We start from the raw sequence: 70,642 nt of genomic DNA on the forward strand, positions 1-70,642 counted from the left end.
AGAAAGTCACAGCTCTGACAGCGGCGTCTCCTGGGATTCAAGTCCCCAAAACGGGAGTCTTAAAGCCACCCTCATCTGTAGCCACGCATGCGTGCTGCGCTTAAGGTTGCTGCGAGCGTGTGGCGGCTGCCTGGCGCCCCCTTGCGTTTGCTGGTGGGATTTGCTGGGCGTTCTCCTATTGAGATGCGCATAAATTTACTAAGACTTTTTTTTTTTCCTTTACATATTAGCTGGGGCATTATACTGTTTTTTTTTTTTTTAATTATATGCGTATTTAAGTTTAATGATCTGTGCGGAATAGCTTATAGTCAAGTCCCTGAGACCCTTTTGGGACGGTACAAAGAAAGTGCCTTTGTCACCACGAGGACACTTGACGATGCAGAAGCCACAGCCTGTAAAACTGTTAGAACCTCAGCAGGAAGCAAAGCAGTGGCCCCAAACTGGGGAGGTCGCCACTGTACCCTGCACTGTACCTTGCATAGACACATACTCACAGCGACAAAAAAATGCCAGCGTCATTTAAGGGTGTCCTTGGTGAAACAGTAAAAATGATCAATTTCATGGAATCTCAGCCCTCAAGGGCCCAACTTCTAATATTCCGTGTGATGAGATCAGCCGTGTGTCTAGAGTACTGGGGCCAATCTACAGGGACAGCTGTAGGGAAATGCACTTGTGAGCTCATCTGAGTTGGAGGCAAACCAGCCTCTTGGACCACAGAGCACCATTTGTGCTTGAAAGAGCAACGGATGGGCAAACTGTGAGTGCTCAGACTTTGCTATCTGCCAGGCAGCTTTTCAAAATAAGGAGCAAAGCAAGCCTGTCACTTCAAGGAAAAGTTGACCACATTTGTTGTCAATGATGAATTTGAGCCGTAAGCAGAAGTTAGAATTTTGGAAAACTTGTATCTACCACTGTGAACTTGACAGCTTGCTAATATTTAAAAAAAAAAAAGTTTTCTGGGATGCCTTTCTGGGTGGCTCAGTCGATTAAGTGTCTACCTTCGGCTCAGGTCATGATCTCAAGGTCCTGGGATCGAGCCCCGTGTCGGGCTCCCTGCTCAGGGGGGAAGCCTGCCTCCCCCTCTCCCATTCCCCCTGCTTGTGTTCCCTCTCTCGCTGTGTCTCTGTCAAATAAATAAATAAAATCTTGAAAAAAAAAACCCACTCCTATCTTTTCCAACTACACATCTGTGAGGGCAGAATTTCCTCAGTCAGAACAACGTATCACAATGGACAGTGCAGAAGCAGATACAAGGCTCCCGCAGTCTTCTATGAAGATAGTCATTAAAGAGATTGGCAAAAGTGAAGAACACCGCTGCTCCTTCCGCTAAATTTGTTGGATGTTGTGGAAATGTAGACAGTTTTGGTAAAAGTATGTTCATTTTTCATACATATATTTTGTTTTATGGATGTATTTCATAAAATATTTTGTTTTCTTTGTAAGAAACCCATTACATGCGTGGGCTTATTGTTATTTTTAGATGGTTCATAGGTATTTCGGTCCTTAGTAATTCTTAAAACTGTTGAGGTGTCCCAACACCAAAAGTCTGAGAACCACTAATCAATGCATCTAATTTGAAAATTGCAAGGGAGCATTTTAAAATGTTTGTTTTGGAAAGGGACGCAAAGGGCCCCCACTTCACACCCACCGGGATGGCGCTAATAAAAATCAGTGTTGGCAGGGATGTGGAGAACTTGGAACCCTCACCATCCACTGCTGGCGGGAATGTAAAATGGGACAGCTGCTGTGGGAAAAAGTCTGGCAGTGTCTGAAATTGTTAAACAGAGAGAGAAACAATCCCACTCCTAAATATATACACCCAAGGGAAATGAAGACATGTATTTGACCAAAAAACCCAAGCACAAGTGTTCACAAGAGCGTTCCTGATAACGGCCGAGAGTAGCAACATCTGAACGTTCATCAGCTCGTGAATGCATAAGTAAAATTTGGTATCTTCGTGCAAGAAGAGATGATTTTGCAGTAAAGAGGAATGAATTTCTGATCCACGCTACACCATGGAGGAACTCTGAAAACATTCTGCTAAGTGACAGAAGCCAGTCACAAAGACCATATACGGGATGATAGCATTTATAGGAAATGTCCAGAATGGATGACTCTATGGAGATAGAAGATTGGTGGTTGCCTGGGGCTGGGGGTGGGGTGGGAATGGAGGAAGGGACAGTTAAGGGATGGGGAGGGTTCTTTTTGAAGCCATGAAAGTGTTCCAAAATTTGATTTCAGTTGCAGACCTGTATGAGTATACTAAAAAATATTGGATGGTATGTTTTGAATGGGTGAAGTGTTTATAGTACAAGAATTATAGCTCAATAAAATCTTTTTTTTTTTGATGCTTAATTTTTTTTTAAAGATTTTATTTATTTGACAGAGATCACAAGTAGGCAGAGAGGCAGACAGAGAGAGAGGAGGAAGCAGGCTCCCCGCTGAGCAGAGAGCCCGATGGGGGCTTGATCCCAGGAGTGCGGGATCATGACCTGAGCCGAAGGCAGAGGCTTTAACCCCATGAGCCACCCAGGCGCCCCTAAATAAAAAAAATAAAAAAATAAAAAAATCTTAAAAAAAAAAAAGTTGGGCTTGTGTGCCCTCTGGTGGCCAGTTGCAGCATAGCATCCGGAAATCAAGGAAACGGGCCCTTGCTATCCCGAGACTTACCACAAGAGGACAGAAGAAGACAACAGTTGCCGGGCTAACCCGCGAGAAACCCGGCTCCCAACCAGGAAGAGCCAAGCTGAAGCAAACGAGACCTTATAGAGCTACCCACAATAATGATGCCTGGAGTGCCCCATTAGCCGGCTAATTTATCTCCACCGGGTCCCACGTAAGCTTCCACATAAGCCCCTAGGGAGGGGACACCCCAGACCATTAAACCCAGAGGGGCTGAAGAGGATGCAGAATTGAGCAGTAAAAACCTATAAAGTTATTGGACGCCAACTCTGGCCACTACTGCCTTGGCTCTGGGAAAGCCTGATGTATATAAAATTTTTAGTGGCTAGTAGGTGCTTAACAATAGCATTCGCTCATTCATTTAATGAAGAAAAAAAATGTCTAAGCACCTGCAAAGTGCCAGATACTGTAGTAGTCACTGATGTCACAGTGATGAGCAAGAAAGGCCTATGCCCTGCCCACATGGGGTTTCCAGTCTAGTGGGGGGAGATATGCCAGCAGCAAAATCCACCAAATGAAAAAGAGGAACCAGAACACAGTTTAGGGGCTGTGAAGGATGACAGCTGCTCTTGGGACACCTGAGAAAGGGGCTGAGGGCTCCTCCTGGGAGTCAAGAAAGAAAGGTAAAGGGGCTCCTGGCCGGATCAGTCAGTGGAACACTCGACTCTTGATCTTGGGGTTATGAGTTCAAGCCCCATGTTGGGTGTGGAGATTACTTAAAAATAAAATCTTTCAAAAAAGAAAGAAAGAAATGTAAAGAAGGTGTAGGAGTTCGTCAGGTGATCACGGGAAAAGGAGAGTTTCAGGCAGAGCAAACAGTCTGTGCAAAAGCTTGGCGGTGAGTAAAAACATGGCGCCCTCCATGCCTGAAGGAGGCCGGTTTCACTGGAATACTAGTCAGCTGTGAAGAGGCTGCTACATACATGCTACATTCATGCTATAACATGGATGAACCTCAATAAAATCATGCTAAGTGCAAGAGGTCAATCACAAAAGGTCTCACGGTATAGGATTCCATTTTTACGAAACATCCAGGCTAGGTAAATCCATGAAGACAGAAAGCAGATTGCAGGGATGAGGCAGGGCGGGGGGGAAGGACTGCTTCGTGCGTGTGGGGTTTCCCTCCATGGTGATGGAATGTTTTGGAACTACATAGAGGTGACGGGTGCACAACCTTGTGAATGTACTAAGTGCCACTGACGTGCTCACTTGAAAATGACTGAGCCCGTGTTACGTGAATTTCACCCCGAGAAAAGAGTCCAAGGTATGGAGCTGAGTGAGCTAAAGGAAGACGGGCCAGGAAGGGGCAGGCGGGGCAGCAGCCAGGTTCTGCTTGCCTGGGAAGGCAGGGAGGAGTAGGCGTTTGCTCAGGGACGGGGAAGCCATTGAAGGTTGAGTGGGGACAGGCTCTGTGTGATGGCTCTGACGCTGGGCTAACAAAGATGACATAAGAAGCCGACCATCAGGTCAGAGCTGCTGGTGCAGGGTTGTGGCAGAGGAAGGGGCCGTATTTACTGTCCCCTGGAGCGTTGCCAGGACCTCACCTGAGTCAGGAGCCCTGAGCCCCTGTAGGTGGGTCAGCTGACGTGAGACACCAAGAACTGTCCCCGTCTTCCCCTTCCACGCTCAGCCCGGACATCTGTCCTGTGCCTCATCAGGGGCAGTGACAGGAACTCGGTGCCTTCCACGCAGCCTGCTCTGTCAGGGGCTGTTCTGATGGGACAAGAACGTCCTCGTTTTGAGCTGAAATCTGCACCTTCTGCATGTGGGTGCCTCTCTGGTCTCTGGGCAGCCTGCACTCCTTCCCACAACAATCCCTGTGGAAGTCAGAGACCGAGGTCCCTGTGGATCCCCGACCTGTGGATCCCTGTCCTGGTCCCACTTATTGCCCTTTATCTGATCTTTCACGTCACTTTGTTCCCCCTGGACACATTCCTATCAATATCTCTCTTAAGGGGTGATGTCCAGAACTGTACCCAGCCCACCTGGTGTTCTGGGAGATGAGGGCCAGAGAGCATCTGCCACCTCCTTTGCTCTGCACACTGTGCTCCTATTAATACAGCCAGGGAGCCCATCTAGAAGCCACCTCAACCTGCTGACCGATCAGAGCTGATGCCAGTTCAAGCCCTTAAACCTCGTCTTATGTTCTCAGTCAAGCCACAATACCCTGTCCCGTAGTTCTGAGTTGATTTTGTGGGGATTTTGGACTTACATTCACCTTGCTAGGCCTGGGTCCACTTTCTGGTAAGGAAGCAGATGGCGATGGCTTGGCTCTGGACTAGATCTGACCCCCAGCTATGTGACCTTGGGCAATCACTGACCTTTTCTGGGCTGGTCCAAGAGCCACCAACCCAGAGGGACCTGGGTTAGTGTCTGACTCAGCCTCTCCCTTGCTGTGTGGCTTTGGATAAATTGCCTCATCTTCCTGAGCCCTGCTGTCCCGTACATTGGCCTGTAAAGCCAATGATAACAGTTCTTACCCCTCGAGTGTCAGGACTGAAGGCGATACAGGGTACAGAGTCCAGCACGTAGGCCGGCTCGGGACTGGGTTCTGTTCCTTCACAGGCTGAAGGATCTGGAATGACCTTGGGCAAGTTGCGTCACCCCACAGGAACAGATGATGGGTAAGGGTCCTATGTTCCTTCCACAGACATTTCTCAGGAGCCCTCTGTTCCGTCATGGGCAGATATGTGGGGAGAAGGACTCGGGCTCCTTTCCGGGTGGCCAGTCTGCCAGTAAATCTGGACATGGGCTTGAATAGTTGCTCACACGGCCACCACATGAGAGACCTGGGGAGGCTGAGAAGCAAAATCCTGAGGCCCCAGTCCCATACTCTTTGGCCGCCAGTCCTCTCTCAGGGCCATGATCTGCTGTAGCTGCTGAGTATGGGGCGTGGATTGCTGGCCTGGGGAGGGAGGGGGGTTGCCCAGATGCTCTTTATCCCTGGCGAGGGAAATGAGGGAAACATGTGGCTGTCTCAGTCTGGCCTGCTCACTCTCCTCCCTCCCTCCCTCCCACCTCCCCACCTCCCATTTGCAGAGCCCCTTACACATTTTCCCAAAGCATTATTATGAGTTAGTTTGGGTCAGGCAGTTGAAAAACAATACCATGGTTGCAACATTCATTGTTGGAAACAAGGAAAGAAGGAAAGAAATATCACCCCTAGTCCTGCTCCTGAGAACCACTGAGGATGTTCTGGAAGATATCCTAGTTTTTTTTTTTTCTTTGTGTGCATTTTTTAAAAATTAATAAATATTTTTATGCAGTGGATTTTTGTTTTTGCATATATTTTTTATTTTGTATTTTATGCAGTGAATTTGTTTTTGTATATACTCATTCCCATTTAAGATAGGGAAACTGAGGCAGAAAGGGTCCAGTGACTGTCAGGAGGAGTCAGAGGAGAGGGTGGGGCACAAAGCCTCTGTTTCCTTCCAAGACTCGTGACTCCAGGACCACCTGGGCCACTCTCCATGGGGGCCTTGGAGTAGTGCGGGTCCCACATGGAACAGGTTCCCACCGCCTGCTCTCCGGAGCATGGAAGACCCAGAGTCCTCTGTCAGTCGTGTAGTGACGGAGATCTGCGCTCCCGCAGGAGTGACTCCTGGGCCCATCCCCTACCCCTCCTGGACACACACCCTCTCAGAGCCACTCATGGGGGCCTGACCAAAGTGTCCCTGATTTTTCCCTTAAGGCTCAAAACTAGGGAAAAAATGGTTCAAAAGTCACCCCAAATCCCAGCCCTCTACAAATTATACAGTAAGAAGTGAAATTTTTCATTTTGCCCACCCACCTGTCCCCTGTCCCTACCCATTTCTCACCAGTTACCAGGTTGGGGCAGAGTCTCCTCCAATCCTGCCTGGGGTATCTAGACCCAACTTGCTTTCTCTTTTCTTTTCTTTTTTCTTTTCTTCTTTCTTTCCTTCTTTCCTTCTCTTTCTCTCTTTCTTTCCAGAGAGAGAGAGAGAGAGAGAGAACACATGTGAGGGGGAAAGGCAGATGGAGAGGGAGAAGCAGACTCCACGTTAAGCAAGGAGCAGGATGTGGGACTCGATCCCAGGACCCCGGGATCATGACCTGAGCCGAAGGCAGACGCTTAACTGAGTGAGCCACCCAGGCGCCCCTACGCACAGCTTTACATGTGAGTTTACAGAAAGTACTCAGCAGAAGACACTTTTCCCTTTCTTTTCAAAGATGGGATTAGGCTATTAATATTGATTTGCTTTTTTTTCACTCAGTAATATATCATGGACATTTTTTCAGTTCCGTGTTTATAGATCTACTTTATCCTCTTAAATCACGGTGTAGAATCCCATTACATGTATGCGCATGATTTTCGGTATGACAGTGTTGCCAAAAAACACTTGCATCTAAATCTGTAAGTACATACTTGCATCGACCTCTCAAGGGTGGTTCCAGGCTTGCTGTGTTTCTGTGTGATTCATTCCTGGAGGTAGGATGGTTAATTCCACAGAGGGGATACGTGGATAGAACATTTTAGTACCTGCTGTCAAATACTTCCCTAAGGGGTTGCACCAATTTACAGCCCCACCCCCACCCCACACACCAGACAGAGGATGAGTGTGTGTGTCCCCAAGGGCCCCCGGCACTGGGCTCCATCGGTCTTTAAACTGTCTGCTCCCCTTTCTCCTTCATAAAACCCGAGGCTTACCCTGGTGGGACAGAAGAGGCTGAGTGAGACGGTGTGGCTGGGGGCATTGTGTCCCCCCCAGGATGTCCACAATGCAGTCCCCCGTGGATGGTACCGACCAGGCAGAAGGGCTTTGCAGAGGTGATAGGGGTTAGTGGCAGGGGGACAGTCCTGGGTGGTCTGGTTGGGCCGCATCTCACCATGTGAATCCCAAACAGCAGAGAACCTTCTCTGGCTGCGGTCAGAGCAAGAGGTGGCCTTGGAAGTAGGGTCACAGAGATGTGATGCTGCAGGCTTTGAAGAGGGACACGGAGGCAGGGAGCCAAGGACTGCGGGAGCGGGACGTGGTTTCTCCCCGGGGGCCTCCAGACCAGGAGGCAGCCTGGCGGCCACCTGGATTTTAAGTGGGGAGCCCCAGGGGGGACTTCTGCCCATAGCACGGCGCAGAGATGACTTCATCAGCTGGTGATCAGCTGTGATGGCAGCACTAGCAAAGGAAATCGGTGGGAAGCCCAGAGCTGCTGGTTGCCCCCCTCCCCCCACCAGACTTTCCAACTCCAAGATCCTCTTCCTGGGAGGAGCCCTGTGCCCTCTCTGGTCTCCTCACCACACCCGGACCACACCAGGCTCCTTCCTGTTTCTGGGCTGATTCTCCCACGGAGGGGGACACAGCAGAGCTGCATGCTAACGGGAGTGTGGCCCTTCCACCAGCGTCCTGCCAAGTCCATTTCTGGAGCTGTCCCTGCTCTCCAAGGGGAGATGCCGTCCCTCACCCCCCAGCCTTGGCCTTGGATTATTTATAGCCATTCCAGTCACCACTTAGCCTGGCAGCCTATCATTTGGGAGCCTGATTGAGTCCCCAGCAGACGCTCAGACTTCGAGATGGCCCCTTTGACGTGCACTCGGGCGATGCCTTGTAGCCAGAAGTCTCTTTTGCAAATTAAAGTCAGGGCTCAGTGCTATGGAACCAAAACCGGGGTAAGAGAGGGTCTGAGGCCTCTGGATTTCCTGCACCTGCTTCCTCTCTACCACTGAACTAGAGTCGGTTATCCTGGAAGTACGCTTGTGCTGTCTCTTCTCAAAGGATATGGGCTAGTGCTGCGTGTGAGGCTGACTTTCCAACAGCGAGGCTCGGGAAGCTGCAGGGGAGGCCACTGGGGCTCGGGGCAACCTCCGGTGAAGGTTCGTGTACAGTTGTGGGGATGCCGCCTTTCCTGACCAGCCTGGGTTGGCAGCGTGACGTGCTGCTCGCTTTCCTGCCTCGAGGAAGACTCGAGACCCTTTGTGTGCCCGCCATGCTTCTCTGCTAAAACTCAGCTTCCAGCGTGCTGCTCCCCTAACAACCACAAGATGAGCCCAGCTCCCCCGGAAGGAGGAGATCTAGTGTATCTCTGAGGCCTTACCGAGAACAGACACAGCTCCAACTGGTTTGCTTTCGGCAGACTTCCGCTTATTTAATGAGTGGTTAGCACCTCGATATACACGGAAACCCTAAAAAAAGAAAAAAAGAAGGCTTCATCATAAAATAAAACCAGAAACTGGTTGAACTTATTTGCTACATTGTCCTTTGCTTACTGGCGGCTGAGAAATAGGTCCTTTTTTCTGGCAAGATCTACTCTGCATAGTGAAGGTTTTGTGGTTATTTGATGCTCACAACATCCTTGGGAGGTGGGCATGCTTCACGGGGGTCCCAGATGAGGAAACGGACGCTTGGATTTGGGTCAGGAGCTTCACCCAGACCAAAGCCCCTTTGGGGCGCATTATCTAAAGTAGTCTCCCTCTGTCCCCCCACCCCGCGCCCCCAGCCATAAATCCTCTGTCCTTTGCCCTGAGTTCTATTTCTCCACAGCCCTACCCTCTGCTGGCCAGCACAGCCCACCACATTCCTCTTCATTCCATGATATGATTTGCTTGTGGCCTGTGGCTCTCATGAACGAAGGCCTCCGAGGTCAGGGAGTTAGCCATGCGCTCTGGTCACAGCCGCACCCCAGCACCCAGGACCCCGACAGCCCTCAGTGGGCACTCAACACATTTTGTTGAATGAATTCAAGACCAAAGCCTAGGTTCAGACACAGGTCTGCCTGCTTGCAAAATGGGTGCTTCTTTGGTCCCGCTGTCCTGCCAAAGAAAGCAAGGCTCAGAGTTTCCACGATGGACGGAGCCAGGCGGAGGCACTCAGGGTCAGAACCCCGGTTCCCCAATCCCAGGCTTTCCCGGTGGGTTTCCCAGGGAGAGAAGCTGCGAGGGAAGGTGACAACCACTCATGCTCCTTCCCCCCACCTTCTGCCTGGAAAGCTTCAAGCAAAGGGAATCGAGCGTAGGGCGGGTACCTGGGGTCTCTCCGAGCATCGAAGTAGAGCCCGTTCAAAGTGCTCTAGCGGAGTGGGAGTTACTGGCCTGACTACCCTGGTATAAAGTCCCCCCTCCACAGCCACAGTGGCAGGCTCCTGCTCAGCTTGGACCCAGCTGCTGGCCTATAGTAAAGTCAGATGTGCCTTTGTGCTCTTCTGCGGCCCTGGAAGGCATTCTGGTTACCATCGAAACTGGGCCCCTTGGCCTCCCTCTGAAGAAATCTCTGGACAACATCCCATCAGCCCACAAACCCCCACTTCCCAAGCTGACCCCAGAGAGAGACACCAAGTGGGCTTCAGGACTGGCCTGCTGACCCAGTTTCCAATCAAGATCCCATGGCACACGTGGCTGGCTCAGTGGGTAGAGCACGAGCCTTGATCTCAGGGTTGTAAATTCAAGCCCCACGTTCGGTATAGAGATTACTTAAAAAAAGAAAAAAAAAAAAAGGAAAAAGAAAAAAAGATCCAGGGGTACCTGGGTGGCTCAGTTGGTTAAGTGTCTGACTCTTGGTTTTGGCTCTAGTCATGATCTCAGGATCATGAGATCAAGCCCCACATAGGGCTCCCTACTCAGCAGGGAGCCTGCTTGAGATCCTCTCCCTCTCCCTCTGCTCCTCCCCACCCCCATGAGTGCCCAAGTGCATGCCCTCCCTTTCTCCCCCCCTCTCTAAAATTAATAAATAAATCTTTTCTAAAAAGATTTTATTTATTTATTTGATAGAGAGATCACAAGTAGACAGAGAGGCAGGCAGAGAGAGAGAGGAGGAAGCAGGATCCCCACTGAGCAGAGAGCCCGATGCGGGGCTCAATCCCAGGATCCTGAGATCATGACCTGAGTCAATGGTAGAGGCTTTAACCCACTGAGCCACCCAGGCGCCCCAATAAATAAATCTTAAAAAAAGCAAAAAAAGATCCAAAGAAAGGAGAGAATGACAGGCATTTGTTCATCTGCTAGGGAAGTGTGGGTGGCCAGAAGCCTATGTTCAAGGCTGGGAAACCGAGGACCTGCAGAGCTGCTGGTCCAGAGTTCGGGGCCTGAGGATAAAGGGGAGCCCGCCACAGCACAATAACGGTGGCGAGTCCGTAAGCACTCTCACCCTCTGTGCTGGGCACAGTGCTAAGTACCCACGTTGCAGAGCCCGATACGGCCCCATTTTACAGATGCGCTTGAGTCTTGGCTCTGCTATTGACTAGTTGGGTGCTCTGTGGGTGTGTTTTCTCCCCTGTAAAACGAGGATAACGAGGGTGGTGACATCAACGATGAAGGGGGATCGGACACCTCTTAGGGGTGACTTCCGATGCCCTTGGCCTCTGCTGTTACTCATTCTGGCGAGTGCGGTGGCCACTAGCTCTGCATGGACTATGACCAGCCTCACTTGGGGGCAACCTGGCAGCTCCTGGTCTTGTCCATGCTACGTGCTCTGGCCTCCTGTCCTGGGGCTTCTCCGAGACCAACAAAGTGTGGGATGCTGGGGGCTCTGCTTGGTGTCTGCTCCTGCGTCACCAAGAAGTGTCCGCTTGGCGGGGGAAGCCCAGTGGAGTAGACATCGCCAACGGGAGCTAGTGGATAAATTCGGCCTCCTTTTTACCCTGGTCCAACGGTTCCAAGGTACATTTTATGTGCCCTTCTTGAAGGATATTCCCAGGGGGTGGGACATTCATTCATCAGCTCTACAGGTAGCGACTTGGGTCACGCAGCTTTATTATCAACTCTGCCTCCTTCCCTGCTCCACTGTCTGTCCCTCCCTCCTGCTCCCCGTGGCCACTTCTCCTAACAAGCAGTAGGCACTAGCCCTCGGCCTCTTGGGCTTTGCTTGATAAGAATCCAGGTGAGACAACCATCTTCCTCTAAGAGTTTGTGAGAAGGTGAAATTAGCTCATTAATGTGAAAGGCTTAGAACAGGGTCTGCTACCAGTGGGCCTTCCGTCTCCCCACCGCTGGGCTCTCCCCACCCCCCTTCCCCATGTCTGGTCAGTCACGAAGCCCCACTCACTCCACCTCCTAAAGTAATCTTGACAACACCCACCTGTCTCCATCCCCACAGCCACTCTCTTGTCCAAGCCCCCATCAGCTCTTTGCCTGGACCCAAACTGGATGCCAGTCCAGCCTTCCCTGCTTAGCCCTCCTCTGCTCCATATCCGCAGTGACCTCCCTAAAGTAAAAATCTCGTCGTGCCACTCTTCTGCTTGAAATCCTGCCATTTCTCCCCACTGCTCCTCAAAACTGGTTAAGCTGTTTAGTGTAAGGAGACCCGAGACCGACTCTCCAGGCTGCCCCCCGGGGCCACCCCCACACCGCACCTCTGCTCCAAGCAGCTGTCTTCCCTTCAGCTCTTCACCTGCGCTGTCTTCCTGCTCTGCCTGTCCTGCTTCCCTCATTCTGGCTGACGTCAAGTATCAGCAGAAATAGGGAACCTTTCATGGAACTTTTGACTGAAGTTCAAATATGTCCCAAATAGAATAGTATAATGAGCCTGATGTACGCAGCCTCCCCAGCCTCTAGCTTGGACAATGGTCACTACGAGGCCAATCCTGATTCTTCTACACTGCACCCCCCACTCCTCTTCAGATTATCTGGAAGGAAACCCCACACAGCAGGCATCTCAGGTCATCTGTAACTATTCCACTGGGTACCTCTATAAGACAAGGATTCTCTTAAAAAACGCCATTATCCCATCTCTAAAACGTAACCATATTTCCTTAAGTCATCAAATACGTTATCAGAGTTCATAGAGTTCATACATGTGTTCTATTCACATCTCTTTGATGTCATGTTTTTAATTTAATTTCTTTTAATTCGTAAGTTTTCCCTCCATCTCTTTCTTTCCTTCCTTGCAATCTTTTATTCAGTTGCTGCTGTTGTTGAAAAACGTGGGTCTCCCGTCGTAGAAATTTCCACCATCTGGATTCTTGTCCGTCTTGATGGTTATCCCTTTAGCAATGTTCCTTTGTCTCTTGTATTTCCTTAAGTTAGTTGTTCAGATTATAGGCTTGACGAGATTCAAGTTTATTTCTTCTCCTCTTCCTCTTCCTTCTTCCTCTTCTTCTGCTTCTTTTTTGCAAAACTATTTAATCTGTCCATCAGGAGATGCATGGTTGTCTGGTGATCTTTCTTTTTGTGATATTGCTAAAGGATTTCTTTTTTCTCCCTTGGTGCCCAGGGTTCTTGGTCAGGCCACTTTGAAGATTGAAGAGGTAGACCAGACAGAGCAAGGGCAGCAAATTTTATGGAGCGAGAGCACAAAGCTCCCGAGGAGGGAGGGGACCCAAGGGGGTTACCACTGGAGTTTTTAAGTCTAGGGGTTTTAATGGGCTTGTTGGCCAACTATCTTAATCTGCTTGACCCTCCCTGGGCCTGTCATCCAAGCAGATTTTTGTCACCTATCTGTCACATGGTAAAGGGTGGAGGGCTCCTTCCAGAGCGGTGTAACATCCTCTTCAGGGTGGTTTCCTCTTAGGGCGGGGGTGGGGCAGGGGCCTTGTCCCTGCTTGCCTGCCTTCCAACTACCCTTCCTCAATGTTAACAGTCATAGTTGACCAATGCCCAGGTCCTTTAACTTACTAGGGATGCAAAATGGTGATATGATTCCTTCTTTGATTACTACCTGGTGTTCTGGAAAAGGAGGTATGTGCAAAATGAACTCCCAACAGCTCAAGGAGCCCTAAGACCAAAGAAAAAAGCCAACAAGTCCGGCCAGACAAGAAATGGTTCGTTAAGGGGGTGGCTGCAGAGGGAGTAGATCTCCCGCAACCCCACCTCCCTTAAGACTACCCAAAAGAAGAATGTTTAAGTATAGGCATGTCTTAGTCCTATCTCCAGGGCAGATCAAGGACAGCGTCAGCCACCACCGCCCCCCCAACCCTTATGGGCTTAAAGGTGCGGTGAAACAAAAGGAAAGAATGTGGGAGGGGGGGCTGTGCGCAGGAGGGTTTTAGGTCATAGCAAGGTCATCATGGAGGATTTGTCCAAGGATTAGTCTGGTTCCGTTTCACAAGACTTAATGCCAATGATGCACCAATCTTTTCGATTTTCTGGTGTCTGTTCTCTAGTGGATTATCCAGAAGGAGTTCACGGGAACAGTATTCCTCAGGCTCTTCCATCTTCAGAATAGTTTGACCCGTAAACCTGATGGTCAGTGTCACTCAGAGTTAAATCTGTGGTTCACGTGTTCCGAAATACTGTATTGTCTCATTTTTTTTTTAAGATTTTATTTATTTATTTGCCAGAGATCACAAGTAGGCAGAGCGGCAGGCAGAGAGAGAGAGAGGGAAGCAGGCTCCCTGCTGAGCAGAGAGCCCGATGTGGGGCTCAATCCCAGGACCCTGAGATCATGACCTGAGCCTAAGGCAGAGGCCCAAACTGCTGAGCCACCCAGGCACCCTGTATTGTCTCATACTAAACATTACATTGTCTTCTGGCATAAAGCGTTGCTGTAGAAAGTCAGGTGACAATTTGTTTTTTCTTTCATCAGTGGAATGGTCTGTTTGCTTGGATTCCCTCTGTTTTTCTTTTTCTTTCTTTTTCTTTTTTTAAGATTTTAGGGGCACTTGGGTGGCTCAGTTGGTTAAGCATCTGCCTTTGGCTCAGGTCATGATCTCAGGGTCCTGGGATCGAGCCCCACTTCGGGCTCCCTGCTCAGCGGGGAGTTCGCTTCTCCTTCTTTCTCTCTCTGCCCTCGCCCCCGCCACTTGGGTTCTCTTTGTCTCTCTTAAATAAATAAAACCTTTAAAAAAAAAAAAAACAAACAAAAAACAATTTTTTTTTGAGTAATTTTTTTGAGTAATTTTTGAGTAATCTCTGCACCCTACATGGGGCTCGAACCCTCAAGCCCGAGATCAAGAGCCGCATCCTCTTCAGACAGACCCAGCCAGGTTCCCCTTTTTCTTTCTTTAAAGCCCAGCAGTCTTACCAGATTTGAGTCTCTGGGCTGTTTCGCCCAGATGTACCGCTCGCCTCCTCAGAGTGAAATTTCAGGCCAGGCTTTCTGCGAGGAACAGTTTTTTGAATTCTAGCTTTGGGTATTTGTTCTGTTCCATTGTTTTGGTTCTCTTTAAGGTTCTTTGTGGATTTCTACTACATGGATGGTGAATCTTCCTTTTCTCTGTGCGGGGTCTATCACATACCCTTCTTTTATCCCTTGGTTTTATTTTTATATGTTAAAATGCTTTCCTCTCGGGTCATCTGGCTGGCTCAGTCAGCAGGGAATGTGACTCTTGATCTCGGGGTTGTGAGTTCAAGCCCCATGTGGGACAGAGATTACTTACAAATAAAATCTTGAAAAAGTAAAGTAAAATGCCTTCCTTTCCATCTCATTTTTCTCTTAGAATATTATCTATTGTGGTTCTTCTCTCTTCTGTTTTTTCTCTTTTCATCCTCATTTCTGAAACGGTTTCTATTTTATATTTAGTTGTTTCCTGACTTTTATCATCACTTTTCCCCACTTTTTTTCTTTTTTTCCTCATCACTTCTGAGTTTCCCTAACTTCGTTTTATGTCATTTCACAACTTCTATCAGATTTTAAAAATTTCTCTAATTTGTTTTTGAAATATTAAGTTACTGTTTCTATCTCTTTTGGGGACATGTTTTTCTGGCATGCTTTTATTATTCATAGGAATATTATTTTGCTACTTATTCTCCTTGTTCTTATAATTTTACACAGGATTCAACCTTGGTGCTTTCCCAATGCTCCTTTTAAAATTAGATTGAGTTTCCCAGCACTTTTATTTTATTTTTTGCGTTGTTCTTTTTTTTTTTCTTTTTTAACATATAACGTATTATTTGTTTCAGGAGTACAGGTCTGTGATTCATCAGTCTTACACAATTCACAGCACTCCCCATAGCACATACCCTCCCCAACGTCCATCACCCAGCCACCCCATCCCTCCCATCCCACCCTCCACTCCCTCCACTCCAGCAAACCTCAGTTTGTTTCCTGAGATTAAGATTCTCCTATGGTTTGTCTCCCTATCTGGTTTCATCTTGTTTCATTTTTCCCTCCCTTCCCCTATGATCCCCTGTCTTGTTTCTCCAATTCCTCATATCAGAGAGATCATATGATAACTGTCTTTCTCTGATCAATTTATTTTGCTTAGCATAATACCCTCTAGTTCCATCCACATCATTCCAAATGGCAAGAGTTCAGGTTTTTTGATGGCTGCATAGTATTCCATCACACACGCACACACACACGTGTGTGTGTGTGTGTGTGTGTATAAAATCTCACATACTCTTTTTTAAATGATTTTTGAAAAGATTTAAAAATTTTATTTATTTGATGGGGCACCTGGGTGGCTCAATGGGTTAAAGCTTCTGCCTTCCACTCAGGTCATGATCCCAGAGTCCTGGGATAGAGCCCTGCAATGGGCTCTCTGTTCAGCAGAAGCCTGCTTCCTCCTCTCTCTCTGTTTGCTTCTCTGTCTACTTGTGATCTCCGTCTGTCAAGTAAATAAATAAAATCTTAAAAAAATATATTTAAAAAAATTATTTATTTGACAGAGAGAGAGGGAACACAAGCTGGGGGAGCAGGAGAGTGAGAAGAAGGCTTCCCACTGATCAGGGAGCCCGATGTGGGGCTTGATCCCAGGATCCTGGGATTATGACCTGAGCTGAAGGCAGATGCTTAATGACTGAGCCTGCAGTTCTCACCCACGTGCCCCTCTACCACATCTTCTTAATCCATTCATCTGTTGATGAACATCTAGACTCTTTCCATAGTTTGGCTATTGTGGGCTATTGTGAGCTTTGCTGCTATAAACATTCAAGTGCACGTGCCCCTTTGGATCACTACATTTGTATCTTTAGGGTAAATACCCAGTAGTACAATTGCTGGGTCATAGGGTAGCTCTATTTTCAACTTTTTGGGGAACCTCCATGCTGTTTTCCAGAGTGGCTGCACCAGCTTGCATTCCCACCAACAGTGTATACGAGGGTCCCCCTTTCTCTGCATCCTTGCCAACGGCTGTCATTTCCTAACTGGTTAATTTTAGCCATTCTGACTGGTGTGAGGTGGTATCTCACTGTGGTTTTGATTTGTATTTCCCTGATGCCGAGTGATGTTGAGCACTTTTTCATGTGTCTGTTGGCCATCTGGATGTCCTTGCAGAAATGTCTGTTCATGTCTTCTGCCCATTTCTTGATTGGATTATTTGTTCTTTGGGTGTTGAATGTGATAAGTTCTTTGTAGATTTTGGATACTAGCCCTTTATCTGATATGTCATTGGCAAATATCTTCTCCCATTCAGTGGGTTGCCTTTTGGTTTTGTTGACTGTCTCTTTTGTTGTGCAAAAGCTTTTTATCTTGATGAAGTCCCAATAGTTCATTTTTGCCCTTGCTTCCCTTGCCTTTGGCGATGTTTCTAGGAAGAAGTTGCTGGAAGGAAGAGGTCGAAGAGGTTTCTGTGTAGGTTCTCAAGGATTTTGCTGGACTCCTGTCTTACACGGAGGTCTTTCATCCATTTTGAGTCTATTTTTGTGTGTGCTGTAAGGAAACGGTCTAGTTTCTTCCCAGCACTTTTAGGAGACATGGGTGAGTAAGGATAGTTTTCTACCTTCATGGCTCTTGAGCTTCAAATTCTGTTGAGTCTACAGTGTGATTGTCCTAACTGTTACTGCTGCATAACAAGCCACCCCAGATGTACTGTATCAAACAATAACCATGATTGTGTTCCCAGCTTCCGGGGCTCAGACAGTCAGAAAAAGTACAATGAGGATGGCGTGTCTCTGCATCTTGATGCTTGGTGGCTCAGCAGGAAGACGGTGTGCAGGTGACATGACAGCTAGGGGCTGGGGCCATCTGAAGGCTCCTCACTCATGTGTCTGATGGTGGACACTGGCTGTCTAGTAGAATACACACATGTGCCTCGTTGGGCTTCCTCATGGCATGGCAGTTGACTTCCAAGTACGACCATATATATATATATTTTTTAAGATTATATTTATTTATTTGGGAAAGAGAGAGTGAGCATGAACAGGGGAGAGGGAGCAGCAGACTCCCTGCTGAGCAGGGAGCCTGATACAGGCCTCAATCCCAGGACTCCAGGATCATGACCTGAGCTGAAGGCAGACACTTAACTGACTGAGCCACCCAGGCGCCCGCAAGCATGACCATCTTAAGAAAAAAGGTAGACGCACATGACATGTGAACAGTCTTGGAAGTCACATGGCCTTTATGTCCACTGTACTCTGGTGGTCAAGCTGGTCACAGTGTTCCAATCAGGGGCATAGGTTCCATTTAATAAGACAAATGTCAAGATGAGGAGATAATTTTTGCAGCCATCTTTGAAAAATAAAATCTGCCTCAATGATTACACATACACACATTCTCTCTCACATGTGGCTTTGTACTTCCTAAGGACCCTCCACCCTCCACCCTCCAATCCCAATCTCCCCTGAAGCTTCTCTTTCTTTGTCTCTTAGCAGGCCTGTCCTGATCACTTTGGATTCCACAAGTCGCAGTGAGGGTCTTGATCATGGAAGAGCTTCAGTCTATTAGTTTTCAGAGTTTATAAGGGAAGCAAGAGTGAGTTGACAGGGCCCAGAAGGTTCCAGCACTGTCCCATGTCGTTGTGCAGCGGTCCCCCAGCACTCCCACACGAACTGGATTCTGCCAGATTATTTTCCAGTTTCAGCTACTACTGAACAGGCCTGCTGTACTTTTGAGCACCGTTTGGTGATCTGGGGGTTTACCTGTTTCTGGGACAGCGAGATGCCCAGTTTTCTTCCTTCTGCTTCCTCCCAAACAGATACCAATACCCACGGGGCTCCTAACTGCTTCTGGCTTGTTCCCAGCCCACCTGTATTTTGGGCTGTGGGTTTAACCTGTCACCTAGTTTTTTTGGTAGATGTTGTCTGTGGGTCTTCTGATTTTTTTTTTTTTTAACCTAGTCTTTCGTTGTTGTTGTTTTTTTTAAGAGGGGGGGTTCAGCATATTAATTCGACCTGTCATGATAAAACACCACAGGCTGGGTGACTCAAACAACAGAAATTTATTTCCTCACAGTTTGGGAGGCTAGAAGCTCAAGATCAAGGCCTCCTCACTGTGTCCTCACAGGGGTTTTCCTCCGTGGAAGGAGGGAGAGAGAGATCTGATCTCTCTTCCTCTTTTTCTACAGACACCAGACACTTCGGATTAGAGCCCTACCCTTACGACTTCCTTTAACCTTAATTACGTCTTAAAGGCCTGTCTCCAAATATAGTCACTTTGGGGGCTGGGACTTCAACACATGTATTTGGGGGAGAACAGTTTTCAGTCCATAAGAGGGCATTTGGGAAGAGACATTCTACATTCTGCTATCATCCCAGAAAAAGAGAGGCTTTCTTTGGCCGCGGTCCATACAGGGCAATCCCCCAGGACAGAGAGCACCATGCAGAAGGGTAGGCAGCGCTCTTGGCAGCGAAGGGAAGGGACCTGGCACGTGATGAAGGCCCTCCATGGGGGGGCCTCACCTATGTCCTCCTCTCATCAACTCCTGACACCATCTCCCCCAGGTGCTCTGGAGACAGCAAACTGCCTCTCGGTGTCCCTGTTTCACACAATCATGACCGCCCAGGATGCCCTCCCTACTTCCCTGCCCACTTCTATTTCAGCCAAGAGCTGCTATTTATTTTCTCCTGTCACTTTTACCTTGGGCATCTTCTCTAGAATATCTTCTAAATGTCTAGCTGGTGGCAGGGACCCACCTGCATTTCATAACGTGTGTGTGCATTCACTCACACACACATACACACACACACACATTGCCATGCCACCCACCTGCGCCTCCTCCTTGCACCTACCTTACTGCTCTGTAACTGTGTCTCCAGGAGTCCTTCCCACTAGACTGTGAGCTTCCTGAGGACAAGACCTGGCCTGGTCACCTGAGGCAGACTGGATTTCTGCTCTTGGTTCCCAATTCTCAATTTCTGCCCTCCTTCATGGTTTTTGTTGTTGTTGTTGTTGTTGTTGTTGTTGTTGTTGTTGTTTTTAGTTTTTCTGAACACTTGAGAGGAAGCAGCAGAAATCATGACCCTAAATGGTCGGGTGTGTATCTCTAATGAACCACATGTCTGTCACCTTACAGAACAGTGCAGTCATCACACGCGGGAAATACACCAACGGACACAATATTAGCCATTGCTTGGCCCCCACTCATACTTTCTCAATTATCGAAATAATGTCTTTCGTGGCATTTTTTTTTTTCAGTTCCAGGATTATGCATCATACTTAGTGGCTGTATCAGTTATACGCAGCTGCATGACAAGTCACTCCAAAGCTTCGTGGCTTAAAACAACCATTCTGATCATCCCACAATTTCTGAGGGTCAAGAACCTGGATATGGCTTAGCTCCTTCACTCAGGATCCCTCGATCAGGATGTCGGCCAGGGTTCCCATGATCTCAGGGTTCCACAGGGATGGGATCCGCTCCAAGGCTCATTCAGAAGATGTTTGACAGAATTCAGGTTGTCGCACACTGCTGGCCCGAGGACCTCGGTGCCTTGTCACTGGGGCCTCTCCACAGGGCAGCTCTGAATTTAAGCAGGCTGAGAAGAACCAGAGAGAATGTAGCAAGACGGAAGTCCGTCTCTTGTCACCTGAATTATGGTCTTTTGTAATCCAGAAATGCAATGCTGTCATCTTTGCTCTGCTGTATTCCTTAGAAGCAAGTGGCCGGGTCCAGATGCCTTCAAGGAGAAGGGACTATACCAGGGAGTGGATGACCTGAGGTGGGGTTGTTGGGGGCGGTCTGAGAAGCCTACCTACCACAGCGCTCACATCCCTTTTGTCTCTTCTAATCTGGAGTGGCTTAGTCGTTTTCTTTGTCTTTGACAGTTTTAAAACATGACAGGCCAGCTCTTTCGTCAATGTCCCTCAGTTTGAGTTTGTCCGCTGTGTTCTCATGATTAGATTCAGATGGTGCATCATTTTGGGCAGGAATATTTCGTATTCGACACTGTAAGCTTCCCAGTGTAGCGTATGGGGAGACACATGATGCTAGCCCGTCCCATGATTAGTGTTCTTAACTTGGATAAATTCAAATGGTACTCGGGCTCCTACATTCTCACCCGCTCTGCCATTCTGCCTCTGGCCTGGAAAGTTCTTTTTTCAACAGGGTGAAATTGTTCAATTTTTCAAACGGGGTAAACAAAACAGTATAACACAAAACCAAACCAAACAATAAAAATGAGACCAAACCTCTTGGCAGAGCAATTGTGGGAAGAAGTTGAGCCTGGAAACTCTTTTAGGATGAAAATCCCTGATGTCCTATCAGGACTTTACCCTCCCCCTCTCATTTGCAACCAAGCTACCCTCAATTGAAGGCCCCAGGCAGGTGCTGGCTGTTATGCTCGCCCAAAGGAACCTGTTTCTTTCAACTGCTGGTCCCATCACTTAGAAAGCCCTGTCCCATCTCTGCCTTCTCATCTGCCTGCAGAACTCCAGTCCATCTCTGAAGCCCAGGCCTGGGGTCTTCGGCTCCAAGAATGAGGCTGCAGCCCTGAACCACTCCAGGGGCCAACAGTCACATCACATTCCATCTGCCTGGGGCCCGCAGAGCTGTGCAAGCCTCTGGTCTTGTTCTGGACACCCACTCCCTTACCCCGGCCCCAGCCTCCCCTTGCATAGCACATTGTATCACTAGTATTTATTGAGACATACTTCTGTCTTCTCTGGACGAAAGGTGGGACTAAAGCTTGTCTACGTCTGTGGGCCCCCGTATCCAATACGTGCTCCATAAGTATTGGGTGAATACAGGAATTTCACACGGGCCGCTTGTGCTCCTCCTCCCCACCCCTCCCTCAGTAGCACTGTCCCTGCTCTATAATCTGGAGCTGACACAGTCCTAGGTTTCATCCTTTGTATCCCCTGAAGCACTTAAAAAGTTCCAGCAATAAAAGGCCAGATTCCATGTGGCTGACCAGAAGACCTCCCTTACAAGGCCAGCAGGCACAGTTAAATGTAGCTTCTCAAAAGATCTGTGAGGCTCCAGCGAGGCCCTCCCTTCAGAGAAGAGATGATGGGGTCTGGAGAACCCCGCCTGTTTGGGAAACCGGTTGGAGGGCACGCAGACCGATTAAAAAGCAGAGGCCTGCATTGTGTGGATGAGGCAGGAGCAGCCAAAGCTGCTGGCGATGTGGTGAGGGCCTCAGGACGCTCACCCAGTAGGGGACTTAAGGTCTCAGTTCTCACAAAATTTCTAGTCCCCTTTGGCTGGCCACAGAACTGTTAATAATAGAACTGCAGCACCCAGTTGGGTGTTTCTGCCAGAAGAGAGACCCAGGTCTCACTTCATGATCTGGACCAATTTTCCCTGGTCCCTTTCAGCCCACAGTCCTGGGTGGTGGGGGAGGGGGGCGGGACAGCTTGGGCTGATCCCAACCCAGATAATGAACAGGGACCTCTGACTTCCCCCACCTGTGAGGACTCTCCCCTGGGGAAAAGTCTGGGCGGTGCTCTGTTCTGTTCTGTTTGGGTTTCTTTCCTACAAATGCTGAAAACGACAGGGCAGGAAAGTGCAGGTGTTGAGGCTTTCGCCTTTTAGGGTTTTCCGATTTCTCCTTTATAGGAAATGACTTACTGTTCTGAACCCTATACTATCCCATTAAATGCCAGGACCACTGTCTTCAAGAGGCCTGAATTAGCCCATGGCGCTAAGTGCTGAGAAGACTCCAGAAGAAAAGCCTCCAGCCCGTATCAAACCCCCTGAGCCCAGGGCACCACAGTATTCGGGCAGCAAACAGGCGGTCTCTGTCTTCCAATTCCCAGCACTTCGCCAGGCTCCTGGTGAAGCTGGCCTTGTCCCCCATTAGGCCGGGCTGCCTAGCTGGGCACTGCCCCACGTGTGGGAGGCAACCGGTCCCCGCTTGTGGGCCAGCAGCACCCACCCCAACCTCCGCCTGAGGCGCCAGCTGCCCAGAAGGGTGGGAAGATAAGGCGAAGCCGCCCTGGAGGACCCCACTTCCTTCTGGCTTCCCTGGAGTCGCACTAAGGGAACTCTTGACTGGAGCCGCACGAGAAGGCGGTAAGGCAGGTGGGTGACCGGTGACCGCCCAAAGACGGTGTGCTCTGGTCTTTGAGAGCCCTGGGGGACCATCACTCGGACTCCCCCCACCCCGCCCCCAACCCCGCTCTGGGTTGAGAACCAGCGCAGCCAGAGGGATCTCTCTAGGGAGACAGGATGGCAGGCCGGTAATGCCTTGGGAGGCTCTGGCAGGGCGAAGCCGCGCGAATCTCCACGGCGTCTCTCCCCCGACCTACCCACCCCGGGGCCGGAGCTCCTCCCAACCTCTCTTGGAAGGGGTGGGAGATCTGAGCGGCCCCCCAGCGAATCCCCGGGGAGGTGGGCGGAGGTGCAGCACCCGGAACAAAGGCCCACAGAGGGGTCCTGGAGCGCGCGGCTCCCCGGGGGCGGGGGCGGGCCCCCCTTCCTTCCCCCTCAGCTCCTCCCTCTCCTCCCCTCCTTCCACCCAGAGGCCCGGCCGGCGCGCAGCCCGAGCAGAGCCAACTTCGCCAACGGTTCCCAAGTTGCCGGGCGCGCTGTGCTGGGAGCTGGGTGGGGAGAGGAAGGAGAGGAGGAGGAGGAGGAGGAGGGCTCCCCGGGCGCCTTGGACGCGGTTCAGGAATCCGCCGCCGCCGCCACCGGCCGCTCGCCGACTCGGGCCCGAGCGGGGAGGGCGCCAGGCAGGACCGCTCGCTCGCTCGCTGCGCAGGACGGCGCCCGCCTGGCGCCGCTTCCCGCTCGGCGTGCGAACCGGCCGGGCCGCGCCTCCCTCCCTCCCAGCCGCCGCCACCGCCTCCGGGGAGGGCGCAGAGCCCGGGCCGCGAGGGATCGGAACGACCGAGCCTCTTCTGCCGCGTCCTGCGCAAAGGAGGGCAAAGTTGCAAGCGGATGCTGCCGACGCCGGACCCCAGCCGCGGACAGTCGGATCCGCCCCCGCCGGAGGAGGTTCGGCGGCCGGGGTAAGTAGGGCGCCGGCGTCCCGGAATCGCCTCCGAGGCCCGGGCAAGGCCGCCCAGCCGTGCGCCCCCCAACCTTCCCCGTCTGGGCGGCCCGCCAAACTTTGAAGGAAGAGGGGGCGAAAGGGAGCGTGGGAGAGGGAGTTCCCGGCTCAGGGGAAACTCCACGCAGGCCCCCGCGACCCCTAGACCCAGCCCGCACTCAGATTCACAGCTGCCAGGTACTCGCAGCTCATCATTGAAGCCACAGACACACGGCGCTCGCGCTGGGAGCACAAGCCACGCCAACCCGGCACACGCTGGAGGCCGAAATGTACAACTCCGGGGGCGCCGGGGTTTGGATCTTGAGACCAAGCATGCCCTTCCGGCTCGCAGATAAATCCACGGTCTTTGTTTGGTGCCCCTTACAGCCCCCCAGTGAGGAGCCCCCAGAATGCTATGGGCCGGGGGAGGGGTTGTCTTGTCTTTGAAAGTCGTGTTGTCGTGGCCGGCAACCCCGAGGCTGAAAGTGGGGAGGGGAAAGCGGATACTGCAGTCGGATCTCGGGGTTCATCAGCAGCGAGTCCGGTGTGGAAACTCGGTGTCTTGGTGATGTGTCTGGGTGTGCGCAGCCCTTCCGGAGGCGAGGCCGGGAGAGGGGGGAGTGATTCACAAACTTCGGGACCCAGCGTGCTGAGCTCTGTGAGCGGAATGGGGAAGGCTGCAGGCCGGTGCTGCCCAGTGCGGACAGCTGGGTGGTGGCAGTGACAGAGCTTACCAAGGAAAGTACACAGACCACCAACCGACCTTCAGATATGCTTCCTCAGAGGACCTCCTGGAGGACCTGCGGAGATTCCAGCCCTGGATGTGTGTGTGTGTGTGTGTGTGTGTGTGTGTGTGTGTGTGTGTACAGGGGGGGGGGGATGTTGAAGACGCCTAAGGTCAGGAGGAAACCAGGGCAGTGCAGAAGCGCTATTTTCACTGCATCTGAAGATGCGTTTGCTTTCAGATGCCCTGGCCTGGTGACCTCAGGTGGCCTCAGGTGGCTTGGAATCGGCCTTCTTGCAGAGGAAGGGGCCCTGAGTGGTTCCAGGGAGCCCTGCCTGATTTGTCTGGAGATGTGGCCCAGGCATCGTGTTCACAGTGCCATGTGGGCTGGTGCTGGGTACTTAAATCTCATCATTGGCTTGTGCTTCCTATTAAGAGGAGCAGTAGGAATGTCTCCACGTGTCCATCTGGCTAAGCAGAGGATGGTGTTTGGTGTTTTCTTCCTGGCTCCTGCTGGCCTGGCTGGAAATGGGTCTCATGAAGGGTCTAGGAGCTGTGTCCTCCAGCAGCGGGGGCTTGGCTCTGCAGTGGCAGCAGGTGGAGGGGTAGTCACAGTCCCTGTACTGAGCGTAGGGTGGTTTCCTTCATGCCAGCTGGCGTGAGTTTCCCAGAGGAGTGGAAACATCTCATGTTCCTGGAACTGGGATTAGAATCTCTTGGGGAGAGATTCCCTGCTGCCATGGGACTGAGAGCGTGCAAGGATATGGGACAACCTGGCCATGGAATCATAAGGAAATGTATCATTCCCCTGCCCCTTTGTGGTCTCAGTGCTGAAATTAGCAAAGCATATGGGCAGCACCAGAACTGTGGCCCCAGATGAGAGATGGGAGTGACCAGGACTTGGCTGTCTCCAATTTCAGGTGGAATGCTGTAGCCAGTCCTTCCCTGTATCACCTTCCTGCCTTGTGTCTTCTGTGAATCAAGAGCTCTGTGTACATTGTCTCATTGAGCCCTACATCCCTATGAAGTTAACGTTTTATCCCTCTTTTGCAGATTAGGAAACTGAGACTCAGAAAAGTTAAGTAACTTTTTCAAAGTCACACAGCTGATGAGGAACAAAGCTGGGATTTGAACCTGGACAGCCTGATTCTGGAACTCAGGCTGTCTCCACCATGCCAGGCCGTCTCTATGGTCCCTACTGGTTCTACATGACAACAAAGAAGCAACATGGGCTACTTACTAACATGGTCCTGGGGCCTCTGACTGAAATCCTTTTTCCACACACTCTGCCCAGACTGGGTTATACCATGGGCCACAGGAAATCAAAATCTGGGTGGCTCTGGGCTGCTAGAACCTTCCATGTAGGACTGGAGTCTGGAAATGACAAGAGATTCGGAAGTGACTGGAGGGAGATACTTTAGTAATTCCAGTGAGAGATGATTTGCTGCTTAGTGGAGAAGTGGGGACAAAGCTGCCACTTGTGACCATATAAGTGATAAGTTTGGGTTTGCGAGAAACGGCCAGGCAGACATTCTCAAATGGATTATTATATTCCTTCTTTCTTTCGCCCTGACCAGAGTGGAAATCTGTCCGACAGGGAAATCAGCCCTCACCTGCCACCTCCTGCCTGGTGAACGTAAAGGAACATGTAGTGGCTGCCCTTCCCATGCTTGCTGCGTGCCCTGGGGTGGTTTCTGGTCCCCAGAGAGATGGGTGGGGCAGAGCTGGGGTGGGGGTGATAACATGTCCCATAGAGGGACAGTGGTCACTGTCCCCACTTTACAGATGCGGACATGAGGCTGAGAGGGGTGCAGTGGATGCCCAGGTCACGAAGCTAGAGAACTGCAGGCTGTGCTGCCTCCAGGCACCCCTGCAGGCGCTTAGGGGCTACTATCCTCAGTCTGGTTGGTACTCTGTACCCCATAAGGGCCGAGAGGGGTGCCTCTCATGGCTCTACCCAAGGTGTCTGTACACAGGAAAAATGTAACCTTAAATAAGGAGCAGAGCTTGACCACTACCCAGCAGGCCCTGTGCACCTTCCCCAGGAAGCCCACGTTGGGGAGTCCAAGAACCTTGACCGAGCTGAGCTGTAGGTATTAGAACCCTCTCCTGCCTCCACTGCTGGCCAGGATAGAAGTTGGGAGATTGGGTGTGGGGAGAAGCTGCCCCCCCCCCAGGGACAGGGGCTGCTCATCTTTGTACCCTGGCTCTATCCCAGCGTCTGAGACATGAACGTACTTGGGGACCATGGTCAGGGGATGGGTGAAGCCCAGGGAGGGGCCGCGGGCGAGCACCTCTGCTGGGAAGTCATAAAGCAGGGGAGCCAAGGGAATCCTCGCCATGAGGAAAGGCTCACAGAGGTCTCTGCCTGTCATGAAAAGAAACAGCTCTGCGTTTCATTCCTTAAACAGAGTAAGAAATGTTATCTCTTCTTCTCTGATGACTAAATACGAGATAGAATGCTGCTTGTTCTGCCTGAGCATGTGGCTTCCACGTCTGGGGGTGGGGTGGTCCCTGGCCTGCTGGACAGTGTGTTCCGTGCTGGAGGTAGACAACGCTCAGTCTTGGGTTCCATTGCCCCAAATCTGGCCAGTTGCTCCCCCCACGCTTATGCACCGCCATGGGGAGAGGAGGCAGGCAGGCAACGGCACCCCCTCATTCCTCCCTATCTTGCCTCTCCCCTCCACATTTCCCCTACCCCCCCAACTTGCTCCACAAAGATGGCTGTGTGCTGCAGGTCTGTGGGTTTCTCTGGGCCCTGAGACATTTATCATTGGGGTTCTAGAGGACTCTGAAAAGGATTTGGAGGAAAGTGTGGAAAGTAAATAAGCCAGTTCCCAGTTGAGCATCTCCTGAATACCACAAGTAAACAGCCCTCCCAGAGGCCAGCCTGGGAAGCTCTGTGTTGGCCTCCCATGGTCACACCTGGCTCACTGGCGGCTTTCACCAGCTCCCCCCTCCCTCCCCTCTCCCTGTCCAGCCCCTCCTTGACTTGGGAGCCTCAAAAGTCAGGGAAGCAGACTGCTGGCCTGTCCTTGTGCTGCAGGAGGTTGGCGCGCGAGCTGCGGGGACCAGGAGGAACATGAGGGAGGAAAGGGCGCCTACAGGGCCCACTCAGCCCTGCTCCATCTGAAAGTCTCCTGGCGTCGGTCCCACTCAGCGAGGCGGAGGGTGGTCTCCCGGTGGGTGAGTTGGACTTTGGTGGTAGAGAATGATGGGGCTTTTTCCAGTTTTGTGGCACCTGATGAAGTTTTGTGTCTTACATGTCTAGAGTAGATGGACCAAGGCTAATTTTCCCCTCTTGTGCACCCCTCTCCCCACGAAAGGTGGGGCTCACATGTGAAGAAACCCTTCAAACCCGTACATTTACCTTGAAAGGCTTTGGGGACTAACTTGAATGTCAAGGTTCTTCGCTTTTGGCGGGAGTCATATCAGATTAGGCCCTGTCAGCTTAGGCTGGTAGTGTAAATTCACACCAGAGGTTTCAGGGAGCTCTAGCACAGGTGTAAGTTGCTATGTCTATAGGGTAGGAAGCAAATCATGATTGTTTAATAACTCCAGTGCATTTAGTTGACCCACTGTAAAACCCAGCAGCGTCTGGTGAAAAGGTGAACCAGGGCTCTGGGTGGGGGGGAGTTCCTGACTGGGACCCAGAAATGGCTGAGGGGCCTTTCCATTGCATGTGACTGTACCTGGCTGGGTTGGCAAACTGGAACCTCTGGGATCTGGGGAGCAGACACTGCTGGGAGGCTCTGGGTCCCGTCTCTGGCCGGGAAGCTTGGGAGTTTGGTTGTCATGCTGCCACCAGGCTGCTGAGAGAGAATTGGGGGTGAGCCCCATTAACTTGCAGCCCTGGGGGGAGAGAAGCTGCATACCACATACTTACAGGCCATCACATTATCGCAGGCTGAAATACATACACACACACACACACACACACACACACACACACTCAGATAGGTCCACCACTCACAGATATTTCAGTAAATACCTGGGCACATTATATACCAAAACATTTGTAGGTGCAGCACAATCATCCCAAATTAGTAATGGTTAAGAGCACATATCCTAAAGCCAGAATGCTTGCAGTCCTGCTTAGTAGCTTGTGACCTTGGGCTAGTTACTTAACCTCTCTGGGCCTTAGTTTCTTAATCAGTAATAGGTCATAGGTAACAGGGCTGTCAATGAATTGATATATGTGAGGAGTTTAGAAATGTACAGAGAACTAGGCCAGTGTTAAAGTATGATTCACCACAACCTCTGCCCCAGATAGTCAGACTCAAGTTCACAAGACTTCTCAGAGGTACCCACAGACTTGTCAGTGAGTGGAACCAAAACCTTTGTACGTACTTTCGGAGCCCTGATTCTCAGAATGTGTGCCATTTGCTGTACTGGACTCAAACTAGAATTTATGAGGAAAATAATTTCATGCTCCCTCAGAAAGCTCATTATTTTAAAACGGTGTTGGTACTAACACCCCAGGAAAGGGTGGAAATTCCTTAGCAGCAAGGGTTTTCAGACTAGGTTCCACAGAGCCCCAGAGTGCAGTGGGGACCCTTCAGAGTCCTGTGGGGAGGAGGCTCCAGGCCTCTCCCCGCCTTGTGTGTTGTACACACCGGGCTTCTGAGGGAGGTTCTGGTTCAGAAGAAGGCTCTACAGGTTCTCTGTTTGAAAGCCCCCCTCTCCAGGCGGACTTGGCTTCCCTTCCTGCGTTTGTGAGTGCCTGTTCAGACTTGCCCAGCGCCGGTGAGAGCCCACGCAGCCACCTGACGTGCTGCCTCAGGCCTCCCCCACCCTTTTCCCCACTCTCCTCCCTTCCCCTCCAGCTGCCCCACCATCTGCAGGATTCTGGAAAGTGCTGAGGGGTCTGAGCCAATGCAGCGCTATCTGGGGAAATATTTTGAAAACAAACTGGGCCGGCCCCCCCCCACCCCCGGCTGAGACGGCACCAATTTTCAGCAAGGCATTTCACAACTCGCATCAGGCCTAGGGCACGTGAGCTGGGCCATGGGGGCCTGGCTCTGCTCTGGACACAGCCTGGGGCTCATCACTGCAGGGTCAAGGACAGACCTACCTGAAGAGGCCTGAGATAGAAACCCAGCACCTGTGAGGAAGGGGAAGTCAGCCTCGGGCTGTGGAGCAGAATGAATGAAGAACCGAAATGCCCATGACCAGCAAGGTCAGGCCCGCTGTTTTTTTTTTTTTAATCTGAGAAGAGCTGTTGGCTCTCCACACGTTCCTCCTGCCCTCCGTGTGGTGCAGGTGTGGTGCAGGTGTCTAGCGGTCAAGTACACAGAAAGCCTGAGCGGGGACTGTACCCTTCAGGCCTCCCGGGCCTGCACTCACTTGGTTCTCAACAGGAAGCTCGTAGGGGAGGCACCCTGGGATTGCCATTTAGCAGAGAGGCACGCAGAAGCCGATAGGCAGGAGAGGTGGCCCGCATCCCCTGGCTTGTGTGAGCAGAGCGGAGCCATGCTCCGGGCCCCGCCGTGTGTGAGCCACACTGCCGGAGCTGCGGCCTGAGAGGACAGTCACTTCATCACGGGCTGGGCCGGACCGCTGCTTTCTGACCTGGCGGCTCAGGGGAGGCTGGCTTCGGGGGTCGCCACAGCCCTGTGAGGGCCCTGTGGGTGGAAGTTCTAGCCCCCGTCCCGCCCCCAGGCTGACCTGCACAGAGCACTCGTGATTGTAGGAGGGCCTCTTCTGCAAGGCCGACCATCGGCTGATCGCTGCTTCCCCTTGGCAATGACCTGGGCTCAGGAAGTGGCACAGATGGCATGGGAAGGGATTTAAACTGGCAAGGAGGAGCTGGCAGATTAGGGGTGTTCCAGCAAGACAGACCCCCACCCTGGAGTAGGTGCCGAGCTGCTCTGGGTGCCGGTGGCTTCCACGGGCCCTGTGATGTGGATCACATGGCCCAGCCTCCCTTCCCCTTGTCTGTACTGTTCCCTGTTCCATACTGTTCTTGTTCCCACAACGCAGGCATCCTGCTCTCTGTAGCCTCTCCAGCCTCTCCTTCCTTCCTTGTGGCCAGCTCCCATTCAGCCTCTGGCCTCCCCTTGAGTGTCCCCTCTGGAAGCCTAGGTCAGCAGCCCTCCCTGTGGCTGCCTCCTCTCATTATACCACACTGCACTGTGTGGCCATTGCTGTTTTCATGGTCTGTGGTCTCCTGCGGGCAGCGAGCTCTGTGAGAACAGCGTCTGTCTTGCTCCCCTTGGTGTCCCCCCTGAGTCCCCCACCTGACTGTGGAACCGAGAGCAACAGATGGGACATGAAGCTTCACCACGCAGGATAGGACAGTGTCTATTCTCCCAGGGTGGTAGGGGAGTGATCGGAGTCTGGACAAGGTGGGGGGAGTCGTGCGAGTTGGAGGAAGCAGCTGATGTGGACCAGAGGCTTTGTGTGGGACTGGGTGGAAACAGGAGAGTGGGACCCTGGGCACGTACGTGACCTGTTGCAGACATTATCCTATGTGCTGGGCTGGGCTGGGGTCCTGACAGTGGGCCTGAAACCCTCCTGGAGGCACCTTTGAATTAGGTGGGGTGGTGGGTGCCCCACTGTTCAACCCCATCAGCAAGTGGTTCTCAGGTCTGTCCCCTTATGGAAGGATGTCTTTCCAGCCTCTCCAGCCCCTCCAGGGTTCAGACCTGCCCCCCAGGCAATGTAGGCCTCCTGTGGCTGAGTGCTTTCCCCCAGCAGAGAAGAGGAAGCCCAGCAGGCAGCCTGCCTCCTGAGTCTGGTTCTAGCTGCAGCCCTCAAGACATTCTTGCAGAAGTAGGGGGGTCCCTCCGAGTGCTCCCTACCATCCAGGGAGCACACATTAGGTGCTTCAGCCTGAGCCTCGCCTGTGCAGGTACTGCATGCCCGCTCAAGCCCGACACTGTGCAGGGTGGCCTGGGGGTGGCAGAAGGTGCCCCCCAGGCTGGAAGGGGAGAGGAGACTTGGGTACAGGTAACCACCTTTGGGTCCAGCTGTGATGAGCCCACACAGGTGGGCTGCTGGCAAGAGAAGGGGAGCCCTGCTCCTCACCTGCTGTGTGACCATGGTCAAAGTGCTTCATCTCTCTGTTCCTCAGTTTTCTCATCTGTAAAATGGAAATGTAACAGTACCCATCACATGGGGGCAATAGGAAAATAAAATGTGTCCCTATACAAGTGTTCAGAGCAATGCCTCGCATACGGTAAGCGTCAAGAAGAATGAGCTATTATTTCTTATTTTTTAAATAAAAGCCTCTAGAAAAGTCAACTGAGGTCAGATCATCAAGGCCCTTGAATGCCGTACTTTCCATTTGCTAAGCGCCTGCTTCGTGCCAAGTAGTTACAGACCGTCTCACTAAGACCCGTACAGCCCAGCAAGGTTGTTAGCCATGTGTCCATTTTCTAGATGAGGAAACTGAGGCTCAGAGAGGCAGGTTGACCCACCCCAGATCACTTGGCCAGGAGGAGTCGGAGGCAGTAACGAAATCCAAGTCTGTCTGGCAGTTTACTCTGTCTGTGTGGAGATTGGAGAGACATGACAGAGGCAGCATGGGGGCCACAGCCTGGAGCTGTGCCCTGATGCTGTAGTGATGGGCCTGGGGGAAGGGGGGGACAGGAGAGGATGGGGAAGGAGAGATACCTTGCAAGCCACAGGGAGGGTTGGGGTGGCACGGAGACAGGGAGGCCTTGAGGCCACAGCACACAGCTCACCATTTACAGCCTAGGGGCACTCCTGAGTCATTCTGGGAAAATATGACCTCATGGTCTGCCGCCTACCTGCCAGTCTGCTCTCTTGCCCTCTGGTTCTCTGATGACCGTGTGCCCAAAGTCCTGCAAGGGACCCTCCGGCCCTGAGTAGCCGGGCCAGGTCAGCTTCCTCCAACCCCCTTACTCGTAAGCTCAGCTGTGGCAGAAGCTTCTGGAAGTGGTGATATGCATGAGGAATTTCCAAAAGTATATCCTTGCCAGGCCTCTGATTGGAAGTCTGGGCATTCCAGTGTTGGAAGCACTTTTAAAAAGTAAAGCCTGGTTGAGCTGTGTCCCCAGCACTCTGCCAGGTCCTAAAGGCTTCTGCCTTCCTGGTAGGTACAGTTATCTGAGAGCTCTTTATGGACTAAGCATTCTCAGGCTGAGTGATTTATTTGCATCAGTCTTACTGCATGAGGTAGCCCTATTTTACAGATGCCAACGTTGAGGCCCAGAGAGGGTAGGTGACTTGTCCAAGGTCACACAGCCAAACTGCAAACCTTCAGCTGTCCAACTCTAACTGTGCCTACGCTTTTAGCCACTCCGCGATCCAGCTGCAAAATGAAGTGAGTCACAGGAGGTAGGGTGTATGAACCCAGGCCTGCCAAATGGCGCGGCGCAGACAGGAAGTGCCCAGACAGTTTTCATCTTTCAGTAGTGTGAATCACTCCCCAGAGTTTCATGGAGATGTTGGATCTCCAAGGAAGTGGCAGAAAACACCCAGCTCCTTGGCCGTGTAGACCCTGATTATGTGGCCCTTTGAGGGTGAATCTTACCTCTCTGGAAGGAACACAGGCGTGCAGGGAGTGTCTGTTCTGGTTTTGGTGGGCCAGACCTGGAAAAGGAGTGTGAGTCAAGAGAGGGGCTGAGCGCCAGCTTCCTCAGCCCCGCCCGCAGGCGCAGGATGCCAGGCTGTAGCAGCTGCTGCTGGGGCTCCCAGCTCCGCCCACCCCAGTCCGCCCCAGCTGCCCTAGCTGGAGCCCAGCCCTGTGCAAAACGGTGCCCTCCCCCTCCACAACCTCACGAGGGAGGCATGGTTAGCCCCATCTTCCAGGTGAGGACACTGAGGCTTAGAGAGCTTTTCTGGCTCACTTGAATTCCTTTGGCTGGAAAGAGGAGAAACGAGACCGTGAAGTCTTCTGTCTGCAAGGACAGGAGTGGGGAGCTAGCCTCCCCTCCGACACGGGTGACAATGGGTATCGGCCAGTTCTGTTCTCAGGCTTGCATTTCCAATTCATTCTGCAGTCATTGGGCTCCCGTGTTGCTGCGAGAATGGCCCTCTGGGGTGAGAGAAGAGTATGAGTTACCATTTTCCCAGGAGCACTTTCGAAGCCTAGGGGCCCTCTGCAGTCTTCCAGGCTGGGCCCTTCCCCCCTTAGTGGGCCTGGCCTGGAAACAAAGGGCCTCCACCAGATACCTGGCTTAGGGGTTAACCTGGCATGTGACTCAACAGACAGGGGCCAGATTCTTAGGGGGTCCCTCATTCCCCCTTTAATGCCTAAGTCCCAGGTTAGCCCACCCCCAGGGGCCCTCTCCACAGATATGTGGGGATCCCCCAGGGTTCCATGGTCTTGCAGGGTGGTTCCTCCTGACCCTGCCCCCCCCCTTAGCCCCCAGGACCCCTCGGCTTCAGGGGTGGCCATCCCCCCCACACCCAGAAGGGAGGGGACCCAATCCAGGTACTCCCTCCAACCACCACAGTAAGAATTTCTGGGCAGTTGTCACTTTTCTTGCAGGGAAAGTGACTTAAGTTTGACTATAGGGGCTGTCTCACTTCTCGTTGTCTCTGGATTGTCCTTTCTGGCTTAGCCTCGGCTTAAATTCAAAGGCCTGTTAAAATGTCTTCCAAAATAAAAGTCTCACCCCAAAAGAACTTTGCCTCTACTTCTATAGGTAGAAAACTGGTACCTGCTTTTAATGTTGTTGTTGTTGTTTTAGTTTGATTAAATTTTATTAATTAAGTAATACATGCCCATGGTACACAATAGGAAAAGTACAAATGGATATAAGGTGAAAGGCACAAGCTGGAGAGTAGCTGTCCCGGACAGTTAGTGTGACCCCTGCCCCGGGGTCATTGCTAAGCTGGTGAGTGCTCCCTCCCAGGCTGTGCTGGCAGCCACATCCCAGCCCCCCTCAGCAGTCACCTTGGACTCCACTCATGAGACACAAAGGCCCACACAGCCCCAGCATCCCCCTTAGCTTCCCAGGGTGGCTTTCTCCTGCGTTCCCAGCTGCCTCTCTTCCATTTTCCCTTCTTGTCTGGCTGGGCTGGGGCCTGCAGCTGTGGCCTGGGGGGTCAGGGCCCCACGCTGGTGATCTGACCAGACATACTGCCTCTTGGCCAGCCTGAGAGCATGTTCAGGGTCCCCTAGGTGCTGGGGCTTACACGGACAGGTCCACCCTTCATTGCCGTTCCTGCTGAGACTGAGGATGACCTAGGCCTCCCCTGCTCCTCTCATTTCCCCCCTCCCCTCCCTTCCTCTCTGCATCCTTCCCTTCTTTCCTGACATATTTATGTGGTGCTATATAGCAAATGTTAACTCTAATTCATAAGAATGGAGCAAGGTAGAGAAAGAAATAGTGCCAGGAGAGCAGTGTGCTGGAGCTTTAATGTCAGCAGACCCTGCCCTTCATGCCTTGGCCTTGCATCTCCAGCTGGGTAACCCTGGGCAGGTTGCTTAGCTTCTCTGAACCTTATGCTCTCATCTAGAGAATGAAGGCAAGGGTGGTGGTAAAAATCCAGGCTGGGTACAGGGCTGGCCTGAGGACCAGGAGGAGCAAAAGGGCCTCTAAGAGGAAAGGGTGACAGAGGTGTGTGTTTGGGGAGGGGGTGTGCAGTGCTGTTCCTCTGGGGGACTGGTTGTGGCTGTGGGGACTAGATCAGGGAGCACTCTGGGGACAGTGGGATTTGGGCTCAGCCTTAGGGTAGATTTTGGCCAGGCACGATGACCCCTTAGGCAGCTTGGCCTCTGGGCTTAATGGCTGCCTGCCCTCCCGTGGGAATGCCTTTTCTTGTCTCTATTTCTATGCACCTATGGACCCTTAGCTTTGTTTTTTTAATTTTTTTTATTTTTTTAAGGAATGAGTTGAGTTTTTATTAATAGTGGTAGATGCTTACTAAGCAAAATTAAAGTAAAAGGGGCAAATAGAAGAAAGCAACGACTCACCCGTCAGTCCCACCATCCAGATGTAACCAGTTAGCTATTTCATGCTCGTACTTCTCTAGGCACATACACATAGAAGAGGGGACAGTAGAGAGGCAGAAAGTTTTATAAACCTGGGGAAATGCAGTTTAGTTTAACTTTTAGGCCAGTGTTCTAAGGACGCTGTGTGCCCTAAAGCAGCCCCTCTCATCTGTTCCCCGTGTCCATGAGGGTAGTGTGGTGGGGACGGGGTTGGGGGCTGCTTGGAGGTGGGGGGTAACCCAGATGCTCTGCCCTTTAAAACCTCCTGATAGAGACCAGTTACAAAAGGGGAGCCGGTTGAAGTTGGTACATACCAGCTCCAGAACAGTGGTTTTCAATCTTTGGACCAAAACCTCAGACAAAGATACACAGAACTGAAACAAAAGTTTTATGGAGCCCATATGTATCTCTATCACACATGATACACTCATTTTCAGTTCTACACCATTCTGGCGAACTTTTTTTAAAAAGCTTATTGACCTACCAAATTGATTGTGAGCTGGAGTTTGAAAACTATTCCCCCAGAAGAGTGATCTTCAAACTTTACACCAGACTCACCTGGAGAGCTTGTTGGAACAGCTTGCTGTGCTCACCCCCCTGAGATTCTGGTTGGAGAGGTCTGTGGAGGGCCCCGAGAATGTGCATTTCCACCAAGCTCCCAGGTGCAGCCGCTGCTGCTGGCCCCAGACCCCAACTCAGATCCAAAAGACAACCGAGATTGTCTTTTAAGGCCCTGTACTCCCAGCAGACACTTTTCAGAGGATTTGCTTTAGTCAACAGATGAGAACCGCTGATGGCTAACACAAGAATTTGGGTCTCTGACATGTTTTGAGGGTGCCGGTCAGGCAGTGTCTTCAGGATCTTAAAAACCACTCTCCTGAAATCCAGCTCACGCTATTAATACCAAGTTCGAATGCAGAAACCGTCTGCAAAGCAAAGGCACATTTATGCCCAGCCCTGGTTGAATTACCTACCTCTTAAATCCCCAGCAGAACATAAAACCCTCCCAGCCCTTTTGAAAACACTGTTCCTCTATAGGCAATGAAAGGTGCCATTTACCATGTAGATTTCACCTTTTCTGGTTTTTTGGAAGAAGGTAAGTCAAGCATGACCACCACATGGAGAAAGCTGTTTCCCCTCCCTCTGGTTGGGGTCTGCTAGGTTTCGGTGGCTGTCCCTGGGTCCCCAGCTTTCCCCGGAACCTCTTCCTGGCATGGCAGGGAAGCCCGTGCAACAGCACCCGGGCCTGGCTAGGTTTTAAGCTGCCTCTGCTCCTCCAACCAGGGAACTCTCAGCCCCCACGTCTAATCCTCCCCCTTCACAGCCTTGGGGCCCCCTCCCCAGCCTTGCAGTCCTCTAGAAGCCAGCCCTCAGCTGGAAGCAGCCTCGTGAGGGAGGGAAGTGTTAAATGGGCACAGAGCCCCTCTGTTCCACTAACAATGGCCCGTTGATGACTGGATTCTGCCCAGGGCGGGCCCCCTTGACTGGACTTCGGGGAGGAGGATGGACTCCAACACCCGCCTCCCCCAGGCAGCCATTTCTGGGTGTGAAGTGGATTGAGTCCTCGGCCTCCGGCCACAGAACCTCATTCTTCAGGCCCTGAAGCGACAGTGAGACACTCACCCCTCCTATCCCATCCCGGGGGCAGTTCGAGGCCCCGGGAGTGATTCAGTTCTGTGTAATTCAACAAACATCTATTGGTCACTGGCTGGGCACGGAGGCTCAGTGCTACATAGCTGCGGGGAGTAAGAATAATGGCTGACATGAATTCAGTGCCTCTTAGAGTCACCCCCATCCCTGGCTGCCCAACAGAGTCCCTAAGGAGCTGCTACAAATTCCGTTGTGCAGCCGCTGCCCCCACCCATTGAGAGTGCACCGCAGGCCCTGATATTTTGTAAAAACTCTCAGAGGGATCCTCGTTCCCAGCTGGGATTAAGCATCCCGGGCCTCTTATTGGTTAGACACTAAGCTTGCTAAGCATGGAATTGGTCGTCCCCATTTCATGAGGGAGGTGCTTGTGGGAGGCTGAATACCGGCTCCTCGAAGATGTCTATATATAATCCGCCCCCCTCCACCCAGAGGCTGTGTTACTTCCCAAGGTCAAGGGACTTTGCAGTGGAACTAAGTTAAGGATTTTGAGATAGGGAGATGACCCCAGATTATCCAGGGGGCCCAACGTCAGCATACAGGTCCTGAGAAGAGGGAGATATGAGGACAGAAGAAGTCAGAGTGATGGCTGAAGAAAGTGATTCAACCAGTCATTGCTAGCTTGGAAGATGGATGAGGGGGCCATGAGCCATGGAAAGCAGGTAGCTTCTAGAAGCTACGCCGCAAAAGTCAAGGTAGCAGATTTTCTCCCTAAGGCCTCTAGAAGGAAGGCAAGCCTGTGGGACACCCTCATTTTAGTCCAAACTGGTCTTAGACTTCTGACTTTCAGAACTCTTCAGGTAAATAAGTACGTGTTGTTTTAAGCCGCTGAGTTGATGGTGGTGTGTTAGCGGCTACAGGGAACGAATACGGGCCTCTTCCTAACTCTTTACAGATGAGGCACAGAGAGGTGAGGCAGTCAGCTGGGGTCACGAGGCTAGTGAGTGGCTGAGCTGGAGCAGGAAGAACCCCTCACTTGTCTCACTTGTCTCCCACCTCACCGCCCCCCCCCTTTGTAGCCAGACAGATAAATGCATCCGAAGGCCCACCCCACTGCGCTCTTTCCTGTGTCCTTTGTTAATTCGGCTGGGGAGAGTTGGGGGGTAGGGGGCTTGGGCAGGTGGAGGAAAGATGGGGTGGGCCAGGTTGGCCCCCAGGTGGAATGCCACATATGTTTTTGTTTTTTTTTTTTAAGATTTTATTTATTTATTTGACAGAGATCACAAGTAGGCAGAGAGGCAGGCAGAGAGAGGGGGAAGCAGGCTCCCCACTGAGCAGAGAGCCTGATGCAGGGCTCGATCCCAGGACCCTGGGATCATGACCCAAGCTGAAGGCAGAGGCTTTAACCCACTGAGCCACCGAGGTGTCTCAGAATGCCACATTTGAACTGGATTCTGGAAGAGCAGAGCCCACAGGCACTATCCCCCCATCTTCTCTGCTGCCTGTCATCACACCGTCTCTCAGGGCCACTCTGCCTCTGGGACCTGGCCGCTGGCCACCAGCCGGCCACAGGCTTGGGCAGGAGTGGCAGCATTCTACTCAGCTGTCACCCTCAGCCAGCAACAGCTGCTTATCTGGGACAGCCAGCAAGCTCCCATTTTCCGGGAGGCCAGCGAAGGCCTTGTGCCTTCAAAAGATGTTTCTTCCAAGACGCCAAGAACCTTGGATTGGAGGTTACGTGTGTCTCTTTGAGGCGTGTGAGGCAGGCAGAGTCTAGAGGGTTGTCCAAAGTCACACAGCAAGCAGGTGACAGGTCCTGGCAGACAAGTTCCCTGCCTGGAACTCTGAGCTGCCTGCTGCCATGCAGCTCCCATGGCTGGGTTAAACCTGCTGTCTCAGTGATAGGACACAGTAGTTGGGTTCCTGAACCGTGGAGCCAGACTGCCTGGGTTCAAAACCCAGCTCTGCCTTGTGCCCGAGGACAGGTGTGTGTTCTCTCCTTGCCCTAAGTGGGGGTGAGGGGTAGTAGCGAGGAGGGCTTTGCCCCACCTTCCTCCTTCAGTTGTGCTAAGGACCAAATTCCTTTACGCGTGTGAAGTGCTTGGAAGTGCCTCGTTCACGTTCACGGGCAGTGTTAGCTCATCATTGTTCAGCTCCTCTAAGATGGGGACTGTCTCTCTCCCTCCCTCTGCTGCCAGCACCTTGGCCCCTGCGTGACCCAGAGCAAGTACTCTGCAGATGAGTTAATGGGTCCTGCCCTATCCCCGGCTTTTATCATCCAGAGGCTTACTAGGTACTTTCCCGACTTTCAGCTTTTTACAAGTTCCTCCTTAGGTCAAACCCTCCTCCTCCTCCTCCTCCTCCTCCTCCTCCTCCTCCTCCTCCTCCTCGCCTGGGAGCTGCACCAAGGCCCAAAGCAGCCAGAAGCTTGCTCCGCCCCTTGGTAAATCCCAGGAGTGGTTCAGAGATAACCCAGAGGTCCCATGTTCTCACCGTGAGTGCCCGTGTTACACCATTGCCAAGGCTGCACCTGGCCAACCTGCTGAGCTCTCCCCAGGGGGTCTCTGGGCCTGGTGGCAGCATCATTTGCACACCAAGTCTCCTGTAGCCTCACATGGACCCTCTGCTTGTTCCCAGTGTCTCTCCTCCTACTTAGAGCCCACGCCAGGCCTTCAAGCCGGTGGTGGGGTAGGGGGTGTCACAGACTGTGTGGGTCCCTCAAGTCCCCCCTTTCTCTCTTTCCTGCTGTGAGGATGGGGCTTCCTCATCCTCACTCAGCCTCCCCCACAAAAAGCCCCCAAGCATATCCTTGCACATGAACAGACCCCAGGGGTATGGCCAGTCGTGGTTCTACAAAAAGCCAAGCTCAGGGGTCCAGTTTGGATTCAACTCATCCAGTCTCTGCCCCAGGACGGCCATTCTGCTAAGTCTTACTGCCTGCCTCCAGCTGTATTTCCAGAGTCCCGTTTCGACCCTGCCTCTGTGATAAGACACTTTTTCCTTTCCTTCTCTTTTCAGTTAAGCTTTTTACGTTTTTTAAGTTTTTCTTTTCAGTGAGTTAACATGCCGTGCTGTATTCGTTTCAGGTGTGCAGTATACTGGTTCTGTAATTCCAGACGTCACCCGGTGTTCATCATGGCAAGTGTAGTCCGTCCTCCCCAATTGTTAAATGTTCTCAGTTTTGAGATCGTTACAGACACACATGCAATTTTAGGAAATCATGCAGAAAGATCCCGTGCACTCAGTTCCCCTTGTAACATCTTGCAAAACTCTTGCCCAAGTTCACAGCCAGGGCACTGACACTGACTGACACATAAGATAGAGCACCACGGAGGCCCCTTGTGGTACCCTTTTTATAGCTGTAATCACTTCCGCCTGCCCCCACGCCTGCCGTAGCTCCTGATGGCACTGATCTGTGCTTCTCTCTTTACAGTTTCCTCATTGCTAGAATTTGACATAAAAGGGATCATGCAGTCTGTAACCTTTGGAGACTGGCTTTTTTTTTCACTCAGTATCCCCAACATTCATCCAAGTTGTGTGTAAAACTCAAAGCACAGAAAGGTTTGAAGTCTCCCAAGAAAGGTCAGTAAGTAGGCGAGAGTGGGAAGGGGCTCCTGAGCTTGCGCGTTGAGAGCTTTTGCCTACCCAGGGGTCCCAGAAATGCTGTAGTGGAGTTAATCTTTGCAAAGAGGCAGAGCAAGATGGGAAAGCCATGTGACCATAAGGAAAGGCAACCCCGTTCCCCCCACAGCTGTCGCGGGCTTCTCCTGAACATGTTCACCTCTGATGCACTCAATAGGCACGGATACAGACTTGAACGCATTTCTGGTTGAACTGTTGCAGAGCAATCAGACTAAAACAAAGGCTTCCAAGCCCACAAATGAGCACAGAATTTGTAGTAATGAGCATGACCAAAATGGAAATAATAGACCACATGAGGGAGGGAAGAATAGAATTCCATGGCTTAGAGATTCCTAGCCTTCTTAGGTTATCCTCCTAAAGTAAAAGTGGCCCCTATTTAATGCCTGTGTCCACCCTTTCCCATCCTACACACATGGCAGACATCACTAATCAACCACCACATTCTATCCCATGGCGAACAAGCTTGACCTCCGTCTTCTCAAAGAGCTCTAGGCAGTCAATACGAATTGATTGGCATTGGGTCATGGGTTGGGATTGCTTGCTGTGCACAGCTTAAGTGCATTCCCTGGGGTGGGGGGGGAGGGAGAGCATGAGCGGGGGGAGGGGTAGAGGGAGAGTCTTAAGCAGGCTCCACACTCAGCATGGAGCCCAGCGTGGGGCTGGATTCCACGACCCTGAGATTCACGACCTGAGCTGAAACCAAGAGTCAGATGTTTAACCGACTGAGCCACCCAGGCGCCCCTATAACCACTCCTTTTCTTTGGAAAACGTAACCAATAAACATGGTAACAAATTCAAACCATACAAGAAGGTGTATGCAAACAGTGGGTCCCCATTCCCACCCCTGTGTCCCAGTTCCCCTCAACCACTCTCAACCAATTTCTTGTTTTCCTCTCTAGGGACAGTGTGCGTACCAGCATGGCTGTGTCCCCACCCCGACTTTACACAGATATCACGGGACCTCACACACTCGTCCTGTGTTTGTATCCCTTGTATCTTGACCAGCTTTTCCCATCAGCCCATACACAGCTGCCTCCTCTCTTTATAACCCCGGCAGAGTACTGCACTGACAAATGGACCCTCATTTATCTCACTAGTTTTTTGTTTGGGTTTTTATGTTTGTGCCTGTTAACAGACTAAGGTTATTTTCAGCCTTCTGCAGTCACGAACGGTATACTGTTGTGTGTGGCCTTGTTGGGACTGTGCTCATGTAGCTGCAGGATGAATTTTCTGGAAGTGGAACTGCTGGGTCAAAGAGTGTGCACACTTAGAGTTGGGATGGTTGTGCCAATTTGTCCTTCAAAAAGAACACTCAAGCAGCATGACAAGAGAATCCTGTGTATTAGTTAGGATGCAGCGGGCCATGTTGCAGTAACAGACCCTCAGATCTCAGTGGCTTTACCCAACGAAGGCTTATTTTCCCCTCACACCACCTCTGCTGCAGGTTGGGGGGCTTCCCTGTCTGCAGCTCAGGACCTGGACTGAGCCAGCTGTAACCTGGGGTCTCCAATGTGGCTAAGAGAAGACCTGAGGGACGTGTGGGATCCCCTGAAGGACCAGGCTCTGAAGTGGCTCACATCACTTCCACCCACGTCCTGCTGATCCCAGAGGCTAGGGGAGGTGGAGGGCGTGTGGGCACTTGGCGAGCCCCGTGTGTTTGCCCGTCTGCCAGTTCTTTCTCCCTAACATTACCTGCACACAGGGTCACGGAAGACGCTGTCTTCCAGTCTGATGTGTGAAAAAAACGGGCACCATGTATCATCTCGATTTACCCTCGTGCTTTCCTTAGGCAGCCGGCCTCCACCTCTGGCTGTGGTACCCATAGTGGACAGGTTCACACTCAAGACACACCCCAGGGGGCTTGCCCACATTTTTCACAGAGCCCAAAAAACATTTTGTGGGGAAGCCCTGAGACTGTTTTTTAAGTTTTGGCTCTCATTCATAAAAACATATAAAGGCATGTGAGTAATAATATAAAATTAGCCGTGTAAAGATGTTTGCCAGCTGTGGTATGGAATGGATTGGCAGAGGTTCTGGGAGATTTCCTAAGCTCTCCATAACTCTGCCTCCGCTCCCCTTCAGGAAGGCACAAGCCACGTGGGGGAGAAGGGTGGGGCTGTAGGAACCTTATATCCCTAGCAGTTCTTCTGAAAAAGCAATCTTGGGGGGTGGTTTGCAAATAAATGTTTGATGCCTTCGCTGTTCTTAGTAACCTTCCCATGGATTATAATTGGCGTGTTTTGTTCAGTAAAGGGCTTCTTGGGCTGAATGGAAGGCTCGGAGGATGGGTGTACAAGGCACATGTGCTTGAGTGGAGGGTTTATGTAAGAGTTTGGGCTGGCATTGCACGGTGAGGTTAGAGTGTAGAATGCCAGACTAAGAGGTGGTGAGGAGTTTCATTTGGTAGCCAGTAAGGATCCTATAAAGTTGGGAGGGCAAATCGGTTTTTGCTCACAGGACAATGCTAATGGATTGGTGCTGCAGTGAGAAGGCGTATGAGGCTACATCGAGTCTCAAACTGCAGAGAGGATATTGATTGATTAGTGATGTCTGCTTTAGGCACAGGACTGCTGAGTGGTGGTGTGACTGCCGTGTATTTGCCATCCCTATAAGGAGGTTTTATTTACTTGTTTATTTGACAGAGACAGGGCAAGCTCGAGCAAGGGGAAGAGCAGGCAGAGGACAGAGGGAGAAGCAGGCCTCTCACTGAGCAGGGAGCCCAGACATGGGGCTCAATCCCAGGACCCTGGGACTGTGACCTGAATGGAGGGCAGATGATTAACCCAACTGAGCCACCCGGGTGCCCCTGTCATGAAGCTTTTTAAGTAGGCTAAGCTATGAGAGTCAGAGTGACAAAGGAGGACAGGGCCATCACTAACCTGAGAGACAGGAGACCCACGTAGTAGTTAGAGTTTTGTCATCATCCACTGGTATGCCTTGGTCTCTCCGAGCCTGAACTTCTATAGACAAAAAAAATGAGTAAAGGTAGGTCAGAAAATTTTCAGGTGCTGACATTCTACAGTGTTAGGACAGGAGCCATGTTTTTTCAGGGTCCATGGGGGTGGTAGAAAGGACACTTTGTTCTTTTGGACATCCTGGACACCAGCTTCCACTGCGGACCTTGACTGGGCAAAGCCCAGAGCGCAGGGTCAGCACCGACCCCACCCAGGGCCCTGGGCTTGGTGTGAGAGGTGCTGGAAGGCCCAGGACTATTCTCCGGGACCCTGTACTTCATGCACTGATTGGCTTTGGGGTTCACACAGGATGCTTTGCTCACAGGGCTGAGCAGGCCCTGATAGAGCGACTCTCAAATGGGGGTAGGGTGTGTTCCCCTTATCCCCACAGAGCAAAACAGGACTGAGGGGCAGCTGGGGTCTGTTCCAGGTGGAGCTGGTGCAGCCCCACCCCCACCAGGCTGGCCCTCTGGCCCCTGGTCCACCTCGTGATGGTGGCCCACAGCTTCTCACAAGTTCTTGGGCATCCACGGCCTCTCAGGTGAGACACACCTTTACCTTTGGCTGCTTCTTCTCTGTCTATCTTGGCTGAGGTTGGGCCCATGCCCCTAAGGAGATCCTAGAGGGGTTTGTTCTTGGGAGAGGAAGCTGGAGCTCTGGAGTGTGAGCAATCTTGAGGAGGAAGGACGGCCCTGTGGCTCTGGGCCCCAGCAAGTGAGGGGAGTGGAGTTTTGCTGCCTGATGCAATGTCTGGCAGGGCCCGTCCCTTATCAGAGCTTTGCTCCCAGCAGACTCTGGGACCCCACCTTCCCTTAGGGGAGGCATCCAAGTAGAAAACTGTTGTCTAGTGGGGGTCCCTTGCGGGCCGGGGGGGGGCCTGGCCAGAAAGGCCCCTAAGGGGAGAGGAGGTTAGGGAGGTTGGTGCGTAGAGTTGGGGCCTTAGCCCAGCCTACTCTCTTTTTATTCCTTCGCTAAGATTTGTCTGGAATACCCCTGGGGCTTTTCTGCCCTCCTCCCATCATTAGCGCATCGCTGTAGGGGCTTGAACTGAAAGCCCCAGGGCTTGGTTTCTTCATCCTCAAAATGACATCCCGGATTGATAGTGATAATTCGAGAGACCCGATGTTTGAAACCCCAAGTGTGAAGTTTTGCCCATGGTACACACTTGTAGTTACTTGCCTGCAGTACACACTCGGGGCATATACTCGGAGCACACACCCGTAAGCACACACGTGGTTTACTCACCTAGGGAACAGCTGCTGTTCCTTCTTCCTGTGTCCTACCAACTTAGAAGGAGTGAGCCTCTCCTGCCAGGCCAGATGCTTTGGAAAAGGCATAAATGCATTCATCCGACAAGCATTCTCGAACACCTGCTCTGTGCCCCATGCAGACAGAGTTGGGCACGGGGATTCTGGGCACAGAATACAGGGGTGGAACAGACGGACAAAGCTCTCCTGTCATGGAAGATACACACCAGTGGTTGAATTTGGCAAGAAACCAGTACATTTCTGTCCAGGAAGGAAATGAAGCAAGATGCTGAGAAGGGAAGTGTTGGGGGAGGGGAGATGGTCCCCAGGGAGGTTGGTGGTCAGGGAGGGCTCCAGAGCTGAGCACTGGGGATGACTGGACCAAGGGCAGCTGTCCCACCCTCTGCTGCCTCCTGGCAGAGCTGGGCTGACCCGTGCTTCTGGCCTTCTTCCCCATTGACCCTGGTGTCCTGGAAATGGGACCTCGGCTGGCATCCCACCTTTTCCTTTGGCTGTCACTCCGCTTGCTGGGTATCAGGGGAGGAAAGGTATTGAGTACTCCACTGGCAGGGGGCATCTGCTGAGAGAAGCAAAATTGTTTCGTTCTCACCATGAGCGAAGGAAGGAAGAGTGTGCCCTGGGTTATGGGAGGGAGCATCACAGAGGTTTGACTAGCCTTGACAGATGTCTTGGCCCCATCTGCCTCCCTGGTGACCCTGTGACCTCCTGGCCCTTGTGGCCCTCTCCCAGCTCCTGGGTCTGAGGACCTCCCACATTGCTCCTGGGACCTCTAAACCTCCCTCACCTGCCTGTCCACCTTCCACTGGGCCTCCGGAGCTAAGGCTATGGGCAGCCTGCTGGGCCAGGGCAAAGGAACCAGCAGCCTGCCTGTGTTTCCTGTCAAGAGTTTTTACCATTGCTTCTTCCTTTTAGGGCAATGCTGGGAAGGTTCTTAGGAACCCTATATTATTCAGGGGGGTGAGGGGACTGGGATGGCAACTCAAAAATAGAAACAGTGCTTGCAGAGGAGGGGAGGAGAAGGTGCAGGAGCTTTTCATCATCGAGGCGGCTGAACTTCTGATCTTACCAAAGACCCAGAAGGGAGAGGACAGTGAGAGCAACTCCCTCCACCGACCCCTACCTTTCCTTCCTCGTTTCTCCCCTATGTAGTTAATGAGCACTTACCGTGCCCCAGATACTATTCCTCATGGCAGCCTTATGTACAGGGGTTCTATGCTATGGGTAAAGAAACTGAGGCCCAGAAAAGTTAAGTCACTCCTACTAGGCTACACAGCATGGTAGACACACAGAAAGGAGTAGAACCCAGGACTCCTGGTCCCAGCTCCTTTTGCTTCCCCTCACATCATCAGATACAGGCAACTCTCCAGCCAAGAGATGAGAGGGCGGGAAGTCAGGATTTTAATCGCTTTTGCTCTGCAGACTCAGCATTGAGTATCACCCTTCCAGAGAGATGGATGGCCTCATACCCCATGGGGTGTTCCACAAACTCACGCTGACGGCCTGCCAGGCACGAGCCAGGCATCAGCTTTGACAGGTTTGTTCACCTGTGTTTTGTTGGGCAGCTGGCATATGCTGGGTGCTGTTCTAGATGCTGGTCCCTATTTCCTGGAGCTCGGATTCTGGGAAGGGAGGACAGGCAGGCAGACCATCAGCTGGAAAGCCCAACCATATATGCTATAGTGGGGGTGATTGGGGAGCACTGGGAGGCTCAGATGACCTGGGTCTTGGAGGGATGATGAAAGCTCCTGTTGGGGGAACCTTGGACAGTTACTTAACCCGTCAGCCTCCGTTTCCTCATCTGTAAAATGGGATAACTGCTACCTAACCAGACTCTGTAAGGGTCGGAGGAGGAAATGCAAATCAAGCGCTTAGCATGGCACGTGGCCCAGAGCAGTAAGCGCTCAATGAATCTCAGCCCCCCAGATCATTCCAGTTGGCCCTTCCAACCCGAGTGTCAGCTCCATGAGGCCGGGGATTGGCTCTGCTTGCTGGCTGCTGTATCCCCAGTACGTAGACCAGAGGCTGGCACAGAGTGGGTGCTCACAGAGTCGTTGTTTAATGAATATGTGGGGAAAAGCCCAGAAGAATTAGGAAGGGGCAGGAATATTCTAGTTGCCCTGGTGCTGTCTCTGCAGGTCTCCTCTCCCTCCTCCTGAGCCCCTCCTCAGACACCCACACTCGGGAAGCCTCACCACCCCTCTGCCCTGCACAGCGGGGCCCACCACTCTGCTGCCAGCTTCCACATCTGCCTTCTGGTATTGCAGAGCCCCTGGCCCACTGCTTTCCCCAAAGGACAGATGCGCTGGCTGTCCCTCTAGTCAATTCCATTGTGTGACGAAGGTGTGACCCCAGCACCTACCTTCCTGCCCTCTTACTCTCTCGTCCACGGCAGCTGCTTCCTGTGGGGAAATCTTTTCCAGAAGAGAGCTGATCCTGGATGCACTGACCCAGGTCACAAGCCTTCCCCACACTTGGAGCAAACAGTATCCCATGAATGACCATCCTCATGGAGAACGCATAGACTTTTGGATGGAGTTGGAGGGGGCCGTGTTGTGCTGGAATCTGGGGTTCATGATGCAGGACAGGTGTGTGTGATGGCGCAGAGGCATGCAAGAAATGGGCTCCTCGGGGAATGCTGTATTTGCTCAGCTATTAAAAATGTATATAGCTTCCGGTGAGGTTCATCCATTCCTTTATTCCTTCTGTTGTTCGGCAGCTGTGCTCGGGTGTCTCCTGTGTGCCTGACCCAGTGCTAAAGGATAATGAGGGGCCTGGACAAAACCCCCTTATGCCACAAAAGGATGATCAGCGGTGAACAGATCTTACAAGTCGGCTCACCTTATGACAGTCTCAGATGCTAATGGGAGTCTGCATGGTGGTGGGACTGGGGGAACCCTAAGCTAGGTAGGGGTTGGCTGCTCCAGGAGGGGCTATGTCACGAAGGCTGAGGCCATGTGAGGGATTTTGGAAGTACCCAGGTGAAGGATCTCATGTAGATGTGTATATATATCATTATGATAGGTCCATCTCCATTTTTTATTTAGGTTTTTATAGTCTTTTCTTGTTGCAAGCATTTCTAGTTTAAGGAACATTCTTTTCCATCTCCTTGCCCATGAATTATGTGTGAGGTCAAAGGATAAGTTGATGGAAGTGGGATGAATGAATTAAACGGCTGATTAGCATTTTAAATGACCTGATTTCACCTCATCCATTGGGAGAGTGGGTCTGGGATTCTGGCTGCTAAGCTGGGCCACGGCCCTCAAAAGTTGGGTGGGAAAACTCTTCATTCTTCACCTCCAGACAAGGTTGTCCTGACCAGAGGTCTTTTCACAGGACGAGGATGTCCCCCACCTGAAGACGGCAAGCCAGATCCCGAGTGATGCTGCTGAGCTAACAGCCCACGGCCCCACCGTTCCCCATGGAGAAAGGACTCACTTTACCCCAGGACTGCCGGGACTTTCTGCACAGCCTGAGGATGAGGAGCAAATATGCTCTTTTCCTGGCTTTTGTGGTGGTGGTTTTTGTCTTCATTGAAAAGGAAAATAAAATCATATCAAGGTGAGGAATACAAGTGTGTGAAAGTCTTCCTTATCAGGGAGGGGTGGATGGGGCAAAGAGGTAGCCATAGGGCTCTTTGTGGACCTACAAAGGCCATCCTTAAACTGATAATCATAGGCCCCTCCTGTGCCCAGGCAGTGGTCCTGCACACATCCCCAGGAATGCACAGGGGAGACACTGGGGCTCTGGACTCAGGCAGCCTGGCATTGCAATCCTGATTCAGACTCATTCTAGTAGTAGGGATGGCCTGGACAAATTCACTTTTCTGTGTCCTAAGTTCCTCTTCCATAAAATACGGCTAACGATGGGGCTTTCCTTACAAAGATTAAATTAGGAAATGTAAAACGTTTAGCTCAGTGGCTGGCATGCAGTTGGTATCCAGTACTTACTGACCATGGCGATTATTACTAATTTCCTTCTTGGCAAGATGATGCCTCACATTAACAGCACATCTACTACACCAGCCGAAGCCATGGGTGAGGGTGAGCCCATGGAAATGCAGGGGTTGCTGGTACAGATACCCTGGTGGGCAGGACTGCCATGTGCAGCTGTCCAGGTTGTATACTGCTAAATTCCAGGGGTGCATACTTACCTCAGCTACACTGGGAATGTTTCCCTCCTGGAGTTGGCAGTATACTAGTGTGTGCAGGGTCTCTGCTGTGTCTCTGCTAGCCACAGAAGGATTTCTTTTTTTTTTTTTTTTAATTTTTTTTTTTATTAAAGACTTTTTTTTTAATTTATTCATTTGACAGATAGAGATCACAAGTAGGTAGAGAGACAGGCAGAGAGAGAGGAGGAAGCAGGCTCTCCGCTGAGCAGAGAGCCCGATGCGGGGCTCGATCCCAGGACCCTGGGATCATGACCTGAGCCGAAGGCAGAGGCTTTAACCCACTGAGCCACCCAGGCGCCCCAACACAGAAGGATTTCTTAGACCTGTTTTCTTAACACGACACCCTGCAAGAAAGTAGCCACCATGGATAGATTAGGAATTGGGCTGTGTAGCAGGCACTGTGTCACTCAGTGTGGACTGTTCCAGTTTGTGCCCACAGGGTCCTACTGCAAGCCCCTGCAGCTCTCCACCAGCAAACTTCCTCTCTACCTGCACACCGTTAAGCTAACACCTGCAGCCAACACCAGCTGGCCTTTCACGTCCCTTGGGCAAGAGAATCCTCCTGTGTGTTCTACACGGTCTCCCAGGAGGCCCCAGGGGGATTGGTTTGCCCACAGGGACAGCCTGATCACCCTTTATAGACCTCTTTTTCTACCCCCCTCACTTCCTATCTCTCTACCTGTACTCCTGAGATCATGACCCAAATAAACTACTTAACAACCCTCAAATCCTTGCCTCCAAGTCAGCTTCCAGGCAGACCCAGCTAAGATAGGCTCTGGGTGATCAGCCCGGGAGTTGGCTTCGGGGTGCACAAGGGATGGAGTCCCTAGTCACTCGCTGACTCCGATTTCCCTTTGTCCTCCTAGGGTGTCAGACAAGCTGAAGCAGATCCCGCAACCCCTGGCTGATGCCAACAGCACTGACCCAGCCCTGATCTTGGCCGACAATGCGTCCCTCTTATCCCTGAGTGAGCTCGATTCGGCCTTCACCCAGCTGCAGGGCCGCCTCCGAAACCTCAGTCTGCAGCTGGGTGTAGAGCCGTTGGAAGAGGCCGGGGCCGAGGCCGAGGTCGCAGCTGGGGACGAGGGGCCACCGCCACCCCCGGGGGCCGGGCCTCGGCGCCACGTGCTACTTATGGCCACCACGCGCACCGGCTCCTCGTTCGTGGGCGAGTTCTTCAACCAGCAGGGCAACATCTTCTACCTCTTCGAGCCGCTGTGGCACATCGAGCGCACCGTGTCCTTCGAGTCAGGAGGCGCCAGCGCCGCGGGCTCGGCCCTGGTCTACCGCGACGTGCTCAAGCAGCTATTCCTGTGCGACCTGTACGTGCTGGAGCACTTCATCAGCCCGCTGCCCGAGGACCACCTGACCCAGTTCATGTTCCGCCGCGGCTCCAGCCGCTCGCTGTGCGAGGAGCCCGTGTGCACACCCCTCGTCAAGAAGGTCTTCGAGAAGTACCACTGCAAGAACCGCCGCTGCGGGCCCCTCAACGTGACGCTGGCCGCCGAGGCCTGCCGCCGCAAGGAGCACATGGCCCTCAAGGCCGTGCGCATCCGGCAGCTGGAGTTCCTGCAGCCGCTGGCCGAGGACCCGCGGCTGGACCTGCGCGTCATCCAGCTGGTGCGGGACCCGCGCGCCGTGCTGGCCTCCCGCATGGTGGCCTTCGCGGGCAAGTACGAGGGCTGGAAGAAGTGGCTGGCCGAGGGGCAGGCGCGCCTGGGGGAGGAGGAGGTGCAGCGGCTGCGGGGCAACTGCGAGAGCATCCGGCTGTCCGCCGAGCTGGGGCTGCGGCAGCCCGCCTGGCTGCGCGGCCGCTACATGCTCGTGCGCTACGAGGACGTGGCGCGCTGGCCGCTGCAGAAGGCGCGTGAGATGTACCGCTTCGCCGGCATCCCCCTGACGCCGCAGGTGGAGGACTGGATCCAGAGGAACACGCAGGCGGCGCAGGACGGCAACGGCATCTACTCCACGCAGAAGAACTCCTCCGAGCAGTTCGAGAAGTGGCGCTTCGGCATGCCCTTCAAGCTGGCGCAGGTGGTGCAGGCCGCCTGCGGCCCCGCCATGCGCCTCTTTGGCTACCGGCTGGCGCGGGACGCCGCCTCGCTCACCAACCGCTCCTTCAGCCTGCTGGAGGAGCGCGGAACCTTCTGGGTCACGTAGGCGCCCCGGGCCCGCGCACGCGCACTCCCCTCCTTGGGAAAGACCCGCCCTTGCCTGCCTCGCTCCTACGACGGCCAGCGGTGAGCTGGTGGCTTCCGTAGAGGGCAGCCGGGCGGGTGGGCGGCCTCCAGCGGGGCAGGCAGCCTTTATGGAGCAGTAGGCTCCCTCCGTGCCGCAGCCTGTGGCCTGGGGTCTCTCACCGAGAGCGGGACAGTGCTTGTCCCCGAGGGCCGCCAGGCCAGGACCTAAGGAGCTGCGGTCTCCTGAGTAGGCACCCGGGCCCAGAGCTATTGACAACAAGCCTTTCTCTGTCTCTTGTCTCTCTCTCTCACACACACAATATAAGAAACATGTATAAATGCCTACAGACCCTGTGGGCCAGAGTCCCAGTGTTGATCTGGAAGGGGCTGTGGGCACAGACAAGTCGACAGCAGCCCTCCCGTCGTACTCAGCCTTTAAAGTTCAGTTTCTGGATTTCTACACCATCCAGTGTGGAATCTGCATGGATCCCTGGGGTGGGACTGGAACAGCCCAGAACGTCAGGGGATGGCAGTTGGGGCTTTTCAACCAAGAACGGTTCGATATTTTCACAAATGGAAGAGCTGTACCGGTTATGAACATCAGCCCTACACGGAACTATAAAACACACGTGTAAAAATAAGGCCTCTATGTATACCACACATAGACCCAAACAACATAGAAATCCAAATCCACACACACATACACAGGCAAGCTGCCCTGTTGCTTTATTCCCACAGAATTTAACTATCACACCCCTAATGAGGAGCCTTTCATTACATTTTTAGAATTAGCTGGGGATGGGGAAGGAAACACGGTCATGGGCCATGACCCTGTTCCTGACCAGGTTTGAACTGAAAGATAGACCCAGAAGGGCCGAGTCTGCGGCCCCTGCCCGCCTTGGTTTCCCCTGGCTATCTCCTCTGGTCCATTCCTGTCCTCCCTGCTGGCAGGCAGGATGTTTTGAAATGGGGTGGCCAGCCCTCACATGACTGCAGCCCTAATACTCTGTCCCAGCTGGGCTGGATCCCTGAGAATATGACCCTGTGTGAAGGCTGCCCCAGGCCTGACTGGAGGCAAAAGGCAGCTGGCAAGTCCCGCCATTTTCTGCCAGGCCTCATGTGGGGCAGGGCCCAGAAGAGAGTACAGAGAGCTCTTGGGGGAGAAGTCATATCAGGATACCCCCCCGACCCTGGGAAGACAGGGTACAGAGGTCAGCCTCGTGGTTGGTCACTGTGGTTGCATGGTTAGTGTCTGGAATTCCAATTTTCAGGGCTCTGGGAAGAGGGTTGCTAAACTTGGGATAGGCTGGGTGTTCTACTTGTTGGTTTTTGTTTTTTTTTTTTTTAAGTTATTTATAGTTTGGTATCTTGTTTTGTGGCTGTGTGTTTTTTTATTTTCTTATTGCCAGAGTGCAGCTTGGAAGCAGTCTTGGCATGAGGGGGCTGGGAGGACCAGCAGGGAGCACTCTGGCTCCCACTGGAGGGAGAGGAGGAGGAGGAGGAGGAAGGATCAGAGCCGAGGCGGCCACATGGCAACCTACAGTGCCCCATGGGCTTTTCTGTTTGAGCCTCGCGCGAAATGAATCTCAGAAACCACCTGGGTTCTTTGCTGTGTGTCGAGAAGCAACATAAAATAGCTCTCGCCCTTTCCCAAGACAAGGCCAGATTTGAACATCTCAAAAGTCCAAATGAATTTCCTGGGGGGGGGGGGGCAGGGGGGTCAGGGGCCTGTGGCCAAGCAGCAAATGTCCCCACACTGGGGAGCAGAACTCGGTCTCCCTCAGACCTTGAAGAGCTGCAGAGTTTACTAGGGCTGTTTCTGATTTCCTGGACAACTCCTCTGTCAGATCTGTCCTGTTGTCAAACCCAGAGGGCTGAGTTTCGGTCTGAGTAATTTGGACACAAGGGAAACAGGATCTGAGTCCAGCTGGTGCTGCCATGGGGATTGTGTCCTGGCCAGAAGCTGCTGTTTGAGACGCTGAGGACCGTAGCCATTTTGTGGGGTCTGTGCCCATGACCGCATTGGAGCTGCTGGGTCTCCATCACCGTGGACTACAGTCATTCAAGGATGTCTCCAGTCTTGGCTTTCCAGTCCCAGAATAAGTGGTGCAGGGGCTCAAATTTGGCGTCCAAAGGGATTCCAGCCCTGAAAACTTGACTCTGGGGCAGAGTGAGACCCAAGAGCCTTCTGGTGAGCCCAGAAGTGCTGGGTTTTCCTCCCCCTACACCACCCTGCTCCCTGCACTGCGTCCCACCTGTGGTTGGTGGGGGCTGGGGCAGGGATGGAGGCAGGCACCTCTCTCTGGGGCTCTTCTTGCCCCCCCCCACCCCCGCCCTGGTGTGGACAGCAGACTTCTTCCTTCCTGTGCCTCAAGCCAAGGTCTCCACCCCGGAGCTCTGAGGACAGTGCCGAGAATGGACCTTTGGGACTTCTCAGGACATTGACAATTTGTACACTACAAGTTGACTTTATTTATTTATTTTGTGACAAAGAGACATAAAATACCTTATTTGCAGGGACTCAAAGCTGTACCCAAATCAAGAAAGATGAGAAACAGTAATAGAAACCGTTGACTCGCGCCATACACGGAGGACACTCCAAGAAGACGATTCAAAATACAAGAGAAGAGCAAAGCCCAAGGGCCGGGGGTGTTGGACTGTTCTTGGTGCATTGCTTAAGGAGGTACCTTGTTTTTTTCTTGTAGTTTTGATGATGCGACGTTGAAGGCCCTTTCTGCTGTATTTCCCTTTGCCCTGGTGTCTGAAATGGGACACAACTCAAGAGTGCTCAGCAGCGCCCTGGGAACCCTCAGGGTTTGGGGAAGGACAGGGTGGGGTGACTACTGACTTTACACTCTGGGGGACCTGGTTCAGGTATGCATTTGGGTTTTCAGCAGGCAGCTGGGACGAGGAAGGTGGCCCATCTGGGGCAAATGTCTCCCCTGTTGCCTAGGCCAGCCCAGGCGTCTCTGCTCTTGTCAGCTCTAGTGTCCCCCTCCCCACCCCCTGCACCGTGTCTACCTGCCTGCTGATGGAGGGAGCAGCTGAGGCCTCACCTTTGGGGCTGCCAGCTTCTCCAGAACAAGAGTCCCATTCAGGAATGAGTGTTTACTCATTTTCTTTTTCCTGATGAAGACCTCTTTAGCCTGGCCTGTATAAATAGTTCAGAACATTCCAGGCCTTAGTGAGACAGGGCAGTGTCTTAACACCCACAGGCTGTTAACCGCAGCTGCCTATTCCTGGCTTCTCCTCTGGCCTTGTTGGTAAACGCTGGAGGGGATAAGGGCGCCAGGTTGGGGGCAGGGGTCTTTGGGAGCAGGGTTCCTGAGTCCCCACAGAGCGGAAAAAAGCAGCAGATTCTCAGCTCTGTGGCCCTCCTCCTCCCCATACCACATCACTGCACATTATCACCAAGTTCTTAACTAAGGTTGAAGGACATGAACGAAATTAGCCTTTGGTCCCTTTAGGTGATACGTATACTTGAAAATAACTAAATGAATAGAAAGAAATGTTTAATGAAGATTGGCTCCCTGTCTGCCAGTAGCCTCAGCCTGGAAGCTTCTGCCAGGCGCTCGTCTAATGGGGCAGCTGCTGACAGGACCCCTGAGAGCAGAGGGCCCACCCAACCCATTACAGTAGCGTCTTTCCACACCACCACTGTCCTGTCTGATGATGGAGCAAGTTCTAGCAGGAAGTCAGGGGATCCCTGTCCCAGGAGATGGGCGCTTGGCCTGGCGAGGTAAGCATCAGATGGTCTGGTCCTGACCCCAAAGGTCTCTTCCAGCCCTGGTCCCAGATTAGGTCCTGTTCTAATTGACTGTACGGCCTGCCCTTCACTAGGCCCTGGATTATGAAGGAGAGGACCAGAAGAGCAGATGGCCGTGTCCCTGAGGCAGTCCCTTGCTCCTGTCCCCAAGGCTGAAAGCAAAGGCAGGTCCCGAAGGGATGGCTATCTGGGGCAGGAAGAAAGGAGGGTGGGCACAGGGAAATGCATCTGCAGAAGCCAAGTACGGGTAAGTAGGGGTTGCCCATCTGCACAAAGTAGAAGGAGCATCCACTGAGCTCCAAGGGTCCCAGGTTGGTGGGTTTGCTAGTGGAGATCGCCAGGCTGTGGTCCAGCTGGTTGAGAGGCAGAAGGCTTCCTGAATGTTTCCTGAATTCAGCCACATCCCCTCTCAGCTGCCCACAGTTTCAGGAATCGTGGAAGCCGCCCTTTACCTCAAAAAGAGGAAGCAGAATTGGCAAATTCAGTCTTAAGAGCTGGGAGATCCAGATGCTTTGGTCTGGGGTCCTTTGTCATTCCATGACTGTGCCTGGGGGACGAGTGAGGTGTGTGTTTCCAAGGATATGGACGCGCTGCCATCCCCGTGGGCACAGCTCACAATGTACACCCAAGTATTTTTGGGGGGCAAAGACTCTGCTTCCTCTACCACTGGGCTTGAACTGGGCACCCCAGAAATCTCCATCTCATCTGTTTCAGGCAAAGTTTGCCTGGCTCCCCTGCCCCCTCCTGGATCCCACAAACTCTTTGCCAAGATCTCGGCCCTGTGTCACGTTTCATGGCCACGTGGTATGGGACACTCCCTTTGTGGCCATGTGTGTCCACACGTGTGTATGTGTAGTGCCTGTTCTGCTCAGCCTCATTGCCACCAGCCCCCTCGCTGTCCTATGTCCCAGATGTCCTTGCCATGGCTGCCGTCTGCCGTCTCCTGGAAACACAGGGGCCACTGCCAGTAAGGGTCTGCTTTGTGGAACAGAATGTGAACCATCACTTGATGGCTTACTTGACTTATTTAATTAAAAATGAAAACACGCAGTGAGCAAAATCTGAAATGTGTCTCTGCCTTTCTTTTTGCATTTGTTCTCAGCAGCAATCAAAAATTAACAAGAAAAAAAAAGTGAGCAGCAGTGGAAAAGGGGTGACTTCTAGCAGGGCAGAGGAAAGCTCCCGAGCAGTGAAAGACACAGGGAAGGATGGCTACACACACGGGCTGTGATGATCCTTGTCTGTGTCACCGAGATGGCAGAGCTGGTGGGAACCGTGCCTGGAGCTCAACGGCCAGAATTCGGGCTGAGACATGAACACCCAGGGGGGGTTATAGGGCAGGGCACCTGGGGACAAGTCCCAGCTTTGTCACTGTCTGACCCTGTGACCTTGGACCAGTCATTTCCTTTACCTGAGCCTGAGTTTCCTTGAGAATGAGGCAGGTAATCCGTGGTTTACAAGCATTGTTCCAAAGTCCGCTGAAAAAGCAGGCAATGATTCCCTCTCGCCCACAGCACCTGTATACTGATCTGCTTCACGTATTGAAATGGCACCTAAGATCTACAACAAAATCTCAGAAAACCACATGAGGAGATTGCTAAAGACCCTTTGGGCTAAGAAATTTAACACCGCCCTTTCAGATTGTTGCTATGTGGCTCTATCAGTCCTCATAACTGTAGTGCAAATTAGATTTTTGGCCCTTTTGTCTCCTAACAGCCTCCTAGAAGCAGTAGGCGTTTCCCCAGGGAGAAGGGAGGCGGTTCATTCTGGAAGACAGAGCTGGTAAAGCTTTGTGGGTTTGGGGGCCCAAGGGAGATGGGGACAGAAGCAACCTCTAAGAAACAAAAGGGCAGAGCACTGGTGAGCAGTTGGGTACGGGGGTGAGGGGGTGACAACAAAGAGAGGCATGATGGGAAGGAATGGGACCACTTCCCCGAACTCAAACCTGTGCCTCTACCACTTCAACCCAGGCCGGGCCTCGGGAGCTCAAACCGTTTTTCCTCCCAACCCTTAAAACTCAGCTGTGTGCAATGACATCCCAACCTAATATCTCTGCCGTCCTTCCCCCACCAGTCAGGCGCCACCACTGTCCCTGCTCTTCTGGGGACTGGGTATATTTAGTTTAATTTCTGGGCTATGTTTCCTACCACAAATGACCTCTTGGAGAAACAAATTGCCATAATCGTAGAGCAGAGAAGCCGGGAGAACTTCCCACCCACTCACCCCCCTCAGTCATCAGCCCAGGCTGGAGCCATCTTTTCTCTCTGCTCTCTGGCCTTTTGGGACTACTGATCTTCCTCCCCAAATTACCCAACCCTGGGAAGGAGCCAGTACTTCCTGAGGTCTCTGAAGGAGTGACAGTCTGCAGGATCCATCTGGGAAATGGGGGCCTGGGACCCGAGTCGTTTGCTCGTGGCAGGCCCGGCACCGGAGTCCACATCAGTGTGTCCCCAAGTGTGTCTGGAAGAACTGTGGTCACCTAACTGCTCTTGGGAAGTTATAGGGCACATTCGCATATTAAAGGCTCTGAGAAGTCCTGTTCTCCTTTGCCCCAGCTTACTAGAATTCACTCAGAACCATTTTTATGGGTAGAATTCTTTCATCGTGAAAAATTTTGTGGTTTTTTTTGTTTTTTTGTTTGTTTGTTTGTTGTTGTTGTTGTTGTTGTTGTTTTTTGGTCAAAAGGCATTCAAGACTCTGACATTCTATAGAACACTTTGTAGCTATCGGAAACCTGCAAATTGGGGCACCAGGGTGGCTCAGTCGGTTAAGCATCAGCCTTCAGCTCAGGTCATGATCTCAGGGTTCTGGGATAGAGCCCTACATCGGGCTCCCTGTCAAGCAGAAAGGCTGCTTCTCCCTCCCTCTCCCTCTGCCAGCTGGACTCTTTCTGACAAATAAATAAATAAAATCTTCAGAAAAGAAAAGAAAAACCTGGAAATAATAAGCCTATGGGACTAAAAGCCATGACAAGCAGACAAGAAGGTTGTGGGCCAAGAGGGTGGGGAGAAAAAGTTCAGGATCGAGATTGAGGGCCCCCTCCCACCTTTAGGCCATTCCCAAGGAGCTGCAGGCCGGGAGCAAGGGTTGGCCTGTTGAGACTGTAGCGGCCGCAGGGGCACTGGGGGTCAAAGTTCAAACCCCAAGGCATCCATGCTGCTGTCATAAAACCTCCTGGTCACCTGATAGCATGGGTCCTTGGCTTCCTCAACTCTTGGCCCATACCCACAGAGCCTCTGTGGCCTTTCCCAAAAGGTCTGGTAAACCCCACAGAGAACGGGGACCCTGGGGAAGCAGGCCAGGCATAAACACCACAGGACCCGATTGATCTGAGCTTGGAGGTAACTCTTAAAGAAGCCATTTCTGAAACAGCTGGGCAAAGGTTACCAACAGTAAACAGGCTCCTGGAGAGGTAATCCTCTACTAGCTAGTAAACCCTGTGCTAAACGCTGCTGTGCGGTTTATTGGAAGAACAAGCAAGTAGTAAAGGCTCAGCGGGAGAGGCTTGCCCAGGAAAATCAGACCGTGAGAAAGAAGGGAGGAAGGGCAGGGGGCAGGGGGAGTGACAACAAGGAGGGGGCATCCTTATGAGATGCAGGGGAGGACGACAGCCAGGGTGCCCAGAACACCCACAAGGACAGCCACAGCCACAGTGTCCAAGCACTCAGGACCCAGGGCGCACGCAGCCGTGCACACCACCGGCCACGCACCGGATCTACCCTGTGCATGCGTGGCCCACACAGGGTCCGGTTTCCTTCTTAACCATCGGCATTAGAGACCCGCACTTAAAAGGTAAGGGGTTTTATGTGAAAACCAGCTTTCCGCTTCTTCTAGAACATTAGGTGTCTTGGTTTGAGTAACCCCTGAGGTTGATGCTGAGACAAGGGTTAGAGAGCAAAGGGATTATTTGGGTCTCGCAGACAGCCCACGGGGGAGGAGGGGAGCGAGGCAGCCAGTGAAGGGTGCACTGGTAAGCCAGCCGCCCCATTGGGCAATTAGAGCAGAAGCCCCCCGGGAGGTATAAAGCCGGTGCCTTAGAATTATTCTACGGGAAGAGGAAGATGAGGGAGCCCGGAGTATTCCTGCAACAATCCTTGTCAGACTTTGGCTGGAGGCTGCTTTTGGGGGAATATTAATTCCCCAGCACAGCCTTGCTGGCAGAACAGCATTCCAGAATTCTGGAACAAGCCTTCAGGCCCAGAGATGCAGGCAGCTGGAACTTTCCAGAGTGCAGTGTAAGTATGCAGAGCAAGGCATGGGGGGAGGGGTCTGACGGCACCTGCTCCTGGGCGGTGTGGGGCTCCCATTCCCGTGGGGACAATGGGCTGCAGCTGGGGGAGGGCAGCAGTCCCTCGAAGGGGAGAAAAGCCGGGTCCCCAGTCCCCCGGGGCTCTCCCACGCTGAGGTACCACTGACTACAGCACTTACCCTGACATTCTACCTCCGACTGAGCCATCTCTGTGAATCTGTGCACAAGGCCCCTGCTGTGACTCGAGGCTCATTATAATAGCTCCCCAGGACCCAGAGGCCTCTGCGTTTTCAACCCCCAGCTGGAATTCCTGATGGCATGCTGAGGTCTGAGTAGGCTTTCCCAGCAAGGCCTACCCGGGTTCCTTAACACTTAACCCTGAGGAATAAGCTGGTTAGTCTGGAAACCGCGGGCTCTGTCTGTCTGCCTGGTCAGAACAGTGAGCTCAACTGCTGCATCTGCTCCCACCTGGGTTTCTCCCGCCCACCCCGCCCCCGGAGCAGCTACCGCTCAGCTGCGCAAGGGGCCAGAATGAGCAGTGAGGACGAAGACAGGTGGTTTTGTCCACCTAGAGGCTGGAAGAGGCCAGCCTGTGTCCAGTCCATACCAGAGCTGCCCTCCCTGGAGAGTTTTCAACTCCTTTCTCTCGGATATGCATAGTGGGTGATGCCCGCCTATGGAGTACACAGGTCCCCTGGGTGTGCTCTTACAATAATCAGTGTGGCAGTCGCCGGTGCCTGTGTCCAAATGCTTCCCTATTCTCTCTCACCCTAGAAAGCTCAACAGAGGGGCCCAGGAGGCAGCAGATGCGAGGGCCTGGAAAACAAAGAGGCCTGGGAGTGCTTGTGGCCCAAGAAACAGCTTGCTTCTGAGCAGACAGGAAGCTGGAAAGCAGAGCTGGCCTGAATATTCAGGAGTCTCCAAGCCACACTAGGTAGTGGCTGGACTTGATCCTTTGAGCTAGGGAGCCACTGAAAGGCGGAGGGAAGCAGAGTGGCCTGCTGTGATCATTGGATCCCATTTTACAGATGAGAAGAGTGAGACCCAGGCAGCTGACATGACCAGCAAGTGTCAGGATATGAATCCATGTCTCTCATCCCCACAGGCCCTTCTGTCCCATCCTTTGCCTCAAGTGTCCCACTGCAATCTGTTGAGAGCCCACAGGTCACAGAAATGCCAACCAAGGAGGCACATGCGCAGACCAAAGGCTTCCCTTTGGGGTCATACAGAACAAGTCCCACCCCTTTTCTAAGTGCCCACTTTGCAAAGTCAACCCCTGAGTCTGCTCTTCTCCAGCCTTAAATAGCAGCAATGTGTCCTAGCTGTGTGACCTTGGGCCGGTGAATTGTCCTCTCTGGGCCTTAGGTTGCTTTTGTGTAAAAGGGGCAGATATCAGCCTGAAGGACAGGGATGTATGCCGTGTGCTGGCTCATGCTGAGTCCTGAATAAACAGCTTCTGCTTTCACCTGGGGCCCTTCACTCCATGCTCGCCTTCCTCTGAACACTTCTTGGTTCATCAGTGAATCGACAAATATTTGAAGGCTGGAAGGGAGGCCCAAGTAGAACTTATAATGGAACCCAGGGCCAAAGAGAATGGGTCCCTCAGCACTTGCCCCAGACAGTCAGGCTGCCCTCTGTCCTAAATCCTGAACAACAGAGCTGAGCTTCAGGGACAGACCTGAGATGCCCCACTGAGTTCCTCCAGAGTTTGGGTACGTGATCAGGGACTAACCTTGCTTCCCCTTATAAGTTTCCATTAATTCTCTTTCTTTAACACTCTCTTTTCCCCTGGTGGGATGGTGATTTCTTTAAGCAGCGTCCCTTCTGGGAGAACATGCCTTCTGCCTTCTGCCTATATGGATGGAGTGACTGACGCTGGGGGACCAAGAAGACATGGGCTGAGGTCAGTTCATTCAAAACATTGCCTGATGGGTGCTGCTCCCCACTGCCCTGGCCCCAAATAGAGGCATGTTCGCACTTGGCTTGGAGCCCACGGCTTCCTGACCCATGTCCCGCTTGGCTGGGGAGCAGAAGAACAGGGAAAAAACATGTGTCAAGATTTGCCCATGCAAGCAGGAATCCAAGGAACCCGATAACAGGACAATGCTCCTGACATCTTACTTCCAGATGTCAATGCCCCCTCCTCGTTCTCCTTCTTGGGTGGTTAAGCCTCAGGGAAAGGCTTGAGCCTTTCACATCAGCTCCCACTTTGAATGACACAGTGGGATCGCATGCATGCATGCATGAATGAATGAATGAATGGTATACTATCAGTGACATTTAGTACATGCATAATGTGCAGCTGCTACCACTCTCTAGCTCCAGAGTGTTTTCATCACCCCAGAAGGAAGCCCCATATTCCCTGGCTTTCTGGCTCTCGAGATTTGCCTCTTCTGGACATTTCATGCAAATGAGACCATATGACGTGTGACCTTCTGTGTCTGGCTTCTTTCCCTGAGCATCATGTTTCTGAGGTTTAGCAGCTTAGGATGTCTCAGCACTTCACTCCTTTTTTTTTTTTTTTTTAAAGATTTTATTTATTTATTTGACAGAGAGAGAGATCACAAGTAGGCAGAGAGGCAGGCAAAGAGAGAGGGGGAAGCAGGCTCCCCATTGAGCAGAGAGCCCAATGCAAGGCTCCATCCCAGGACCCTGAGATCATGACCTGAGCCGAAGACAGAGGCTTAACCCACTGAGCCACCCAGGCACCTCTTTCACTCCTTTTTAAGGCTAAATACTATTCAGTTGTACAGATGGACCCCATTTTGTTTACCCACTAATCCACTGATGGCCCCTTGGGTCCTTCTCGTCGGCCAGCAAAAGTTTTGCTTACTAAACATTTCCTGCACCTACTACGACCCAGGCCCTGTGCTGGGCACTTGCACGTGATCTCTTCTTAAACCCTCAGAACTGCTCTCAGCTGGGTGGAAATTCTCTCTGCATTTCACAGATAAAGGATCTGAGGCTCAGCAAGGAACTTGCTGAGATACAAAGTAACAGAAATAGTTGAGTCCAGCAAGCATCAGTTGCTTGCCGGATGTGTACCAGCCCCCACGCAGAGCTGCAGGGGAGAGAATTGCAAGCATAGTCTCCCTCAGACTTTTCAGGTCCCTCTCAGCATTACTTACTTTGATACTTTCCAATACCCAATACAAGAAATTCACTGACAATTCTAATGAGGCTTACTTTCTAACCATCTGTACCTAAAAATTCACAATGGGGGAAAAACAAAACCCACCATCAATACCCCATTTCTATGTCAAACCCCCCGCCCCCATCGTTGGATGGGAATGTCCAGATGGAAGTGGCTGGGGCCTCCCCAGCTCAGGTGTAACTCACCAGCTCCTTTCTGCCCTTGACCATGCTAAGTCGCTCAGACTGCATCGCCGGCCACAGCTCCTGGAGGGAGCTTTATAGGTCTCCTCACGTGGTCCAGGACCACCCCTGCCATGCACTTTATCTCAGACACAGAAGAAGAGGGACCAGACCCCAGTCCTGTGGTGGCTCAATGATTTCTCAGCATTGCGCCTAGAGAGCCCTCTACAGTGTGGAGTCTGGAGGACCTGAGCTGGAGAGGGCTCCTGCCGGGCCCTGCCAACACCTGAGTCATCGAAGCCCCCAGGGCAGGATCCAGCAAAGAGGCACCAAGTGGTAGGACCTGGAGGGCTCAGAGCCCAACCCTTCGTGTTTTCTCTCAGACACTGCAGGAAGTTCAATGCCTGTCCTGGGAGCCTCCCACAGAGCCCCAGCTGTGCCATGTATGACCTCTTGGAGTATACACTGAAGTGGGATTTAAGTGAGATTGGGCATTTTTTCCCCAAGTAAACAGAGGCGCCCACCACATTTGAACAAACTTTAGCATCTGTGTAGCCTGGAGTGTGCAATCTGGAACCAGCCTGCCTGTTCTCCAATCCTGGCTCTGCCCACATCCATGCTCTAGGATCTTGGGCAAGGCATTGAACCTGTCTGGGCCGCAGCTTCCTCATCAGTCAAATTGGGACACAGATGATACCTACCTCAGCGGGTCACTGTAAGCTAAGGAGTTAGTCAAGTAATACATGTAAGAGGCCAGGCACACTGTAAGTGCTCATAAATGTTAGCTATTATGTTAAGAGCCTGGTCAGAGGTGGGGATAAAGAGAATAAAATGGACTTCTGATGAATTTCCTTCCCACTCTTGGTTGAGTGCCCATGAACATTTCAAGCAAGTGAACATTGGTATTACTGTTTCTCACTCAAAATACCTCCCTTGAAGCCTTCCAGATACAACCGAATGGGAGTCATAATGACGAAGATTTCTCAAGCATGTCTATCTGCTAGTCCTGGGCCCCGTGCCTCTCATGTGTGATCCTCCCAATCTGTGACACGGACACTTGAGTATCACCTGTTTTACTGCTGAGGGAACTAAGACTTGCAGAGGTGAAGTGGGAAGAGATCCAGGTGGCGGACCCAGGTCTTCCTGCCTCCAGCGCTTGATCTCAGAATGGCTGTGCCACACTGTTGCGGGGACATCTGTGAGCTCCGGGACTTCCCTCGTCCCTCTTCTTGGCGGCTGGACAAATAAAAGGCACTTATTCATTGGCCTCATGGTCTGGGATCTTGGGGAATCCCTGCAGATGTTGTCTGCCTCTGTGGACAGCGCTCTTGGGATCCTGACCCAGACGAGAAAGAGGCAGTGGGATCTGAGACTCTCTTTAGAACTTGGCTTTCAATGACAGAGGCGTGGAGCTAAGGCAGGAAAACATCACACGCAAGGCTCCTGGAGGAAAGGTCACCTGATGCCCTCAAGACGGACACCCATAATGAACAGTAGAATAAAGCTCAAACTCAGCAGAGACCCAAGAATTGTGAACCGAAACAACAAAGACCTCTTAAACTGGCAACAAAGTTTTTAAACTAGTTAACGCCCCTGCTGGAGAAGGTGTGGAGAAACACCCTTTCATCTTACCGGAGAACCCAGGTGCAAAGTTTGTATGTATATATGTGTTTGTATGTATCAAACACCTTCATATTTTTTTCATACATTTTCACCCAGCAAACCCAGTACAGGAGTTTATCCTAAGGAAATAACTGTGGCTGAATGCTAAGATTTAATATTGTCAAACTTGAATGTTGCTTATAATAGTGAAAAAGCGGAAAACCACTTAAGTGTTGAATAACAGAGAATTGGTCACATAAATTGTGGTTACACATATGATGGGATTCTCTGCAGCCATTAAAATGATCATGCAGAAGACTTCTAATGACAACGATGTTTAGGAAAATTGCATGACGGAAGTATAAAACAGCAAGTACCATATGACTCAGTTTATAGAAAATATTTTCTGTACTGTGAATACATTTGCAAAGAGAAATGATCGGAAACACATAAGCTAAACTGTTGACAGTAAATGACTTATCTGAGTCTTCAACAATTTCTTTAACAAACATGTATTCTTCACATCTGTCACTTGGCATTTAAGCGCGTAGCCTCTGGAGTCAGGCTGCCTGAGTTCAAATCCCAATTCTTTTTTTTTTTTTTTTAACATTTATTTTAGAGAGAGAGTGAGTGGGGTGGGGGTGGGCAGAGGGAGAGGGCGAGAGAATCTCAAGCAGACTCCCTGCTGAGCACAGAGCTGCCTCAGGACTTGATCCCATGACTCTGAGACCATGACTTGAGCCAAAACTGAGAGATGCTTAACTGCCTGAGCCACCCAAGCGCCCCATCAAATCCCAGTTCTACCTCTTTTTATTTATTTTTTTTTAAGATTTTATTTATTTGACAGAAAGAAACACAGCAAAAGAGGGAATGCAAGCAGGGGGAGTGGGAGAGGGAGAAGCAGGCTTCCCGCTGAGCAGGGAACCCCATGTGGGGCTCAATCCCAGGACCCTGGGATCATGACCTGAGCTGAAGGCAGATGCTTAACAACTGAGCCACCCAGGCGCCTCCCAGTTCTACCTCTGGTTCAGAGATGTCTCTGAGTTTCTGCATTCAAGTACAAATGGGGATAATAACAGTCATACCAGAGCACCTGCTCAGGGGGAACTGGGAAGCTCTAAGAGAGACGGTATGTGTGAAGTCCTTAGTACAAAGCCTCCCAGTGAATTATCATCACCATTGCTATGATTGCCACGACTAATTATTATTATGATTACCAACATAACTCTCGCAATTAGGAAGAAGAAAAACCTGAGTGTTTGCCTGCTTTCTCTGCCCACCTAGCCAGAAAGCCATCCCCGCCAGCTCATCCCCAACCCCCAAGGCTGGCAGTTGCTCTCTGACCTCCCACCAGGCCTTCCGCTCACACTCGCCAGGACTCCAGCCCCTGGCCACAGAGAGGGCTTGGAAGAAACAGCCCAACAAACATGGCTCTGCCGGTCCCAGAGTGAGGCACGGAAGCTTACAAAAATGCATAAGCAAATGTTTGATTTGGGAGGAGAGAAGAAGCAAGAAAGGAGACTTTTCAGTAAGGCCCAGGAAGAGACAGTCATCGTTGTTGGAGCCTCCTTGTTTGTCCTGCCGGTTTCTTCACTCCATCCTGACCACATTGTTTGCTGTGAAGCATCTGGCTCCAGTATGGGGCTGATTTTAATAAATCCAAGACATCTCCCTTAGCCCAGCAGACTTGGAAGAAGCCACGGAGAAACCCCGTGTTGCCAGCAGGAGCTCTAAAAGGCAGAGATGGATAGCAATGAGGAGGGTGGTTAAGAGCCTTCGGGAGGACCAGGGTGCATCTGGGGCGGGGAGGCATGTCCACGTGACTGAGGTCTTTAGAAATCAGGAGGGAAGGGGCCAGAGAGAGACATGCGCACTGGAGCCAACAGCCGCCTCTGGCAAGCATCCACCTGCCCTTGGTTTCTATCCTCTTTTGTGGCCCCTCACGAGGCAGCAGCTGGCTCATATGGTCACAGATTTCTCCAGACATGAGAGAAGAATAGGATCATGGAACATGTTGTAGTTGTTCCCCTACATACACATACACACACACACACACACACCCTCCTTCAGGACAGGGTAGGCAAAAGGGTTATGGGGTTTTCCAGCCAGATTCCATCCTCCAGTGGGTTTAACCCAGAAGGATGCCTCCGAGTTCTGCATTTAATGCGGAAGGATGCCGGTGTTCATTCTGTCGAGCCAAGGCAGAGCAGAATACCCATCGTTGTTGCATATAGCATCAGGAAGGGTAAACAGAAGCATTAGGTTGAAAATGAGAGAAAGTGCATTAAAAAAGCTGTGATTCCTAGAAGTTCCCACTCCACCCACTTCCCATAACTATTCTATTACTCCAAAATGAGAAATTAATTCCTCCAGGATTAGGATTGTGAAGGATGTGCCAAAACCCGAAAAAAGGCCTTATGTTTGCAGGGCGTGAAGTTGGCTCAATGGAGCTCATGCAGAAGCAGCTGAGGCAGCCTGTGCTTGACTTCTCTGCGTATCAGTAAAGTCTCAAAACTACCGTTGGTCAAGGATGTCCTGAGCAGGTTTGGGGCTTGTTAGTAATGGGACGAATTGGGCAGGAATATTAATTGCGACCGTAAGTTTTGCCTTGTTCTCCCTCATGTGTGTAGAAGATATTCAAAGAAAGGGCAGGTCACATTCCCTTCCCCCTTCCAGGAAGTAGAGACCCGATGCCTTCATCCGGAACCCTGGGACTCAGCAGGGAAGAGATAAACCACGGTCCACTGTCCGAAGAAGCCACTCAAATCAACACTCACCCTTTTACTACTTATTTATTTTATTTTTTAAAGGATTTTACTTATTTGACAAAGAGAGACACAGTGAAAGAGGGAACACAAGCAAGGGGAGTGGGAGAGGGAGAAGCAGCCTTCCCGTTGAGCTGGGAGCCTGATGTAGGTAGGGCTTGATTCCAGGACCCTGGGATCATGACCTCAGCCAAAGGCAGACGCTTAACGACTGAGCCACCCAGGTGCCCCTTTATACTACTTATCTAACAACAGCAACAACAAATGGAGCTCCCTAAACTAACCCAGTGGTTTTCAACTCCGGACACACATTAAAATCACCCACTGGTTTTCGGGGAGCCTAGCTGGCTCGGTCGTCCGTTACACGTCCAACTCTTAATTTCGACTGGGCTCATGATCTCAAGATTGTGAGATCAAGCCCTGCAGAGGGCTCCACCCTGGGTGTGGAGCCTGTGGGAGATTGTCCCTGCCCTCTGCCCCTCCCCCGCTTTTCTCTCTCTTAAAAAAAAAAAAAATCACCCACTTGTTCTCAAACTTTCCTACGCATCAGAATCTCCTGGAGGACCTGCTAAAACACAGATTTCTGGCCCTAACGTCAGAGTTTCTGACTCAGTGGGTCAGGGCGTGTCAAACGGGAAAAAAAAAAAAAAAAGCCAACCTTAAAATAGGTTAATCATGCTTTATTCATTGTCTTACTGAGGTCCTATGCGCTTGCAAGCAATTCTTCAAGGTATAATTGTGCATTGTTAAGATATAATTTGTTCAGGTGTAAAAATTAAGATTTGCTGATTTCCATAGAGTTACATAGATTTTCCATAATATATCTTAATACGTCATGGTTCTCTCATACCTGATTGTTAAAATAGGTTTCCTGTTCATCTCTGCTGAACTGGTTTTCTGGCCCTTCTTGATTTGGCTTCTCCTTGAGGTCACTTGAGATGGTGACAGAGGCTGACGTCAGTCCCCTGCCTTAACACACGGAGTTTTAATGCACAGGTAGGGCCTAAGAAGGGCTGCTAGTCCCCAGGCCACTCTTGGAGAACCACTGCCCTCCCGCTGTCCTCACAGACTGAGGCAACTGGTCTGGAGTGGGGTCTGGGCATCTGTTATTTGAACGTGCCCAGAGTGGGGCACCTGGCCGGCTCGGTGGTGTGCAGCCTGCCACTCTCGATCTCGGGGTCATGAGTTCAAGCCCCACATTGGGCATAGAGTTGATATAAAAATAAATAAAGCAAAAACAATCAAAGTGCCCAGAGGATCCCAACCTCCTTCACCTCCAGGGCCAATTAAGGTGAGATGAACTACAAGAACACATAATAAATGTAAGTACAAACATCCAGTTCAGTTAAGGACTAATGACAATCTAGCTGTTCTCAACCGTGGCCTTATCTCACTCCTGTTCCTTTTTTACATCAAAGAGAAATCTTGACATCTTTCTCCGACTTGGCCTGTCTGCAGCTTCCCAGGGGCCATTTCCGCCTTGTCTCTAATTTGCTCCAGGTTCTGGCTGACAGCAGGCATCAGTGCTTGGTCCCAATCTTAGCTCTCAGTTTGCAGGTTCCTTGGTGTCTTCCTGCTTCCCCCCTTTTGCTTTGTTCCAGGAGAAATGTTCTTCTTGCATCTGGTGCAGAGATCCCCTTCTGATAAGGAAAGCTGACCTGCCTTGATTGGTGGAAGAGTCAAGGTCCTGTGAGCCCACATCCTCCGCCTGGGCGGGCCCAGCTCTGGGAAGGCAGCTGCTGACATTCGGATCCTTGGTCTGCCTGGGCAGAAACTCCCTCCAAGGCCAAGCAGAAGGGGAGCTGTGGGCCTCCGGCCTGGCTGTGGGAAGATTTACAAAACAAAGTGCAGATGCTTTGAACAATGACTTCACCGAAGAATGGAGCCTGGTAATCCTCACATCAGGAAGGGAAGGGTCAGTGAATGCTGGCCGATTCCTCAAAGAGAATCAGAACCAGGCAAGCAGATGGATCCAGGCAGCCCTGAAGAGCAGAGGAAGGAGAATGAACATGCTTGGCTTCCCCTGGGCTAAGCTCTTACAAGGGGTATCTCGTTGAATCCTTACAGCAATCCCCACAGAAGATGCGGCCATTGCTCTGATTTCCAAGATGAGCTCAGGGGCTCAGAGAGGCTAAACACTTGCCTAAAGTCACACAGCCAGTGTGCTGGCTAACATTTATTGAGTCATTACTGTATGCCGGGCACCGTTTTAGTTGTTTCACACGTGTTGACCTATTCAATCCCCACAATAATCCTAGAGGTAGGCACACAGTCTAGGTTGTGCTGGACGATCCCCAAAGTCTCAGGGACTGACATGACAGAGGTTTATTTCCTGCTTCCACAAAGCCTGCTGTGAGTCCCCGTGACTCTCCAGGGCAACTTTCCTTCATTCGGTGACCAAGCAAGCCAGGCAGTCTTGATCTCGTGGCTTGGCCAACCAAACAGGAGGCCACCTGGGTGCTAAGGCAGAGGAGAAGATGGTCAGAGGGTCACACACCTGCCTTGCTATGCTTTGCCCCAGAAGCGACTCGTGTCACCTCAGTCCATAGTCATTGGCAAATGCTTGAGGACTTAGAAATGCAGGGAAAAGGATACAATGTGTGGTGACCATCTCTTTCACTGCCACAGGGAGGTATCACTATTATTATTATTATTCCCATTTTACAGACAAGAAAAGTAAGACAAAGAGATGAGGTCACTTGCTGTGTTCATTTGCTAGGTCTGCCACAACAAAGCCTCACCGACAGGAAGGCTCAAACGACAGAAGTTTAGTGTCCCACGGTTCTGGAGGCCAGAAGCCCAAGGTCAAGGTGTGGCAGGGCTGGTTTCTTCTGCAGGCTGTGAAGGAGAATCTGTTCCCTGCCCTCTCCTCGTTTCTGGAGGTTTGCTGACATCCTCAGTGTTCCTTGGCTTGTAGAATTATCACTCCAATCTCAGCCTCCATCTTTGCACAGCAGCCCTCCTGTATGTGTCCGTCTCCCAGTGTCTCCTGTTTGTAAGGATGCCCCGGTCCTGTTGGATTACAGGCCCACCCTACTCCAGTGTGACCTCATCGTAATTCATTTCATCTGCAACAACCCAACTTCCAAATAAGATCTCATTCCAACGTCCTGGAACTTAGGAGTTCAACATGTGAATTTTGGGGGACATGATTCAATCCATACTCCTCACTCGAGATCACATGTGGCCCATAAGTAAAATCGCTCGAATCCCAATCTGTCTCATTTAACTCTCCATGCAAGGTAATAACAACTTCCTTTGAGGCGGAAGGCTATAAAACATTTTGAGCCATGTTGGTGATGAGAATGAATCATACGATTCTTGTCAGTCCCCAGAGGCTGGGATCAGACCTCATAAAACCATTCTTACACTTGTCCTGACTCTATAAACATGAAATGCATTTAAATTCTTCAGCAGGGGTGTTGAAAACCTCCAAGAAATTAACATTCCTCTCCCTTCTTACTCCCTCCATACAAATGGGGCACAGTGTTCTCCTTAGAACAAAGAGCTGTGGGACTCTCTTACTGTCCCATCCACAGGCCTGGTCTAGAAGGAATACACCTCTGCCTTTCCTGTCTATACCAACCGGGATGGTGATGTGGTCCCTAGAGAACACGTGGGCATTGCAGCCCACCTGTCTGGAAGGTGTGACAGCTGACCTCTTCCACCTCCGCCTCGTGTCCGGTATGAAGCCAGCGGGAAACGGGAAAGGATGTGTGTGCACGAATATTAATTCACATACCTTCCTGTGCTCTCCCCCGGGGTTCCGACCCATTACTCCTCCCAGCCCACCAGCCCACAGACCCCATCTTTATTTTTTTAAGTCTCCATCTTTGCCCGTAGCTGCCCCCAAGGGGTCTCCTGTTGGACTGATGCAG

At 51.8% G+C, this 70,642-nt stretch overlaps 1 protein-coding gene across 1 annotated transcript; it reads left to right on the plus strand.

Moving 5' to 3' along the window:
• The first annotated feature begins 23,301 nt into the window (after positions 1 to 23,301).
• LOC111145382 (carbohydrate sulfotransferase 3) lies at positions 23,302 to 52,389 on the plus strand. The gene is made up of 3 exons (XM_022500250.1): positions 23,302 to 23,615; positions 48,053 to 48,277; positions 49,754 to 52,389. The coding sequence occupies exons 2-3, from the start codon at positions 48,138 to 48,140 to the stop codon at positions 51,045 to 51,047; spliced, it is 1,434 nt and encodes a 477-aa protein (XP_022355958.1). The 5' UTR covers positions 23,302 to 23,615; positions 48,053 to 48,137; the 3' UTR covers positions 51,048 to 52,389.
• Positions 52,390 to 70,642: the final 18,253 nt, after the last annotated feature.

Source organism: Enhydra lutris, unplaced genomic scaffold (assembly GCF_002288905.1).
Source record: "Enhydra lutris kenyoni isolate GAN:26980312 unplaced genomic scaffold, ASM228890v2 scaffoldscaffold12, whole genome shotgun sequence".
Lineage (NCBI taxonomy): Eukaryota > Metazoa > Chordata > Mammalia > Carnivora > Mustelidae > Enhydra > Enhydra lutris.

Excerpts from the sequence above, each read along its gene's own strand:
- LOC111145382 (XM_022500250.1), top strand. The coding sequence starts at position 48,138 with ATGGAGAAAGGACTCACTTTACCCCAGGACTGCCGGGACTTTCTGCAC. Across the intron at positions 48,278-49,753 it reads GAAAATAAAATCATATCAAG|GGTGTCAGACAAGCTGAAGC; the intron begins GTGAGGAATACA and ends TTGTCCTCCTAG.